Consider the following 58,816-nt stretch of genomic DNA (forward strand, 5'->3'; position numbering starts at 1 on the left):
CCGCTGTCTGGCCGCTCTGTGCAGTGGCTGGATACAGCGGGAGGACCGCCTGGAAAACTGGGATACAGCCTTTGGCTATGGCTGTATCCCAGTTTTCCAGGCGATTCTCCCGCTGTATCCACCCTCTCCACGAAGCGGGCAGACAGTACGAATCCGAACCTCGGCACCATCAGCACCATCAAAACGGCAAGGAGGATCAGTGACAGGTGGCTACATTTCTTTCTCATGTTTTATCCGAAACGGATAAAAGTCATTTTCCAGACTACCCCTTTAAAAAAGAAGGCCGTCGAAAATTTTTACTAAAGTATTGGATTTCCTCCCAAAAGTTATACAAATTACCAATATACACTTGTTACGGGAATTGCTTATAAAGTGCTTTTTCCCTGCACTTACTACTGCATCAAGGCTTCACTTCCTGGATAACATGGTGATGTCACTTCCTGGATAAAATGGTGATGTCACTTCCTGGATAACAATGGTGATGTCACTTCCTAGATAACATGGTGATGTCACTTCCTGGATAACATGGTGATGTCACTTCCTGGATAACAATGGTGATGTCACTTCCTAGATAACATGGTGATGTCACTTCCTGGATAAAATGGTGATGTCACACCCTGACTCCCAGAGCTGTGCGGGCTGTGGCTGCTGGAGAGAATGATGGCAGGGGGACACTGAGGGACACAGGGCACTGGAGGGACACTGAGCATCCCCCTGCCATCATCTTCTCCAGCAGCCACAGCCCGCACAGCTCTGGGAGTAAGGTCGTTACATCACCATGTTATCCAGGAAGTGACGTCACCATGTTATCCAGGAAGTGACATCACCATGTTATCCAGGAAGTGACATCACCATGTTATCCAGGAAGTGACATCACCATGTTATCCAGGAAGTGACATCACTGTTTTATCCAGGAAGTGACATCACCATGTTATCCAGGAAGTGACATCACCATGTTATCCAGGAAGTGACGTCACCATGTTATCCAGGAAGTGACATCACCATGTTATCCAGGAAGTGTAGCCTTGTATATTGGTGAGTTGTAATACAATACTTTAATAAACATTTTTGTCGGGCTTCTCCTTTAATGGTATCTTAGGTGAACTAGAATGATAATACTATGATATTATGTTTGTTTTTCACACCTTCTGCTTCTTGTTGTCCTCCTTGGCTTTTGCTTTGCGACACATCTAGAGAGCTCTTCCTTTTTCTGGGTTCACTCAGTGCTGTGGGGCTCCCCTTCTCTACTACAACCTTCAATGACTGATGGAGCTCACAATGCTTCACTGTACAAAGTGTCTGAAAGTTCTTAATGGACAGCTCCGATATATGACAGCGAGTGAGTAACAGGTCAGAACTGAACTCCAGCAGGTTATGGGAGCGAGAACAGTCACCGCAATCACATTGTCCTCGTAGGAAGTTATCACAAATGTGAAGCTGTGAGCAATTGTTACCGCAATCACAGGAATCATTGAGATAATTCACACAAACCTGCAGGAGACAACAAAGAGTTGTATTCATATATAGGCGGTATATATTTCATCCTAGCCTACCCGATGAAGCGCTGTAGAAGGCGTGAAACATTGTTGCTCTTGTGAACACACCTGCTCTTCCACCCCCGCTCTCCCCGCAGCACCCGCTCTGATGTACCTGCAATAAACCACCTGCATCTGTCCAGTTTGGTGAGTGCGAGATTCTGTTTCTTGACTGCTATATTATAGTAGTATATTCCTGTATATAGGGAGCAGTATTATAGTAGTTATATTCCTGTGTATAGGGGCAGTATTATAGTAGTTATATCCCTGTATATAGGAGCAGTATTATAGTAGTTATATCCCTGTATATAGGAGCAGTATTATAGTAGTTATATTCTTGTATATAGGAGCAGTATTATAGTAGTTATATTCCTGTATATAGGAGCAGTATTATAGTAGTTATATCCCTGTATATAGGAGGCAGTATTATAGTAGTTATATTCCTGTATATAGGGTGCAGTATTATAGTAGTTATATTCCTGTATATAGGAGCAGTATTATAGTAGTTATATTCCTGTATATAGGAGCAGTATTATAGTGGTTATATTCCTGTATATAGGAGCAGTATTATAGTAGTATATTCCTGTACATAGGAGCAGTATTATAGTGGTTATATTCCTGTATATAGGAGCAGTATTATAGTAGTATATTCCTGTATATAGGGGCAGTATTATAGTAATTTTACATCTGGGTAGAACAATAGATAGCACTAGTCTTGAGACAATCACTGATAAAAAAAAAGCTGAGAGTTTCATAGCAGATGAAAGGAACAATGCTTAATTCATAGCTTTGGAACTAAATGCCAAGTGATTGCAGCAATCTCTGGTTACTTGTCTCTGTGTTTTTTATATGCAGGTTATAGTTGTTATGTTTGGGGACGTTACATAATAATAATCATTCATATTCTGACACTCTCTCTATTCCTGCCATTGTACTGTTCTCACCTTCGGTAGTAGTTGGTTGTCATTCTGGAACAGGAGAACTTTTAGTTCATACTCGTTCAGTCCACCGATCTCATTGTCTTTTAAGACTTTCTGGTTATGATCCGAGAAAATATCATGGGAGAACATGCACTGTGGACTGAAACAGAGGAGACATATTACACCGTCTGCTCATCTGGATTATTGATGCCACCCGCTCTGCCACTGTCTACTGAGTTGCTGGATCTAATCCTTTCTGCTTTATCTTACTTGCTGTATCTAAGCCTATCATGTATGATACTCTCTGCTCAGCTGCTCCACCTGTTTGCTTATCTATACCCACTGGCGGATGTGGGCAGCTTGGGTGGGCGGGAGGCCTGTAGTGATGTATGCCTAGAGTTAGCATGTGTTGCTACACTCTCCACTCCTTACCATATATATGTACAGCTTGCTATTTTTTGAAAGAATTCAATTCTAGCACTTTTTTTGTTTAGCCGTTTTTAATACAGTTCCAGGGTTTCCTATAAAGAAATTAAGGTCTTTGGTCCACCAACTTCTTGACCACCACATTTTTTTTCTAGGCCTAACTGAAACATGGCTGACACCTACTGATGTGGTTTCCTCTGCTGCACTGTCCTACAATGAGCTTCAATTTTCTCTTAACCTTTTCCCTGGCAAAAAAACATGGTGACGGTGTTGGTCTGCTGCTATTAGACAACTGCTCTTTCACTCCAACTCCACCTCTCCCTGCCCTCTCCCTCACCTCCTGTGAAGTTCACTGCATTCACATCTACTCCCCCTTCAACCTCCAGGTGGTCATCATTTACTGACGTCTACAACAACCATCTTTGACCAATTCACCACTTGGCTATTGCACTTTCTCTCTATGGACATTCGCACCATCAACTTGGGCGACTAATATCCCCATTGACGCATCCCAAACTCCTTTCACTAGCCTCCTACTTTGGCCTTACGCAGTGGTCCTCTATGGCCACTCACATAAAGTGTCACACACTGGACCTTATCTTTTCCTGACTCTGTCCCATATCTGACCTCACTAGCACACCTCTCCACATCTCTAACCACAACCTTCTTACCTTCTCTTCTCACTTGTCTTCAGCTGCCCCCCCCTCCTCAGTCCAGAACCTTGCCCACCTTGGCAGAAACCTTAAACACCTTAACACACAAACACTCTCTGACTCCCTCCTGCCGCTCTCCACCATATCTTCCACAGACGTAGCGTTACTTTTTGCAGCTCCACAATTGCCTCAGCTCTTAACTCTGTCGTCGCTCTCACATGCAACAGAAAATGATGCGTCAACAGGCGGCCCTTGCACACCAACCTGACCAAACAACTAAGGCAAGTGGTCAAGGCTGCTGAATGGCGCTGGAACAAAACCTGCTCCAAGGACATCTTCCAGAAATACAAGCAATTACTCAAGGTTGAGCCATCCCTCAACCCAGCTTCCTTATCCAACTACCAGGAAATCTCACATCTCCCCTTTGCATGAAAACTCTATAAACATCATGTCTACCTTGAAGTATTCTCCCTTTACTTAACCAACTCACTCTTCGACCTCCTGTAATCTGGCTTCTGCCGCCACCACTCCATGAAATCTGCCCTCACCAAAGTGGCCAATTACCTGCAAACTGCCAAACCCTCACGCCAATACTCTGTGCTCCTTCTCCTTGACCTATCTTCTGCCTTTGACACAGTTGACCATTCCCTTCTGTCACCCTCCCCTTAACTTGTAGAATGTAAGCCCTCGTGGGCCAGGTCCTGTAACTCTATGTACCTACCTGCCATTTACTTTATCCATGTGGTTTCTTTTTAAAGTTTTTGTAATGTTTTCTATGTTAACCCTTATCACTTGTATAGTGCTCTGGAATCAATGTCACTTTAAAAGTAAATAATGATAATATTACTTGTATCTAAGTTAATTTTGGTTATCCACACCACATAGAATGAAGTTTAGTCATAGAGTGACACATGTCCGCTCCTTCAGCCCTCATCCCTGGCCTGATGTAATAGGCAATGGTTGTGGAGCCACTGTGGCAACCAACCGATTTGGTTTTGGATGACTCTTCTAAGGGCGTTGCACCAGTAGTCTACCAGATAAGGTTTAGTCTTAGCTACTAGGAGCTACCTAGCAACTTTTTAGAATGTAAGTCAATGAGAAATCAATTCTGCTGTTTTTAGTCTACATTTAACAAAGTATAAACTGTAAAAATGTTAACAGAAACGCAGTGTGAACACAGCCGTAACCACTGTATGACTGTCGGAGCCTCCTCTGACATGTGAGTCAGACAATGAGTAATAAAATGAGTCATCCTCTGTTTATGTATAAAGTTATTTTCATGTGTTCCGGGTGATTTACTGTAAGTCCTGCCCTGTGGGTATCCTGTGTATATACAGGTAATAATAGATTATATATTACACCGAAAAAGAAGAGCGACTCACATGTCTACAAGGCCTTTTATCAGTCTGTTCAGCACAGGACAGGGATGCTGTCATATTTTACACCATGTATAGTGTGTATAGGAAACATACCATGTTATATATATATATATATATATATATGTATATATATATATATATATATATATCTCTAAGAGTAATCACTGTGATAGATCTGGCTGTACATTACTCCCCGGTCACCTCCTCCTCCTGTACATTACTCCCTGGTCACCTCCTCCTCCTCCTGTCCTGTACATTACTCCCCGGTCACCTCCTCCTCCTCCTGTACATTACTTAACGGCCACCTCCTCCTCCTCCTCCTCCTGTACATTACTCCCCGGCCACCTCCTCCTCCTCCTGTACATTACTCCCCGGCCACCTCCTCCTCCTCCTGTACATTACTCCCCGGCCACCTCCTCCTGTACATTTCTCCCCGGTCACCTCCTCCTCCTGTCCTGTACATTACTCCCCGGCCCCCTCCTCCTTCTCCTCCTGTACATTACTTAACGGTCACCTCCTCCTCCTCCTGTACATTACTCCCCGGCCACCTCCTCCTCCTCCTGTACATTACTCCCCGGTCACCTCCTCCTGTCCTGTACATTACTCCCCGTCACCTCCTCCTCCTGTCCTGTACATTACTCCCCGGTCACCTCCTCCTCCTCCTGTACATTACTCCCCGGTCACCTCCTCCTCCTCCTGTACATTACTCCCCGGCCACCTCCTCCTCCTCCTCCTGTCCTGTACATTACTCCCCGATCACCTCCTCCTCCTCCTGTACATTACTCCCCGGTCACCTCCTCCTCCTCCTGTACATTACTCCCCGGCCACCTCCTCCTCCTCCTGTACATTACTCCCCGGTCACCTCCTCCTCCTCCTCCTGTACATTACTCCCCGGTCACCTCCTCCTCCTGTCCTGTACATTACTCCCCGGTCACCTCCTCCTCCTCCTGTACAATACTCCCCGGTCACCTCCTCCTCCTGTCCTGTACATTACTCCCCGGCCACCTCCTCCTCCTGTCCTGTACATTACTCCCCGGTCACCCACCTCCTCCTCCTGTACATTACTCCCCGGCCACCTCCTCCTCCTCCTGTACATTACTCCCCGATCACCTCTTCCTCCTCCGGTACATTACTCCCCGGTCACCTCCTCCTCCTGTCCTGTACATTACTCCCCGGTCACCTCCTCCTCCTCCTGTACATTACTCCCCGGTCACCTCTTCCTCCTCCGGTACATTACTCCCCGGTCACCTCCTCCTCCTGTCCTGTACATTACTCCCCGGTCACCTCCTCCTCCTCCTGTACATTACTCTCCGGCCACCTCCTCCTCCTCCTGTACATTACTCCCCGGCCACCTCCTCCTCCTCCTGTACAATACTCCCCGGTCACCCACCTCCTGCGCAGCCAGCACTTTCCTTGCAGGTAGTGTTGGCACAAGTGCAGCTTGTCGCATTGCTCCTCTTGTATATTCCTCAGATACTTGTTGCAGATCCTCACAGGGCTTCGGGCCAGGACCAGCTCCCCGACCAGAGAGAATTTTTGTGGTTCATCTTGCAGGATTTGCTCCACATTCTCTGTGGAAAGTTCTAGGAAGGTGGGCAGCAGACTCCTGGGCAGCCGCCCCCCACGCGAGCAGAGTACTTTGGTGAGGAGTGCGCTGGCTGTGGGGTCAGACATTATCCTGGGGCCCTTGTCTTTGGCCCCCGGACTTCTGTGTGTGATAACGCTTTGTGTTCAGCTTCCTCAATGCTGAGATTGTTTTTACTCCTCCTTTACTGGGTGGATCCATCATCAAACCAAAAACGAAACTGAACTACTGATCTCTGGGACAACAAAGCAGAATGATGGCAGAAAATTAGGGGGAATCCTGAGTCTATGTGGGAGGCAACATATATTCCTGGGGATGGGGGATGAGTCAGTACCTGTGCAGGGAGGGGAGTGTCTGCACAGGGGGAGCTGTCTATGTGCAGGGGAGCAATCTGTATTGGGAGAGTGCTGTCTATGTGGAGGGGGGAGCTGTCTGTGTACAGGGGAGCAATCTGTATTGGGGGAGTGCTGTCTATGTGGAGGGGAGCGCTGTCTATGTGGAGGGGAGCGCTGTCTATGTGGAGGGGAGCAATCTGTATTGGGGGAGCACTGTCTATGTGGAGGGGGGAGCTGTCTGTGTGCAGGGGAGCAATCTGTATTGGGGGAGCGCTGTCTATGTGGAGGGGAGCAATCTGTATTGGGAGAGTGCTGTCTATGTGGAGGGGAGCAATCTGTATTGGGAGAGTGCTGTCTATGTGGAGGGGAGCAATCTGTATTGGGGGAGTGCTGTCTATGTGGAGGGGAGCAATCTGTATTGGGGGAGTGCTGTCTATGTGGAGGGGAGCAATCTGTATTGGGGGAGTGCTGTCTATGTGGAGGGGAGCGCTGTCTATGTGGAGGGGAGCAATCTGTATTGGGAGAGTGCTGTCTATGTGGAGGGGAGCGCTGTCTATGTGGAGGGGAGCAATCTGTATTGGGGGAGCGCTGTCTATGTGGAGGGGAGCAATCTGTATTGGGGGAGTGCTGTCTATGTGGAGGGGAGCAATCTGTATTGGGAGAGTGCTGTCTATGTGGAGGGGAGCAATCTGTATTGGAGGAGTGCTGTCTATGTGGAGGGGAGCGCTGTCTATGTGGAGGGGAGCAATCTGTATTGGGGGAGCGCTGTCTATGTGGAGGGGAGCAATCTGTATTGGGAGAGTGCTGTCTATGTGGAGGGGAGCAATCTGTATTGGAGGAGCGCTGTCTATGTGGAGGGGAGCAATCTGTATTGGAGGAGTGCTGTCTATGTGGAGGGGAGCGCTGTCTATGTGGAGGGGGCAGCTGTCTGTGTACAGGGGAGCAATCTGTATTGGAGGAGTGCTGTGTACGGCGAGGGGTTAGCTTTCTGTGTACAGGGGAACAATCTGTATTGGGGGAGCACTGTCTATGTGGAGGGGGGAGCTGTCTGTGTGCAGGGGAGCAATCTGTATTGGGGTAGTGCTGTCTATGTGGAGGGGCAGCTGTCTGTGTACAGGGGAGCAATCTGTATTGGGGGAGTGCTGTGTATGGCGAGGGGGGAGCTGTCTGTGTGCAGGGGAGCAATCTGTATTGGGGGAGCGCTGTCTATGTGGAGGGGCAGCTGTCTGTGTACAGGGGAGCAATCTGTATTGGGGGAGTGCTGTGTATGGCGAGGGGGGAGCTGTCTGTGTGCAGGGGAGCAATCTGTATTGGGGGAGCGCTGTCTATGTGGAGGGGGGAGCTGTGTATGTGGAGGGGGGAGCTGTCTGTGTGCAGGGGAGCAGTCTGTATTGGGGGAGTGCTGTCTATGTGGAGGGGGGAGCTGTCTGTGTGCAGGGGAGCATTTGCATGCCAGTGTGGCTATGACATTGAGATTAGAGATCACACATCATACACTGATATAAAAGAATGCACTTTACATGTATCATACATAGTACTTAGGGTCCTATTAGACAGCCTGATCAATAATGTAAACAAGCAATGATCTGCTTGATCTGCGCTTGTTTACTGAGTCTATTACACGGCTCGATAATCGTTTATTAGCAATCATTGTTAGCAATGTCCGTGCAGTCCTTGCCCTAACCTGTTAATACATTACTTCTCCATGCTTCTGGTCTTCTCCTGCCCTCTGCTTGCTTCCTGGAGTCGTACCTGTAGCATCAAAGTGGTCTCTGAACTGACAGGCTGGGACCACCGTGGTGGAGCCTTTATTCAGTTGTAAGCTGTCGGCCGCGCATCCTTATTATATGTAGCTATTACACCTAGCTATTACATGTAACGATTCACAATCTGATGACGATGATTGTGGTGTCGGACCAAAAGACTTATGATTGTTGTTTCTATTACATGGAGCGATAATCGGCTGAATCGGCCTTACTGTCAGGATGGTATCTTTGCGGAGCATTATGCGCCCCTCGGCTCGTGCTGTGCGGCGAGAAGGCGCTGATTTTCTTGTATTCTGTGTTTTGTTTTTGCAGTGTGTGAACACTGGTTTATATGCTCGCCTTGGTTGGGAGACACACCCGTATTCACCTGCTGAATTCTGTCTGGCCATGTCAGGGTTAATCTGTGTTTTGGTTCTGCTGTGACTGACAGGTCATCCTGCCAGTGGATCTGTCTTGTTCTCAGGTGTCTGTGCTTGGAGATCAGGGGGATGGTCCAATTACGTTCTGGACCAGAGCCCTGGCCTCCTATATAACTACCCCAGTCTGTGCACTCATTGCTGGTTAGTGACTGGTCTCTGCCTGCTTGTATCCGCAGTGTATTTGTATTCTCTGATCTTTTGCCTCATTCCTTGACCTCCCTTGCTTGACGCCTGCCCTGACCATATTGCCTGGACTTTGACTACGCCTATTTGTTTGTGATTTTGTACTTTTGCTGCCTGATTGTTGTGCCCCGGACTGTGGACTATTCTTTATTGTGTTTTGTCTGTCTGTCTTGTCTTTGTGTCCCACCTAGCTAGTGCAGGGACCGCCGCCCAGTTGCTCGCCGCCATCTTAGGGCGGATTGTGGCGAGTAAGTAGGGATAGTTGGTGGGTTCAGCGTCAGGGCTCACTGTCTTGTCCCGCTGTTTGGTTCCTGACACTTACTTTATGGACACGCTCATAGACCTGCTGCACAAAATCACAATGAAATGTCTTAAAGTGAGTAGCTCCAGGATCTGCTCAAAGCTGATACCCATCAGTCTACACACACTATGCAAGAGGATGCATTCAGAGCATGGGCGTATTATATGCCATGGAGAAGCTAAAGTACAATGTAGGTCCATCCCGGGATGGGGCCACCTTATTGTTGGTGGCTTGGTTTACACAGCCTACATTTGCCAATGGTAACCAAGAGCCTCCAAATTTTTATGGAGATTTTTGGGGTGCAGTTGGGGGCTAGAGATGAGCGGACTTTCGGTCCGAAATCAGTTCGCTTGATTGTGATGCCTGTGATTCCGGGTGCATTGTTGCGATCCCGGGAATATGTGGCCAGGATATTCCAGGGAACCGATCTGGAATATCCTGGTCGCATATTCCCGAGAGCGCAACTATGCAACCGGGATCACAGGCATCACAATCGAGCGCAGATGCTGTCGGACCAAAAGTCCGACGGTTCGCGCATCTCTATTGGTGGCCTGCTTTTGTCGATTTTCATATCTGTATTGAGTCTGTATCTTGCCTTTGGCGGTGAGCTTTAGTACCTTTTCTGTGTTTGCAGGAATACGCCGTGAAAAAAAGCTTTCAGAACCAGATCTTAATGATAGAAATAATTTTATATAGTTCACAAATAGATTGTCCACCATGAGTAAATTGCTCTAAAAATACATTTGTAAAAGTTTGGGCAAAATGTAGTATTCTACATTGTTTTAGAGCTGGTGTACATGTCCGTAAAGGAATATAGGCAGCTGACATTCTGCTGGAGTCCTTTTATTATTATGTAGCTGAGCGGTTTACAATAAAGCAAATGTCTGTCCAAATGGACAAAAACATGTTTTAGGTGAGAGTATGTAGCACAAGAGCAGCGATAAATAGTCAAATAAGAGATAATTCCAGCAAGATAGTCATACAGAAAGAATAATGGTAGTAGTTTCATCGACGTGCAATATAAAAGTACAAAGAGCTTACATAAAATGGCCAAAAGGGCTGGAAGTGTTTGAGAAAACACCAAAAAAAACTCTACCTCTACCCCCTATTCCTCAGCAGGCATCCATCCCAGTGTTTCCTTAAGGGGTTATCCAGCGCTACATAAAAATGGCCACTTTCTTCCAGAGACAGCCCCTCTCTTGTCTCGAGCTTGGTTGGGGTTTTGTAACTCATTTCCATTGAAGTGAATGGAGCTTCATTGCAAACCGCACCTGAACTGGCGACAGGAGTCATGCTGTCTCTGGAAGAAAGTGGCCATCTCTTAAGGGGAAACTATTAGCAGGTTAGAAGTATCTAACCTGCTGATATGTAGCCATAGTGCATGGGGCTCTAAGGCTGAAGGGAAGGTTATTTCCTTCACCGTCATTGCCATTTTCAGGATATTAGCACTATATTAGGTTAGTGAGGTGTTTCGGTGCACTGGGCGGCAGGGCTACCACCGATCTGTGCCCAGCCAACCTCTCTCTCCAAACTAATATTTATAAACTGCTTATATCCAAAAAGCACCGAGTATAAAGGTAAGAAACTTACCTTCATCTTCATCGCCCTGCGCCCCTTAGGGACACAGCAGCAGATTAGATGTGTCCAACCTGCTGATAATTTCCCTTATGCAGCACACTGAGTATCACAATCAGACGATGTGCCCCACTTTCTGGCAGGATTCACTATGTATCTTTACATCAGGAGACGTTTTAGTTTTTCTTTTCCTTGTATTAGGATTCATTCTAGGTTTGATGCTTCTGCAGGTCACCTAGGATGTTTTCTGTTCCTCGTATTCCAGGAGATATTCAGGGTAGATCTGATGCTTCTCAAACACCACAAAGATGGAGGGATCGGTGATGTCATTAACACAGGAGTCATAGCACATGGTGCTACCGGGTCTTAGCGGTGGACGCTTCATTTGGGGGTTACCTATCACATAGTCTCCCACCAATACACGAGCGAAGAACATGAGCCGTGTCCCATCTGGTGTTAGTGTGGTGTATGGGTGGGACAACTTGGCATGTCGGGCAAAGTAACTACCTGTGGGAAGAATGTCAACAGGTAAGAAGCCACGACTTAGTGATGTCATCAGGAAGTTACCAAATATCATAATGGAAGCCATTAGGTCAGGCTGGGAGATGCACAAACTCCACAGAGTTAGAAAAAAATTATCATAAGGGTATAAACCCACACGCCGTATATGCAGCAGATACGCAACAAATACGCAGCAGATTTGTTGGTACAGATTTGATGCTGTGTTCAGTTATTTAGATCTAATCTGCTGCGAGTTTGCTGCGAGTTTGCTGCGTATCGCAGCAGTAAATACGCTGCATATACGGTGTGTGGGTTTATACCCTACCTGTATAATATTTACTTATCCGAAAATGTTTCTTCTCATACATTAGATTGCTATGTATTCTTATTCACGTGATGTCTCTGTTAGGGTGCCTTCACACGTACCGTATCGCTGCGTTTTTAACGCTGCGTTTTAAACGGTGCGTTTTTAATGCTGCGTTTTTGCGCCGTTTTTTACATGCGCGTTTTGATTTTCACATGAAAATCATGTGAAAATCAAAACGCTCATGTAAAAAACGCAGCAAAAACGCAGCGTTAAAAACGCAGCGATACGGTACGTGTGAAGGCACCCTTAAAGTGAATCTTTCAGTTGCAATTCACGCTCCAATCTGCTGACACTGTTAGATGCTGTTATGTCAGGAGACACATGGTATCTGTCATATACTGTATGTCTTCCATAACATAGGAAAGCGCTTTTATTCCTTGGTGCAAAGTGTCAAGAAGGGGCTCCCAAGTTCCCGAAGTGCCATGGTCTCTAACGCCTCCTCATTTCTCCTCCAATCCCTGAGGTGGAGTGAGGAAGCATTTCTTAATGTAGCAGATCAGGAGCTTAGGAAAGTCCGTCTGTCTCTTTGTACAGTAGAATAGAAGCATTTTCCTATGTTCTGGAAGCACAGATAGATAATTTACCATGTTACCATGTTCTTTGCTGACCTGACAGCATCTAACATTGTCACCAGATTGGAGGATGAATTGCAGCTGATGGATTCTGTATAAATACTAGTTGATAAGGTTATATTTATTAAGATTCCCTGAAGCTCCATCCCTTGGGTCTCCCTATTTTTGGGTAGTGATATAGTAGCTGTCACAATATCCTCTTGCTGTAGGATAAAAGAGTATCTGTTAAAAATCATCGCTACATGTAACAGTACGGCTGATGATTCTCCGCTCACTGCAGCCGCCTCTGGGGCTTCCAAACCATTGTCAATCACTGGCCGTGGCACTGACCACTCTCGGCCAATGATTGGCTGAGCAGCCTGTCACTTCAGAGGCAGGACTGGAAGTCTGAGCTGCGGTGACTGGGGAATGCCATAGATAAAGCTGGAGGACACAGGGCACTGGAGAGACACTGAGCATCCCTCTGCCATCTGCCATCCTCTCCAGCAGCCACAGCCCGCACAGTCCTGGGAGTCGGGTCATGACCTCAACATGTTATCCAGGAAGTGACATCACCATGTTATCCAGGAAGTGACATCACCATATTATCCAGGAAGTGACATCACCAGGTTATCCAGGAAGTGAAGTCTTGATGCAGTAGTAAGTGCAGGGAAAAAAGCACTTTATAAGCATTTCCCATAATAAGTGTATATTGGGGATTTGTATAACTTTTGGGGGGGCAATACAATACTTTTAAGAAAAAATTTCGCCAGACTTCTCCCTTAATATGGCCCTAAGCATAGCATCTGATTGGCTATAAGGATCAGGGTCACTCAGGATTATGGCATGACAAACAGCCCTCCAATCATAGCTTCCCTGTATATGTTACTTCTTACCTTGTCCATACCGTGTGCCATGGACACCACAGAGTCGCCAGTCAAAGTTCTGGTTGCAGATGGCGTCGATGTGCTTGTTATCAGTGCCATGAAACAGCCACATTTCCTTCACGTTTCGCCCCTGATTTACTTTTTTCATCAATGTTTTTTGCCTTAAATACAGGAAGGTACATTACTAAAGAGCGGAGTGGCCATATCAGGCGACCTGCAGGTGGTGTTATTATATATATATACATTGTCAATCACTGAGGAGGTGCAGTAACATCAGGTGGCCTGCAGGTGGTGCTGTCACATATATTGTTTATATAATTACGATAATGTAACATGTCGCAGCCTGCAGGTGTTGTGCATGTTTTCTCTATAATTGAGGGGTGCAGTAGCATCAGGCGGCCGGTGCTGTTGTATATGTATTGTCCCTATGATTGAGGTGTGCAGTAACGGCAGGCAGCCTGCAGGTGGTGGTGGTGGTGTTCATGTATGATCTAAAATTGAGGGGTGCAGTGGCATCAGGCAGCCTGCAGGTGGCGATGTTATGAGAGATTCTCGCTCCCTGCCTTGATCATCCCATGGACAGTTTGTTGAGGACAGTACAGGCCATGTAGCACAGGTAGAGGGCAGTACAGGCCATGTAGCACAGGTAGAGGGCAGTACAGGCCATGTAGCACAGGTAGAGGGCAGTACAGGCCATGTAGCACAGGTAGAGGGCAGTACAGGCCATGTAGCACAGGTAGAGGGCAGTACAGGCCATGTGGCACAGGTAGAGGGCAGTACAGGCCATGTGGCACAGGTAGAGGGCAGTACAGGACATGTGGCACAGGTAGGGGGCAGTACAGGCCATGTGGCACAGGTAGAGGGCAGTACAGGCCATGTGGCACAGGTAGAGGGCAGTACAGGCCATGTGGCACAGGTAGAGGGCAGTACAGGCCATGTGGCACAGGTAGGGGGCAGTACAGGCCATGTGGTACAGGTAGAGGGCAGTACAGAACATGTGGCACAGGTAGAGGGCAGTACAGGACATGTAGCACAGGTAGAGGGCAGTACAGGACATGTAGCACAGGTAGAGGGCAGTACAGGACATGTAGCACAGGTAGAGGGCAGTACAGAACATGTAGCACAGGTAGAGGGCAGTACAGGACATGTAGCACAGGTAGAGGGCAGTACAGAACATGTAGCACAGGTAGAGGGCAGTACAGGACATGTAGCACAGGTAGAGGGCAGTACAGGACATGTAGCGGGCAGTACAGGACATGTAGCACAGGTAGAGAGGAGTACAGGACATGTAGCACAGGTGGAGGGCAGTACAGGACATGTAGCACAGGTAGAGGGCAGTACAGGACATGTGGCACAGGTAGAGGGCAGTACAGGACATGTAGCACAGGTAGAGGGCAGTACAGTACATATAGTACAGGTAGAGGGCAGTACAGGACATGTAGCACAGGTAGAGAGGTGTACAGGACATGTAGCACAGGTAGAGGACAGTACAGGCCATGTAGCACAGGTAGCGGGTAGTACAGGACATGTAGCACAGGTAGCGGGCAGTACAGGACATGTAGCACAGGTAGAGGGCAGTACAGCACAGGTAGAGGGCAGTACAGGACATGTGGCACAGGTAGAGGGCAGTACAGGACATGTAGCACAGGTAGAGGGCAGTACAGGACATGTAGCACAGGTAGAGGGCAGTACAGGACATGTAGCGCAGGTAGAGGGCAGTACAGGACATGTAGCACAGGTAGAGGGCAGTACAGGACATGTAGCACAGGTAGAGGGCAGTACAGGACATGTAGCACAGGTAGAGGGCAGTACAGGACATGTAGCACAGGTAGAGAGCAGTACAGGACATAGATAATACTGCCCCCACTAGAGATACTATATAGTGTATGGGGAACGGCAGCACATGTGGGTGTATATGGGGTAATGTGCGGCAGGGTAAAGCAGGTTAGCAGTGTATGACCTGCTTTACCCTGCCGTGCTATCTACAGCAATGTCACTACTATTGGAACTGCAAGTCCCAGCGCACCCGACGGCCAGACACATGTCAGTTCAGTGTATGGCCATCGGGTGCGCTGGGACTTGCGGTTCTAATAGTAGTGGAATTACTGTCATAGAGGATAACCAATAGCAGCGCAGGGGAGGCGTGCCAGGGCAGGAGGGAGTGCCGGGAGGCTCAGGAACGCCCCTGATCGGGATGTATGGGCCCTACGTGTCGACCCCAGATGGAGCCCGGGGCTAAAACATAGTCCTGCCTCAACCCAGAAGTCAGCCTCTTCCGGTACCAGCAGGACCAGGAAAAGTCAGGTAAGGGGCTTGAATTCGCTATCAATGTATATTATGCATCTATATCACTTTTCATGTGGGGAGGGAATGGGGAAAAAGCTTTTCGCCGCACTACCCCTTTAAAGGCCCTATTTCACGGAACAATTATTGGTCGTATTTGGCCGATAATCGTCCCGTGGAATAGAAGGCAACAATCATGCTGATCGTGGCAGTCATTTGTTTTTCAACATGTTGAAAAACAAACGACTCAAACTGCAATGATCTGCTGCCGTCGCTCCATGGAATAGGAGAAGCGGCAGCAGACGCTGCTATATGCTATGGGCTGCCCGGACGATCAGCGATCACCCCCTACCTGACCATGGAGGCGTGTTATATTCAGGAGTCAGAGGGGCGGGGCCTGAGTCACCAGGAACATAATGACAATGAGCAGTTTTAGGTTTTGAGCTTTTGTTTTATTATAAAAATTAACTCTTTGTTACAGCTGGTCCAGTAATAACGGGTCTTTATACAGTCACTGGTGATTTATTATACACAGCTTACAGAGGCAAGCCAATATTTTACAAAAAAATAATAAAAAAAACAATGTATGAGCGCGCGGCGCTGACCAAATGTTGGCCAATATCATAGATCCTCCATATGTCCTGGTGCAGATCTGTCATAGCAGGAAGGGGGCGGGGCTATGGGTGACTCCACCCTCATAGGAGTCACACCCCATCTGGTAAGGTGTCAGGGGACTTGGTCACTGTAAATCAGATTGGTCCTAATGATAGTAACACGTACAGAGCTGTGCGGCTATTACATAGGGGGAGGGGCACTTAGTCGCCCCGCCTTCACAACAGAGGGGGTGTTACCATCCCATAGCAGAGGTGACAATGGTGAAATCGTCCCTTTATGGATGAAAATGTTCCTTGTTTGCTTCTTAAAGGGGCACAAAACCTAAAAACATTTGCCCCAATGTGAAATACAATCTCTTGCTCTCTGTTATCAGCCATTAGAGGCCGGAGATTGATTAGCTTCACATCAATGGCCGCCATGTAACACATCACGCAACGGTGAGGAACGGAGCACGATATGGCGGTAACATGTCAACCAGAAACAATGAGCTTGTGACTGTCCCTATTTGCCGTCATCTACTGCGGCGGCACCCGCTGCGACCACGCGCCTCGAAACGCCTGAAATCCCTCCTAGTGGTTACTGGACAAACTGCACGGACATATATCTCTATATACACAGGTATACGGCTTATAAACATGAGGCGAGTACAAAAAAAGAACAAAAATGTTACATGGTTTATAAATACAGAACAGTATCTACATGGTAGGCGGTATAAAAACACTCAACATTCGCAGCTTTCGTAAAATAGAAACGTCTATAACTCCAGATGCCGGAGGTGGACGCCGTCGCCTCGGGGGAGGGGACAACAACAACTTTGGTTATTCTAAACAATAAAAAAAAAAAAAAAAAAGTAAAAAAACAACAGCTCCCCCCTCTCTAAACAGTTTAGTGGTTTAACCCAGTGCTCTTCTCTAGGAACAGAATAGTGGTATAGGAGCAGGTTAGGAGGAACCATCACAGAGCGGGGGTGGACAGACCACGGGGCAAGATTATTATAGATTGAGCACCTTTGTTCTACTCTCTATGGTAGCGGACTGTAACCAGTAATTGTAAAACTACACTACCAGGCATGCCCTGTCAGTCAGAGACAGCCAGGGCATGCTGGGAATTATAGTTTCACAGTGACAGGTTTGGAAACCACTTCTTTATGCAGACTTTTGGGCACTGGATACATCCAGATGGTTCACCCCAACCATGAAGCCTGGAATGAAGCGTCAGTGGAGATCCCCTTTCATTCTTAAAGGTATATTACATAAAAAAAAAAAAAAAGCTAAAACAGACGAGGTGCAATCACTGCTTCCATAGGAATAAAAATAAAATTAGGGAGTTAAAAAAAAAAAAGAGTAAACCTCCTGGGCTCCCAGCACCTGGGTGACGTCTGGGTGTGGCGCCCCTCGGCAGCGGTTTAAGGCATTGCGTGTGTATTCCGTTTGTAAAAATAGATAATTTCTATATATTTATATATTTGTACAATATACGGGGAGGATGAGAATCTTTTATACAGAAGCTTAGACGTCTGATGGGGGAGGGGCCGCGCCTGGCGTCACGGCCAGCTAAGAAAATATATAAATATCTTTCTCTATGTACAAAGTCCGTCCAATGGCGAAGGAAGGGGGAGGGGCCTCCGGGAATAAAATCTGTACATGAAATAAGGAGGGGGTCTCCACAGGTGTGAATATACAGGGGGGCTCACGAGGAGTCCGTACAGGGTGAGGGGGGTGGGGGGTACAGATGGTGGGAGTAGCTGCGCTCCGTGTATGGTGATGGCGGGCAGCTCTCCTCTGCCGACAGGTACTGACTGCGCGGCGTCGGGGGAGGGGGCACCGGCTCAGAGTCGTAGTTCAGATCGCTGATGTATCCTTTGGCGGCGGCTGAGGTGAGGCGGTGGCTCGGGGTGTAGTCGCTGTCGCACACGTCAGTGCTGCACGGAGTGGTGGGAGGAGCAAAGTGGCGGTAGCTGTACGGCCTGTAACTAAAGGAACAAAAAGGTGGTGAAGAAACATGGCGGGTCATCATGAAAACATTTCTTAAAGGGATTCTCCAGGATTAGAAAAACATGGCTGCATTCATCCAAGAACAGCGCCTCTTCTGAGCTCAGGTTGTGTGTGGTATTACACCTCGGTTCTATTCACTTCAATGAATCTGAATTGTGCTATTTCTGAAAGAAAACCATATTTCTCTAATCCTGGACAAGATCCTTTAAAGGGAAACTCCCAACTCCCAACAAAAGGCAAGCCTTTGCTCAGCTTTCGGTTTTGCAATGGTGGCTGGTGATCCCCCCGCTTACCTGTATGAGCGGTGTGTGGACGGACTGTTAGAGGAATAACCAAACTCCATGGTGTAATGGGAGCGCTCTGTGGCCGGGGACGGGGGAGGATTCAGGATCTGACAATGGAAGGAGACACTGAGGGTTAGGAAGAAAACTATGTGGCTCTCCAGCCTTGGCTTTGTAGTTTTGCAACGCCATAAAGTAAGCCTGCCTCACCGGTGGGAAGTAAGTTCCTTTGGTGCTGGAGGAGCTGCTGGATGAGGCCCCGGTGACGTGCGCCCGGTCATAGGGCGGCCCGCTGCTTCCTCCCATGATGCTCAGGGAGCTGATGACCGATTTCCCACGTGACATTCCTGCAGATGACAATGGTGAAAGGGTTAATAAAACGACGTAACCCGACTCCACGACCCGTACAATGAGCTCCCAGCGGCCACATGCAACCGGATCCCGGTCCCATCCCGCAGGCTCTTTGTCGCACAGGTGTGTACTGTTACCTGGCAGGGAGCTGGTCAGCGAGCTGGGGTGCGGCACGTATCCCAGGGGCACAGAGGCTGGCCCGTGCACCACATAGTCGTTGGCCATGGTCTCCCCGTCGCCCTTCATACGGGGGCACAGCACCCTCTGGCAGACGAAGTAAACCCCGCCCACCACAAAGACGGTGAGGATGACACCGATGATGGAGCCAATGGTGTTGGTTGAAGGGGGAGGAGGCTCCTCTGTGGGATCTGTAAGGGACGAGACGTAACGTTACGGGGTGATAATGAATCGGGAGGGTGGGAGGCGACTTATCAGACACTTACAGCAGCCCAGCTCGTCGGAGTTATCGCTGCAGTCCCGGCTGTGGTCGCACCGCCGGTGCTTCCCGATACATTGGCCATTGCTGCAGTGAAACTGCTCCGAGGTGCAGACGCCTGAGGAGACACAAGGGAAGCCATTAACGCCTAGGAAAAGGGGCTGCAGCTGAGCCACAACCAATATGGCCGCCGGGGCGCTCACCGATGCAGTTGATCTCGTCAGTCTTGTCCTGGCAGTGGTCCTCGCCGTCACACCTGTGAGCTGAGTCGATGCACTGCCCGTTGGCGCACTGGAACTGGGCGCTGGAGCATTTGGGGCAGTTGTGTTCGTCACTGTTGTCCACGCACTCGATGAAGCCGTCGCAGCGCCAATCGGCGGGTATACAGTCCACCTCACCGGTGTAACAGGTGAATTGTTGCGGAGAGCAGGTGGGGGGCTCTGCAAGACGACAAAACCGCGGGATAAGTGCCAAAACATATAGAGGGAGACCAGAGCTGGAGTATACGGGGAGAGGGGGCACAGACCTCCGCAGGTGAGCTCGTCCTGGAGGAGAACCAGGTGCATGGGGCAGGAGCAGCGGGTGGTCCCGTCTTCCTTCACGATACAGATGTGGGTGCAGCCGCCATTGTCCTGGGAGCAGGGGTGCTCCTCTGAAAGAGACCAGACAAATGTCATCATCATTCAGCTCCACCCAGTAAGAAGCCGCCATATTGTCTGCCCCACTCACTGTATTCCTTCACACTGAATTCCGTCACCGCGTGGATGTCCGTCAGGAAGGGGATCCGGGCCTGGATCTTTGTGCGGCCCTCCCGGCCCGTTTTGTCGATGCGTTCGATCATCTGCTGCTGCCGGTCAATCCAATAAAGGTGATTACCGAAAACAGTCAGCCCCACCGGCTGCAGGACGTTGGAGTCTTCCAGGACGGCGCGGTTCCCACCTGTCGGCAAAACAGCAAATAAGAATCCGAGAGAAACCCGGAGGGACGATAGCAGCGGAGACACAAGAAGGTTCCTTACCAGACAAGTCGCTGCTCTCAATCCGTTTCAGGTCGGAATCGACCCAGAACAACTTCCCCATTTTATTATCCAGAGCGAGCGCAATGGGTTTACTGAGCCCGGTGAAGAAGAGAACCTCCCGCTCCGTCCCGTCCAGGGCCGCTCGCTCAATTTTAGCTGAACGCTCCTGCACATTGGTGAAAAACATGTACCTGGGAGGGAAGAGGGACGTGGCGTTAGTGATCTGAATAGCGGGTGTACAAGTTGTCAGCACCCACACAACTACCACCAGCACTCACCCTCGCTCCGGATTCACCAGGATTGCTCTGGGCCGGTCCTGCTCGCTCTTCAGGACGACTCCAATGGCGTGGCCGTCCATGTGGGTGATGTTGATGACGTTTGTGGCCTCACATGTCCAGTAGATCAAGCGGCTGTAGATGTCGATGCTCATGTCGTACGGCTGCATGTCCAGGTTCTGGTTGGGGTTGGTGTTGGACACCACAGTCACATTCTGAGCGAAAGGAATGGAAGAGGTTAAAAACCTATGGATATATTCAGGGAGAACTCATTACAAGGGCCAAACATGGAATGAGACATGGACGTCCCCTATAAAGATGGCTGCTCTCTATAGACATGGACGTTTCCTATAAAGATGGCCGCCCCTATAGACATGGACACCCCCCTAGAGACTGAAGCACTCTACAGAGATGGCCGCTCCCCTCCCCCATACAGATGGACGCTCCTTACAGACATGGCTGTCCCCTATAGACATGGACGTCCCCTATAAAAATGGCTGCGCTCTATAGACATGGACGTCCCCTATAAAGATGGCCGCTCCCTATAGACATGGACGTCCCCTATAAACTGAAGCACCCTAGAGAGATGGCCGCTCCCTTACCCATACAGACGGATGCTCCCTGCAGACATGGACATCCCCTATACAAATAGACACCCCACACATACAGATGGCTGCTCACCTGGCTGCCATCCTCCAGCGCCCGGCGGACGCTCTGCGATGCTCTGTCGATCCAGTACAGATGTTTCTCCACGGGGTCGTAGTCGATGGCGCGCACATTGCGCAGGTTGTGGATGGGGAGGATGATGTCCGGGCTCTGCTGCTCGTCGATCACCATCCTGTTGATGGCGTTCTTCTGACTGAAGAGCAGGAAGGAGCTGGGAGCTGAGGGGAGAGGATCAGGTATAACGTTATATACGGAGATTATAGCCTTCAGAGCAGCGATCACTGAGCTTCTCCACCACTCACCGCTGCAGGTCTTGTTGTCGTCATTCAGGAAGTAGTGTACGGGGCAGCTGCACGTGTAGCCGGTCAACGGGGTGGCCAGGCAGAGGTGGGAGCAGTGGCCATTGCTGGACGCACACTCGTTCCAGCCCGACTGCCGGGAAGAGTGAAACACCAGGATGTCCATGACGTAGTCCAGGTGGCCCTGGATGATGGTACGGTTCTGGCCGCTGGTCTTGTTGGCTCTCTCAATGCTTCGGCGGCTCCAGTCTGTCCAGTATATGAAGTCCTGGTACTGGGTCAGACCGAAAGGATGCGGCAAGTCGTCTGCTATGACTTCACGGTCTTGTCCTACAGAGGAGGAGGGGAGAGACGTTTGCATTAGAAATCCACGTGGGGAACTACAAACCCCAGACTAGACTCCTAAAAATATTTACAATTTCTTCAAAATAACTTGTTGCACAAAAAAATATATATAACTTTGCGTCTCCAGTTCAGATCAAAGCGTTTCCATAGTAACAGACTACAAACAAGTGTCGTCAGATCCCTCATTATAAGTCAGACCTGACCCAGTCCTGACACACTGTAACAAAGCTGCAGCTGTGACACGGAGGGTCAGGACCGGCTTCTGGCCCATAGGTGCATTCAATGAAAGTTAGAAGAAATCTCTAAAAAAAAAAAAAAAATCCTGCCAAGTTTACATCATCCCGCGATGTGGTGGGCGTCGGAGGGGAGCAGAGGATTGTGGGCCGCAGGAAGAGGCTGATAGACGGGGAAGCTTCACACAAAGAGGATCAGTTACATAAAACACCGTGTTAAACATTTCCCCCGCAGATTAATCCTTTTTAATGCAAATGAAGCTGCTGCGGCGGAGTGGAGTTTGGCTCCGATCCACCAGCCGCCCGCTTCCTGAACACGGACGGGGAGCAGCCGGCACAGCTGGGGAGCCGCTCATTCACCTGCAGGAACCGCGCTGGCACCGGGCCCGGCACACGGCTCACAGTGGCAGAGGATGATACCGGGTCACATCCCAGGCTGACGGCTTACTTACAGATCACATCACTCAAATACAGCAGAACTGTGAGTGCAGCTCTGGAGTAGGAGATGAGACAAGATCAGGACTGTGCAGCAATAGGGCGGCACTACTCACCCAGCATGTTGGAGGACTCAATAAGGTTGGTATCCAGGTCGGTCCAGTACAGTCTCCTTTCGGCATAGTCTATGGTCAGCCCATTGGCGCGGCCCACATTGGGCACTAGGGTGATGCGCTCACTGCCATCCATAGTGGCTCTGTCTATCTTCGGCTTCCCACCCCACTCCGTCCAGTACATAAACCTAAAGAGGAAGAAACGCATCATGGTTACTGATTGTACTGAACAAGCTGACATACTGCCGCCTGAGAGCCAACAGCAAGCCAGCAGAGAACGGACACAGCCGTGTACAGAATAACAGCTCGGGCTGTGACTGTAGAAGGATGGTGAGTGCAGCTCTGGCTGTGACTGTAGAAGGTTGGTGAGTGCAGCTCTGGCTGTGACTGTAGAAGGTTGGTGAGTGCAGCTCTGGCTGTGACTGTAGAAGGTTGGTGAGTGCAGCTCTGGCTGTGACTGTAGAAGGTTGGTGAGTGCAGCTCTGGCTGTGACTGTAAGAGGATGGTGAGTGCAGCTCTGGCTGTGACTGTAAGAGGATGGTGAGTGCAGCTCTGGCTGTGACTGTAGAAGGATGGAGAGTGCAGCTCGGGCTGTGACTGTAAAAGGATGGTGTGTGCAGCTCTGGGTGTGACTGTAGAAGGATAAAGAGTGCAGCTCTGGCTGTGACTGTACAAAGATGGTGAGTGCAGCTCTGGCTGTGACTGTAGAAGGATGGAGAGTGCAGCTCGGGCTGTGACTGTAGAAGTTTGGTGTGTGCAGCTCTGGGTGTGACTGTAGAAGGATAAAGAGTGCAGCTCTGGCTGTGACTGTACAAAGATGGTGAGTGCAGCTCTGGCTGTGACTGCAGTATATGATGTCACTATACAGTATATACTGCAGTATATAGATGTAACCATATACGGATGCTGAGACACCCCGAGCATCTGATGTGACAAGTTTCCTTAGTCCTGACCTACTTTACACAGGAGGAGGAAGGAATCAGTACAGATTGTGGGATAATATTTCAGGTCTGTGCAGTGAGTGACGGCCGGGGAGATAAGTGTCTCTTTGTTACAGCGAGCAGAGCCGGACACAGAGGAGGAGGAGGAGGGGAGAGAGAGGAGGAGGAGGGCGGCAAGAGGAGGAGGGCGGCGGGGGGCAAGAGGAGGAGAGAGGAGGAGGAGGGCAAGAGGAGGAGAGAGGAGGAGGGCGGCGGGAGGCAAGAGGAGGGGAGAGAGAAGAGGAGGGCGGCGGAGAGGAGGGGGAGGGAGAGAGGAGGGGGAGGGAGAGAGAAGGGAGGCGGGGGGCAAGAGGAGGGGAGAGAGAAGAGGACGACGGCAGAGAGGAGGGGGAGGTAGAGAGGAGGGCGGCGGGGGGCAAGAGGAGGGGAGAGAGAAGAGGAGGGCGGCGGCGAAGAGGGGGAGGGAGAGAGGAGGGGGAGGGAGAGAGAAGGGAGGCGGGGGGCAAGAGGAGGGGAGAGAGAAGAGGACGACGGCAGAGAGGAGGGGAGGGTAGAGAGGAGGGCGGCGGGGGGCAAGAGGAGGGGAGAGAAGAGGAGGGCGGCGGGGGGCAAGAGGAGGGGAGAGAGAAGAGGAGGGCGGCGGGGGGCAAGAGGAGGGGGAGAGAGAGGAGGAGGGCGGCGGGGGGGGCAAGAGGAGGGGGAGAGAGAAGAGGCGGGGGCGGCGGGGGGGGGGGGGGGGGGGCAAGAGGAGGGAGAGAGGAGGGCGGCGGGGGGGGGGGGGGGGCAAGAGGAGGGAGAGAGAGAAGAGGAGGGCGGCGGGGGGCAAGAGGAGGGAGAGAGAGAAGAGGAGGGCGGGGGGGGGGGGCAAGAGGAGGGAGAGAGAGAAGAGGAGGGCGGCAGGGGGCAAGAGGAGGGAGAGAGAGAAGAGGAGGGCGGCGGGGGGGCAAGAGGAGGGGGAGAGAGAAGAGGAGGGCGGCGGGGGGGGGGGGGGGGCAAGAGGAGGGGGAGAGAGAAGAGGAGGGCGACGGGGACAAGAGGAGGGGAGAGTAGGGCGACGGGGGGCAAGAGGAGGGGAGAGGGAGAGGAGGGCGGCGGGGGCAGGAGGAGGGGAGAGAGGGGAGGACAGTGACAATGGCTGAGGTGGTGGAGGAGTACAGGGAGTTCTCCGGTTCCTCACCCCTCTGCAGGGTCCAGGGCGAGCGCCCGGGGGCTGTCCAAATCCTTCCACACAAGGATCTGCCGATGGAGGCCATCAAGCTTGGAAACCTCAATGCGATTGGTGCCAGTGTCGGCCCAGTACAGGTTCTTCCCCAGCCAGTCCACCGCCATGCCTTCTGGGTAGTCCAACCCAAACTGAACCACATGCTCCAGAGCGCTGCCGTTCATGAACGCGCGACTGATTGTCTGCAAGGAAAGAGAATCAGAAGAAAGGAATTACAACTAACTATATGTGATTTCGGCTCTGGAGCTGACTGGAGACAGGATATAACAGCAGAATAGTGAGTGCAGCTCTGGAGGTGACTGAAGTACACAATGTCCAACGCACCTTTAAGCTTATGTCAGTCCAGTAGATCCTGTTGTCGGTGACATCGAAGTCCAGGGCGGAGGCTTCCTTCACCCCGGTCAGCGGGATGGCCACATTGTTATTGTTGGTCTCTAGAGAGATGCGGCGGATGTCAGCGCGGCGGGAGAAGAGCAGGAAGGCCTCAGGCACAATGCAGGTCCTCATGTCACTGATCAGCTCCAGGCCGATGGGACAGGCACAGCGCGGCCCCTGGGGGCGGTACAGGCACAGGTGACTGCAGCCGCCATTGCTATCCGCACAGGCGTTGGTCCCTTTAAGAGAAGATGGAAAAGACAATTAAAAAAGGAGGAAAGAGAAACCAACCCACAAAGCCCGGCGACTCAGTCTACCGCACTCACCGGACATGCGGTGGATGTTGGTGGCCTTCAGTCCCATCAGGTCAGGGAGCTGGTCAATGATCACCTCCCGCTCCCCCGTGTGCTTGTGAACCCGCTCAATGCTGCGACGCTGCCAGTCCGTCCAGTACACGTAATCCCCCAGCAACGTGAAGCCAAAGATGTGCGGCAGCTTATCCTCCACCAGCACCCGCCGACCCGTGCCGTTAGTGGTCATAACCTGCAAGAGACATGATGTAACAGCAGAATAGTGAGTGCAGCTCTGGAGGATGAGACATAATGTAACAGCAGAATAGTGAGTGTAGCTCTAGAGGATGAGACATTATGTTAGGGCAGAATAGTGAGTGCAGCTCTAGAGGATGAGACAGGATGTAACAGCAGAATAGTGAGTGCAGCTCTGGAGGATGAGACATGATGTAACAGCAGAATAGTGAGTGCAGCTCTGGAGGATGAGACATGATGTAACAGCAGAATAGTGAGTGCAGCTCTGGAGGATGAGACATGATGTAACAGCAGAATAGTGAGAGCAGCTCTTGAGGATGAGACTAGATGTAACAGCAGAATAGTGAGTGCAGCTCTGGAGGATGTAACAGCAGAATAGTGAGTGCAGCTCCAGAGGATGAGACATGATGTAACAGCAGAATAGTGAGAGCAGCTCTTGAGGATGAGACTAGATGTAACAGCAGAATAGTGAGTGCAGCTCTGGAGGATGTAACAGCAGAATAGTGAGCGCAGCTCCAGAGGATGAGACATGATGTAACAGCAGAATAGTGAGAGCAGCTCTTGAGGATGAGACTAGATGTAACAGCAGAATAGTGAGTGCAGCTCCAGAGGATGAGACATGATGTAACAGCAGAACAGTGAGTGCAGCTCTGGAGGATGAGACGTGATGTAACAGCAGAATAGCGAGTGCAGCTCTGGAGGATGAGACATGATGTAACAGCAGAATAGTGAGTGCAGCTCCGGAGGATGAGACATGATGTAACAGCAGAATAGTGAGTGCAGCTCCAGAGGATGAGACATGATGTAACAGCAGAATAGTGAGTGCAGCTCCAGAGGATGAGACATGATGTAACAGCACAAAAGTTCCTGGCCTGCTCCTTCGCACACAGCTGAGGGTCTTTTACGATGAGCAACACAGACCGCCACCACAAATATCTTTCTTGCCCTGTATATCACCTAACTACACCGACACACTGTAACAAACCCAAGGAAAGGACGTTTCTACAGCCTTTATACACAGAACAGCCACTAAAGTGATTGTGAGAAGTGTTGTCTAAAACCAGCGCCACACCTATTCCCAGGAGGCCTGCGGTACTGCAGCTCAACTGCACTGAAGTGAATGGGGATGAGCTGCAATACTGCGCCCAACCTGTACCTGGCGATATAGTGATCACAGCCCCGGGGTGTAGCCTGCTGATCCCTGGACAACACACACAAACAATTACCAAATTAAGCCAAAAATCCCAGCGCCGGCGTCTGCCAGGAAAACTTATTGGAAACAGAGCGAGAAGCGAGACGTCATATTACTGACAGGCTAAGATATAGGGAGGTGCAGAGCGTCATCTCTGCTGCATCACACAGACACCCCCCGTATCTGGCCTCAGCCGGTGGCCGTCGCTCTGCTGAATCACACAGAACCCCCCCCCCCCCCCCCCCCCGTATCTGCCCTCAGCTGGTGACCATTGCTCTGCTGAATCACACAGAACCCCCCCCCCCCCCCCCCCCGTATCTGGCCTCAGCCGGTGGCCGTCACTCTGCTGCATCACACAGACACCCCCCGTATCTGGCCTCAGCCGGTGGCCGTCACTCTGCTGAATCACACAGACACCCCCCGTATCTGGCCTCAGCCGGTGGCCGTCACTCTGCTGAATCACACAGACACCCCCCGTATCTGGCCTCAGCCGGTGGCCGTCACTCTGCTGAATCACACAGAACCCCCCCCCCCCCCCGTATCTGGCCTCAGCCGGTGGCCGTCACTCTGCTAAATCACACAGAACCCCCCCCCCCGTATCTGCCCTCAGCTGGTGGCCGTTGCTCTGGTGTGGAGTTTCACGTTCTGGGTCAGAGACTAAACACCAGGAAACCGCAGAGGGGAGAAAGTTGACTACAGGAAACACATGTGGCTTCAACCGCATCTAGTCCGGAGCCGAGGAGGCGCGATACTCTGCAGAACAGCGCCTAAACGGCCATTGTAAATCTCTGTCATTACAATGTATCAGATATACACTGATCCCTAAACTGCAAAACTACAACTCCCAGCATTCCCTGAGCCTGGGGATCAGTGTATATGTAAGCAGATGTGGCCGTGAGAGGGTTAAGCGCGTGGCCGTGATGCGTGGTTGGCGTCGGCCGCCCCCTTCTCACACCCCGCTGCTGCGGTACAATGAGAGGCGGCCATCTTTTCTGGGAGATTAATGTCACTGCTGTAGAGACAAGTCTGCTGCGAGCTGCCAGATAAAACGGGGGAACAAAAGCGTCTCGTGAGCCCCCCTGCCGGCGCCCATTACCCACCGCGGGCGGCCGATCCACCGCTCAGGGAACTGGCGCACAACCCACAGAAGACGAGAGGAACCTTAACATATACAGACGTCTCGCCTGTGACTGACGGCGCAATTAACACCTGGCCCGGCCCGCGCCATTATCACAGCGAGGGGAGGGGGAGACGCCAATACACGGAGTGTAAATGTAATCGCACAACAGGGGGACGTTCACCAATAAGGATTGCCTTTCAAATTAACTGGTGCCAGAGATCTGTAATTTACTTTTATTAAAAAATCTCTGGTCTTCCAGTACTTATCAGCTGCTGTATGTCCTGCAGTGTATTCTCTCCAGTCTCTGCTGCCACCTCTGTCCATCCAGAGCAGGAGAGGTTTTCTATGGGGATTTGCTGCTGCTCTGGACAGTTCCTGACATGACATTCCTGAATACACCACTTCCTGCAGGACATACAGCAGCTGATATGTACATTACAAATCTCTGGCACCAGTTAATTTGAAATATATATATATATATTTTTTTTTTTTTGTGAACTACCCCTTTAAGAGGATATCACCAGGGGGACGAATACTGGAACCCCCAGATATAACCCAAACAATAGGAGCACAGGAGGACAACAAATGTAACATACACACAAAACCAATAACCTCTGGGGTAGATCCTGGGGTGGGGGGTAAAGGGCACCGCATGCGGGATAGAGTGATGCTCTCTCCCTCCAGGGGGCCCCCCATCCACCATGATGACCCCTCCCTATAATCATAGTATATACAATGCTAGAAGAGTGACCCAAACAAGGGAAACACTCGACTGACAGACAGGAGAAAATGTAGCAGCAAAGACACAGGTTCATCAGGGAACAAACTGGGGGACTCTACAGAGACCTCCTATCAGAGCCATTATTATAAGATCCGCCATGTCAGCCTACTACACAATGATAAGACGGACAGGTAGCATGTCGGTGGGATCCACTGGTGATACGAGGATAGCCATGGCCTAAAGGTGCAGCAGAGCTGCGTACCGTACAATCCCCTCGTTGCATCAGAGAGGGGGTACCACGTGCAGTGAGGGGATTGTGCCCCTTTAGGCCATGGCCGTCCTGTCTTTAGTTAGGCAGCATTTAGTGTATCTTATGTGCGTCGTCCTCCTGCGCTCAGTGACTCCTGGGAATGTATTAACCAATCGGTCAGTGACAAATAAAAGGGAGCGGAGCGGAGACCCCAACAGATCAGGAATTGGGGTAACAACCAATGTATCAAATCTCTATTGTACCACACATCCAATCCTCATCACTGTATCCGGCCTCTCTATAGCGCGATACACTGTATCTGGTCTCTGTAATGACACAATGTAACATTTTCTTCACCCTGGAATGTGCAGCCTGGATCCATTGTAACAAACCCTCAGCAGTGACTAGCGCGCCCCACCCCCACCCACCCATCACCCTCCGCGGTTACTATCGTCCCCCCCAACGGCACCCTGAGCGGTGACTAGCAAACCCTACCCCCATACACACACACACACGTACGTCACCCTCAGCAGTGACTACCCCCCCCCCCGCCCTCCGTCACCCTCTCTCTCGGTTTTATCTTCTCCCCATTCACTGACAGAAAGCAGATATCTTTAACAGTGAAGACCCTTTGTAAATCCTCCGGCCATAACCTACCTCTATCTTGTCAGTCTTGGCGTCACCCCAGTAGATTTTGCCTTCGGCGTAGTCCAGTGCGAGCCCGTTCGGCCACCCGAGAGACGTATTCACCAGCACAACCCTATCGGTGCCGTCCATTGCTGCTCGCTCTATTTTCGGCGTCTCTCCCCAGTCGGTCCAGTACATGTATCTGTGAATATAATATGTATGAGACCAAGGAAGAACAATCACTCCCATAGTCTCCAGTTACCATATAACGCACCCGTGTGTAGGATCCAGCACGATGGCCCTGGGCTCGTCCAGATCCTCAGATATCAGAATCTTGCGCATTGTCCCGTTCAGCCGCGTCACCTCGATGCGGTCCGTCCCGGTGTCTGTCCAGTACAAGTTCCGCGCCACCCAGTCCACGGCGATACCGTCCGGATGAGATACCTGGGATACCACTATGAACTGACTGGAGGAGCCGTCTATCTGCGCCCGGCGGATGGCCCGCACCTCGTCATCTGTCCAGTATATAAAGCCATCCACCGGGTCGTAGTCTATGGCAATGGCGTGGCGGATATCATCCAGCGGGAGAACAATGTCAGTGAAGTCTGGGGTGTCCAGGGAGATTCTGCGAAGGTCCGTCCGCCGCGCCAGGAGCAGCAACTCTGTGGCCCCTGCAGGAAGAGAGGAGAATGACAGCTTTATATAGCGGTAACAACCAACATGGCCGCTACTCCTGCATAATAAAGGTCAGGGGTGTATGAATGTATGAGCAGGGATCCCGAGGCCTTGTCATATTCCCGGCTCAGAGTACAATCTTCTTAGTCTGAGGATTTCGCTATCCCCCCCCCCCCCCCCCAACACAAACATGAGGCCTGAGAAGGAGAATTCCTCAATGTTGACTTAAGGGCAGGGACGACATTCCAGGCCAGACAAAGGAGGCGAGGAAGAAGAGGCGACTGCCCGAGACTGGAGGATCCTGGAGCGGGAAAAAGCTATCAGGCTGCCCGGCAGTAACCTGCCGCACTTTATGGCCTCTGACTAAGAGCTCAAGCAGCTGCCATTGCGTGACAGGAGCCAGACACCACGGCAGCGGGCAACACCTGCGGAGGGATTATTACCAGACGCCGAAACCCTGCGCCAAACCAGTGACCAGCTCCTCATCCCCGACCGACGTCATTCGGGCACCAGGCCTTAACAGTTACTCCAACACTCCACCGCACACAGACATGTTACATCCTGCATTATACTCCAGAGCTGCACTCACTATTCTGCTGGTGAGGTCACTGTGTACATACATTACGTTACTGATCCTGAGTTACACCCTGTATTATACTCCAGAGCTGCACTCACTATTCTGCTGGTGGGGTCACTGTGTACATACATTACTGATCCCGAGTTACATCCTGTATTATACTCCAGAGCTGCACTCACTATTCTGCTGGTGGGGTCACTGTGTACATACATTACATTACTGATCCTGTATTATACTCCAGAGCTGCACTCACTATTCTGATGGTGAGGTCACTGTGTACATACATTACTGATCCTTTACTCATCCTGTATTATACGCCAGAGCTGCACTCACTATTCTGACGGTGAGGTCACTGTGTACATACATTACATTACTGATCCTGAGTTACATCCTGTATTATACCCCAGAGCTGCACTCAGTATTCTGCTGGTGGGGTCACTGTGTACATACATTTCATTACTAATCCTGTATTATACTCCAGAGCTGCACTCATTCTGCTGGTGGGGTCACTGTGTACATACATTACTGATCCTGAGTTACATCCTGTATTATACTCCGGAGCTGCACTCACTATTCTGCTGGTGAGGTCACTGTGTACATACATTACATTACTGGTCCTGAGTTACATCCTGTATTATACTCCGGAGCTGCACTCACTATTCTGCTGGTGGGGTCACTGTGTACATACATTACTGATCATGAGTTACATCCTGTATTATACTCCAGAGCTGGGTTCACTATTCTGCTGGTGGGGGTCACTGTGTACATAAATTATATTACTGATCCTGTATTATACCCCAGAGCTGCACTCAATATTCCGCTGTGTACATACATTAGGATACATTACTGATCCTGAGTTACATCCTGTATTATACCCCAGAGCTGCACTCACTATTCCGCTGTGTACATACATTACATTACTGATCCTGAGTTACATTCTGTATTATACCCCAGAGCTGCGCTCACCTTGTAAACATGTCTTCCCATCAGCCTGGAGTCTCACTCCGGTCGGACAGGCACACTGGTAATACGGCTGCACTGGGGACATGAGGCAGAGGTGGGAGCAGCCGCCATTGTGTCCGGCACATGGGTTTGTAGCTATAGGAGTAAACAATACAAAGGTGGTAAATGTGAAGCTGTGATCCCCCCGCCCTCCAGGCCCCCCGCCCCCCTCCTGCTTTACACTGCAGGCAGCACTGACCGTTGGGCTGCCTCTGCTGGCTGAACACGTGGATGTCCATGGGGGAGAAGATGTTGCTGTCCACCTCTCTCCTCTCCTCCCCAGTGTACTTGTTACAGGCCAGGATGGACCTGGTGTTCCAGTCCGTCCAGTATATGGTGTCCCCGAACAGCGTCAGGGCGAAGGGGTGCGGCAGAGATCCCTTCACCACAGTTTGTCTGCAAAAAAAGACGAGAACATGGGGTATAAAGCTACAACGTGGGAGCAACACTACAACTCCCAGCATGGCCTGAGCATCCACAGGCAGGAGGAAACCCCTATACAATGATTGACATTGCCAGAGCGTGCTGGGAGTTGTAGTTTTACAGCAGTTACTTTACTAGAAGCTCTATAGAGAGGACCCCTATAAACACCCCCGCATACCCCGGTATAACCAGATCTGGATAATAAGGCAGCCCCCACATAAATTTCGGGGTCCCCCACAATCTGAGGTCAGGACACTGGCCACCTGGTAGCCCCGGCGCGGTCGCTGTGCGGTAACAATGGTGAGTGCGGGGTCACAAGGATCCCTTTATGTCATCAGCCGGAGGAGGCCGCAAAAACAAAGGAGACTTTATGGAAAAAATCATGGAAAGTACGAGTGCTGCCACGGCCGCCGCCGCTTCCTGCCGGGAGGAGGGGGGATTATCACCAGACTCATCAGACACAGGGAGCAATGAGAAACATCCCCAGAGGTGAGCGGGCGGGCGGCAGGGGAAACACGCCGGGACTCCTCACAGCTGGAACCGTTTGGTTCCTACAAATAAAACTAATTTAGGTTCAGTGACCCCGCGGGGGGATGAGGTGGGGGTGAACATTAACCATTGCCGTACCTAGAGGACCCTCCAGCTACACATGGATAATGGTGGCAGGACGCGCGCCGCGCTGTCACCGCATCCACCCGGCACAGAAAACACTGACACCCACACGAGCGCCGGCACAAATAGAAAGCAGACGCCACCACATTTGCTTTGGGTTAGGCCTTGGCTTTCCTAGCTGGCAAAGGAGTCCATCGTGCCAAAGGAAGGAGTCAGGAAAACTGGCGGCACATAACAGGCTGAGGCGGCAGTGAGAGAGAGACGGGACAGGGTGACGGACCTTGTATAAACCCTTACTGACACCTAGAGGCGGCACTGCTACATGTACGTAACCAGACGCCTGGCGCCAAAGACAACAGTGAGACCACTGGCATCCTCTACAACACTCATATAATATGTATACACACACACCATGGCACAGGTTAGCTCTACCGCCCCCCACAGGCAGGGGCCTGCACTTACCTCAAGGAGCCGTCCAGGTTGGACTTGTGGATGAAGCTGAGCTTGGCATCGGCCCAGTAAAGCTTCTGCTCCTCATAGTCCAGCGTCAGCCCGTTGGGCCAGTAGATGTCGGAGTCTATGATGACTGAGCGCAGGGAACCGTCCATTCCGGCCCGCTCTATTTTTGGCACCTCGCCCCAGTCCGTCCAGTACATATAACTGTGGAGAGAGAAGGGAAGAGTGAGTACAAATCACTTTCATCATCCGCCAAGTCTAATAAACCACTCTGCCCCAACAGCATACCAGTGTGAATAGGGTCACACACCGCCAGCCTGTGCCCCACAGGGTCACACACCGCCAGCCTGTGCCCCACAGGGTCACACACCGCCAGCCTGTGCCCCACAGGGTCACACACCGCCAGCCTGTGCCCCACAGGGTCACACACCGCCAGCCTGTGCCCCACAGGGTCACACACCGCCAGCCTGTGCCCCACAGGGTCACACACCGCCAGCCTGTGCCCCACAGGGTCACACACCGCCAGCCTGTGCCCCACAGGGTCACACACCGCCAGCCTGTGCCCCACAGGGTCACACACCGCCAGCCTGTGCCCCACAGGGTCACACACCGCCAGCCTTTGCCCCACAGGGTCACACACCGCCAGCCTGTGCCCTACACCGTCATACACCGCCAGTCTGTGCCCTACACCGTCATACACCGCCAGTCTGTGCCCCATAGTGTGATACACAGCCAGTCTGTGCCCTACACCATCATACACCGCCAGTCTGTGCCCTACACCGTTATACACCGCCAGCCTGTGCCCCATAGTGTGATACACAGCCAGTCTGTGCTGTGTGATGGGTATATAGAGCTCTATAGTGCTCTATGGTGTAGCAGGTACGGGGATGACAGTAACCTCTGTAGCTGGCAGCGCTCAGTGGCGGGCAGACATGTCAGGGCAGACAGCGGTGCCGCCAACAATTAGCAAGTGATTAGATGGAGTCAGTTCTGCACGGTGAGCTGCAACTTGAACGCCAAACCTGCCGGGCACAAACCTGAGGCCCCATTCACACGTCCGTGTCATGTCAGGAAATCCTGATCAGGAGGCCTTAAATGTCATCAGGAAAATATCAGGATTTCCTGACAGTAATCTGTTTTTACCTTCAGGAAACCATCAGGAAAAACCTTCAGGATTTCCTGATCAGAAGAAAAATAGGACACGATCAGAGATTTATTTCTGCAAACTGGATGGTCACAGCTTGCAGAAGTACAACTCCCATCATGCCCGGCTGACAGGTCATAATGGAAGTTGTACTTCTGCAGTCTGTGGTCACCCAGGTTGCAGGACATGATGGGAGTTGTACTTCTGCAACCTGGATGGCCACGCTGGGTGAGGGGTCCGGGCGCGGGCCGCTAATCTGAGGTTGGGGGTGGGGTGGGGGGGGGGGCGGGGGATTCAGGAGGCCGGTGGAGCAGATGTGGACGGCAGCAGCAGGTGAACACCATGGAGGCCGGTGAGTTATGCAGGTGGTGGGGGGTGCGCAGCTAATGCAGAATCGTGGGCACTTTCCTGGAAAGTGCCCGTGATTCCGGCGCTCCCATAGACTTCTATGGGGGCGTCCGGGCCGGAATTACGGACAAAAATAGGACATGTCCTATTTTTTCCGGACCTATTTTCCGGAACGGACACCCTTCCGGAAAAACCCGCAAGCGTGTCCGTGACCAATTTAAGTCTATGGGTCCGGAAATCCGCCCGGATTTCCTGATAGGAAATTCGGATGTTTTTTCCAGACGTGTGAAGGAGGCCTGAGGTAGGACAAATGGGGGGTCATCTCTCCCCGGCACGGCACTTCTCAGGACAGCAGGAGAGGACACCGAGGTGAGGTATGCCAGCGCTCCATATTCCTGTATATAGCAACGGTATTATAGTAGTTATATCCCTGTATATAGGAGCAGTATTATAGTAGTTATATTCCTGTATATAGGAGCAGTATTATAGTAGTTATATTCCTGTATATAGGAGCAGTATTATAGTAGTTATATTCTTGTATATAGGAGCAGTATTATAGTAGTTATATTCATGTATATAGGAAGCAGTATTATAGTAGTATATTCCTGTATATAGGAGCAGTATTATAGTAGTTATATTCCTGTATATAGGAGTAGTATTATAGTAGTATATTCCTGTATATAGGAGTAGTATTATAGTAGTATATTCCTGTATATAGGAAGCAGTATTATAGTAGTATATTCCTGTATATAGGAGCAGTATTATAGTAGTATATTCCTGTATATAGGAGCAGTATTATAGTAGTTATATTCCTGTATATAAGGAGCAGTATTATAGTAGTTATATTCCTGTATATAGAAGCAGTATTATAGTAGTTATATTCCTGTATATAGGGGGCAGTATTATAGTAGTATATCCCTGTATATAGGAGCAGTATTATAGTAGATATATCCCTGTATATAGGGGCTGTATTACAGTAGTTATATTCTTGTATATAGGAGCAGTATTATAGTAGTTATATCCCTGTATATAGGAGACAGTATTATAGTAGTATATCCCTGTATATAGGAGCAGTATTATAGTAGATATATCCCTGTATATAGGGGCTGTATTACAGTAGTTATATTCCTGTATATAGGGAGCAGTATTATAGTAGTTATATTCCTGTATATAGGAGCAGTATTATAGTAGTTATATTCCTGTATATAAGAGCAGTATTATAGTAGTATATTCCTGTATATAGGAGCAGTATTATAGTAGTTATATTCCTGTATATATGAGTAGTATTATAGTAGTTATATTCCTGTATATAGGAGCAGTATTATAGTAGTTATATTCCTGTATATAGGAGCAGTATTATAGTAGTTATATTCCTGTATATAGGGGGCAGTATTATAGTAGTTATATCCCTGTATATAGGAGGCAGTATTATAGTAGTTATATTCTTGTATATAGGAGCAGTATTATAGTAGTATATTCCTGTATATAGGAGCAGTATTATAGTAGTATATTCCTGTATATAGGAGCAGTATTATAGTAGTTATATTCCTGGATATAGGAGCAGTATTATAGTAGTTATATTCCTGTATATAGGGGGCAGTATTATAGTAGTTATATTCCTGTATATAGGAGCAGTATTATAGTAGTTATATCCCTGTATATAGGAGCAGCATTATAGTAGTTATATCCCTGTATATAGGGGGCAGTATTATAGTAGTTATATCCCTGTATATAAGGAGCAGTATTATAGTAGTTATGGCTCAGGGAAGAAACAGAGTGCTGCACCTCACACCTATGGCTGATACTAGTGCCGCTAGGCTAAATAAAAAACACATCAGAATTTTGTGTATGAATTGATCAAGCCATACTGCCCCATGTACCTCGTGCCGGTATCTGATACACATGGGTCCCTACACTAAGTCCACACCGTGCCAGTCAGTGGCTACCAACCCCGCAGGCGTGCACAGCCAGGGAAGGGAGGCCATGGGACGGCCCTGCGACCCCCATGCCACAGGACCAGACCCAAAAACACCACACCAGAACCCGGCCTAGCGGCACTAGTATCAGCCATAGGTGTGAGGTGCAGCACTCTGTTTCTTCCCTGAACCGCATTATAGTAGTTATATTCTTGTATATAGGAGCAGTATTATAGTAGTATATTCCTGTATATGGGAGCAGTATTATAGTAGTTATATTCCTGTATATAGGAGCAGTATTATAGTAGTTATATTCCTGTATATGGGAGCAGCATTATAGTAGTTATATTCCTGTATATAGGAGCAGTTTTATAGCAGTATATTCCTGTATATAGGAGCAGTATTATAGTAGTTATATCCCTGTATATAGGGAGCAGTATTATAGTAGTTATATTCCTGTATATAGGGGGCAGTATTATAGTAGTATATTCTTGTATATAGGAGTTACCCTTCTGTGTATCTCTCGCAGTGATCTGTACACCAGGTGGCGGCGGTCTTTGTTAGATATAATTATAACATGCTCCATTACAACCACATTTCAGCAGCACTTTACAGTTCACAGACTTCCCAGGGTCTGATGAGGAGATTCTCATTGACTTGTATGGGGTGGGGGGAGGGGAGACCACATGTAAGCAGCTGGGAGATCACACACAGGGATCCTCTCCTTATAATCAGAGATTTCTGTAATGTGGACGATCCTGGGATCCACCATAAAGGATGGTAAAACCCCTAGTAATGGTAAATGAGGGGGAGGAGTGGGGATCTATTTACCTACAGCTGAGCTCCCATACACTTCATTACCTCCCGCTGAGAACTGCAGCAATCTGCATAAATGGAGGGACTGACAGGGAGGTTCAGCCCAGGACTGTACAGCACTACCCCCCTATACCATGAGCGCTGCTACAGTACCCCCTGGTGCCAGCATCAGGCCGGCCAGTGACAGATCCTCAGCTCCGAACAGTCACCAGAAGCCAAAAGAAAATATAAAGCAAAATATACAGGAAGACAAAGCATCTTATAACCCTCATCTTCCCCGAAGGCCGTGGGTGGGTGGCAGAGAGGGGGACGATTAATTTGTCATCTGCTGATGAGGCTGGGGGGCTCTGGCATCTGATTGCCGGCTGCGATCACATGGCCTCGCATCAAAGGAAACAATCAGCAATTCAGCCAGTAAATAGAAAGCAGACCTCCGGGATGTGATGCCAAGAACCTGCAGCAAACGTGACGGCAGCGGCAATGTAACTGCTGCACGAGAGGGCGACCAGCACCCATCTACCCAGCCTGACATGGCTGATACCAGAGAGTAATAGATTGTATATACCTGTCCTACAGTCACCACCACCCCCCCAGCCTGACATGGCTGATACCAGAGAGTAATAGATTGTATATACCTGTCCTACAGTCACCCCCCCCCCCAGCCTGACATGGCTGCTACCAGAGAGTAATAGATTGTATATACCCGTGCTACAGTCACCCCCCCCCCCCCCCCCCCCCCCCCCCCCGAGTCTGACATGGCTGATACCAGAGAGTAATAGATTGTATATACCTGTCCTACAGTAACAACCCTCCCCAGCCTGACATGGCTGATACCAGAGAGTAATAGACTGTATATACCTGTCCTACACCTCCCCTCCCCCAGCCCGACATGGCTGATACCAGAGAGTAATAGATTGTATATACCTGTCCTACAGTCACCTCCCCCACCCAGCCTGACATGGCTGATACCAGAGAGTAATAGATTGTATATACCTGTCCTACAGTCACCTCCCCCCCCCCAGCCTGACATGGCTGATACCAGGGAGTAATAGATTGTATATACCTGTCCTACAGTCACCTCCCCCCCCAGCCTGACATGGCTGATACCAGAGAGTAATAGATTGTATATACCTGTCCTACAGTCACCTCCCCCCCCAGCCTGACACGGCTGCTACCAGAGAGTAATAATAGATTGTATTCCGTATCACTCACCCTCTGGTGGGATCCAGGGCGATCGCTCGGGGTTGATCCAGTTCCTGCCAGAATAGCACTTTGCGCAGGGTGCCATCCAGGTTGGACACTTCTATCCTATTGGTCTCGGAGTCGGTCCAGTACAGTTTCTCTCCCAACCAATCACAGGCCAGCCCATCAGGTGACACCAGCCCCCCGATGACCACATCCTGCGAGCTGTCCGTCTTGTTGAAGTTAATCCTTTTTATAGCTTCCTCGCTGACATCGCTCCAGTAAATATATCCACGGAAAAACACAAAGTCCACGGCGGCAGCGTCCTCCAGGCCGGTGACCAGGACGGTGGAGTTCCCCTTCATCCCCGCTGTGTCCACCAGCCGCAGGTCACGACGATTGGCATAAAGCAGTAAGGGAGATGCTGCAAAGAAAGAGAAAGAATATGAGTAAGCGTGATGGTAGAGGTACAGCGCCACCGGGGCAGGGGGTCACAACCCGGCGTTATATACTGATGTGTATACATTAAGTGTGACCCTATCCCCGCCTGTATTTCTAGTACACAGGGAGCCGCCATATTGGATGGTGACTGTATACAATCCTCAGGGCCGGACATATGGGCTGCAGACCCCCGTGCGGACGTCGGCTATAAGGACTTCCAGGTGTAGGGAGCATCAGCTGAGCGCCGGCTGCCGCTCATAAACCATATGGAGCAGACGCAGCAGAGGAATCTCTTTAAGGAGCCATGAAATAGCTGGCACGCAGCCCCCTCCGCTGTCCCAGGGTGACCCGGCAGCCGCCAGATTGGAAAGTGATCTTCACATGTCAGCAGATGGAGCAGAATTACTGCTAAATGGTGAGAATACCCGAGCTGGGACATCACTGGGGTGTGGGGGGCTACACGAATACAAGGGACACCCCCAAAGTAACAGAGTACTACAGGCAGCCATATTGTTATTCCTATGGGGATGTGCTGCCGGGGTATTTGGGGGAAGAAGACAACAACATGAACATCTGTGATAAACCGGAAGAGAAGAAGTTGGGGAACGGTGGAGAGCGTCATGGGGTACAGTGCAGGGGAAGGGTGGAGAGCGTCATGGGGTACAGTGCAGGGGAAGGGTGGAGAGCGTCATGGGGTACAGTGCAGGGGAACGGTGGAGAGCGTCATGGGGTACAGTCCGAGAAAGGGTAGCGATGTGTCATGGGGTACAGTGCGGGGGGGGGGGGGGGGGGGGGGAGGGAACAGTGACCTGGCATACAGTGCAGGGAGGAGTAGAGTATCATAGGGTTTAGTGTCCTGGGTTACAGTCTGAGAAAGGGTAAAGTGTGGTACATGGGGTACACTGTGGTGCGGGGAGTAGAGTATCATGGTGCACTGTGCAGGGGAACGGTACAGTGTAGGGAGGAGTATCATGGGGTCCAGTGCAGGGGAAGGGTAGAGTGTATCACTGGGTACAGAGTGCAGGGGAAGAGTAGGGAGCGCCATGGAGGGTTGTCTTGAGAAAACGACAGGGAGCATCCAAGGAAGGTGGACAGAAGAGCAGATGTGTCCGGGGAAAAGGTGAAGATGATAACACCTGAGGAGGAGGAAAGGTTGGGGAAAAGGTTGACAAATATCGTTCAGGTAAAAGGGGAGAAGATGAGAGGATGGCGAGAACCATCAGGGAGAGATGACGACAAAGAAGCATATAGGAAAGATGGGCAGAAGAGGAGCAGCATCCATAAGAAAAGGGGGAGAAGAAGAGGACCACCAAGGAAACATGGGAAGGTGATGACCACCGGAGGGCAGAAGATGCCTAGTGAGATGGGCTGAAGATGGAAGGACATGGGAAAGATTATTATAAGATGAGGGGACGGAGAAAAGAAAGGGACAAGCAGCGTCTATGCAGGAGAGAAAGATGATGAGGACCACCTAGGGAGAAGGAGAAGACAACCAGGAAAGTTTCTGAAAAAGGAAAATGGAATGATATGGACTTTACAGAAAATGGGAGACAACTATGAAGATGGAAAATAATCCAAAGATGAGTGGAGGGAAGAGAAGACAGCAACGAGGAAATGCCTAAGATGAGGGGGAGATGACAACCGGTACAACCCGAGAAAGACGGGGAAAAAGAAAGGATAATGAGCATCCAAGAAAGAGGGCGAAGATGACAAGAAGCATCTGGGGAAGAGGGAGAGAAGAACGGGAGTGTCTGGCAGAGAGGACCACCCTGAAAAGAGAGAGGAGATGATGGGGGCCACCCTGAAAAGAGAGAGGAGATGATGGGGGCCACCCTGGAAAGAGAGAGGAGATGATGGGGGCCACCCTGGAAAGAGAGAGGAGATGATGGGGGCCACCCTGGAAAGAGAGAGGAGATGATGGGGGCCACCCTGGAAAGAGAGAGGAGATGATGGGGCCACCCTGGAAAGAGAGAGGAGATGATGGGGGCCACCCTGGAAAGAGAGAGGAGATGATGGGGGCCACCATGAAAACAGAGGAGACGATGGGGACCACCATGGAAACAGAGAGATGATGGGGGCCACCCTGGAAAGAGAGAGGAGATTATGGGGGCCACCCTGGAAAAAGAGGAGATTATGGGGGCCACCCTGGAAAAAGAGAGGAGATGATGGGGGCCACCCTGGAAAGAGAGATGAGATGATGGGGGCCACCCTGGAAAGAGAGATGAGATGATGGGGACCACCATGAAAACAGAGGACACGATGGGGACCACCATGGAAACAGAGAGGAGATGATGGGGACCACCATGGAAACAGAGAAAGGATACGATGAGGACCGCCAGGGAAAGAGAGAGATGAGGAGGACCAGGAGGGAAAGAAAGATCACAATGACCACAAAGGAAAGAGGGGAGATTGTGAGGACCACCAGGAAAGGAGAGACATGAGGAGGACCCACCATGGAAAGAGGAGATGACGAGGACCAGTTGGGAAAGAGAGAAAGGAGATAACAAGTACCACCGGAAAGAGAGAGAGATGGTGAGGACCACCAGGGAGCGAGAGAGAGGGGAGATAAGGACCAGGAAAGATGGGATTAATATCATCCAAGAGAAGATGGCAGAGTGAGACGGGCTGAAGACAGATGCATCAGGTAAAGGGGAGAAGATGATGACAAGGAGCATCAATGCGAGAGGGAAATAACATGAAGACCAACTAGGGAAAAGGAGAAGCCAACAAGTAAAGTCTTGGAAGAAAGAAAAGCATGTGGACAATCCAAGAAAGAGGACGAGGAGCATCCAGGGAAGAGAGCATTGAGGTAATACTAGGGAAGAGGATGAACAGAAGACTCCAAAGCAGTGGAGAAAACTATGAGCTGAATGGAAAGGATGATGAACAATAGACAATGGTGAGAAGACATTTCCAGAAGTCAGAGAAAATCATCTTCCTAAAGAGATCTCATGTGAGACACGAGGAGTGTCCAGGGAAGATGAAGGCGAGAAACATTACACAAGGAGAAGTATTAGTGGAGGACAACCAGGAGAGTCTGAGGAAAGGAGAATGATGGGGAGAATCCAGGAAAGACGGGGAGAAGATGGAGAGGAAAGTCTGAGGAAAAACACGGGGAGAAGATGGAGAGGAAAGTCTGAGGAAAAACATGGGGAGAAGATGGAGAGGAAAGTCTGAGGAAAAACACGGGGAGAAGCAACAACCAAGACAAGGAGAGTCCGAACTCCAGGGAACAAAATAAGACAACAAAAAAAGAAGACGTGTTCAGGAAACAAAAGATAAATAGAAGTGTCTGGGAAATTCATGAACTATTAGGAAAGTCCAAGGCAGAGGAGGAGGATGATGATGAGGAGGAGGAGGAGAAGAAGTGTCCAAGGAAGACGGTGAGAAGACTGGGGGGCTCTGGGGAAGACAATGAGCAGAGTCCAGGAAATACGGAAAGAAGACCTATCCAGCAAAGTCAAAGAACAGAAATGATCATCCTGAAGAGACTTCATGTGAGACAAGAGACATCTGAGAAGTGTTTCCTCCCGCATCAGGCAGGAATGCAGGAACCTTTTGTCGGTGACTTTTAACCCATCAGTTACTGGAGACAAAGACAAAGAGCCTTGTCCTTGTCATGTGACCTCAGCTGAACACTTGTTTTTCTTCTCAGATGCCTCAGATAAGACGCTTCCTATCGTTGCCCCCATCTTCATCACATTCTGATACACTGTGACGAGTCCTTCAGCTGTGAGGTGTAAGCTGGGGGGGGGGGGGGGGGGGCTATGGCCCCTAAGTTTCCATAACTTTGTGAAAGTTCCCGCTATTCATTGACTAGGTGGACTCTAAAAAGATCAGTAAACGGCAACTGTAACAGATGTGGGGTCTCCTTCAGCTGCTGCACTGGGGGGCTGTCCCTGTACCTCCATATTATATAACCTAGAAGCTTCTCAGTAGGAGGAGGAGGGAGACGTCAGTGTTATCTGCACAGTCCTGACCCCCACTCCCCCGCACCAGGATGTATGGAAAAGCCATTAACATGCAAATTGATTTAGGAGGGGGAGGGGGGCAGCAATGTGACCGAAGCAGCCAAAACAAACAATCATGGCGGCCGCTAAGACCTTACCCCTCCCCCACCAAGAACACTGGACAGAGGGGAGCAGAAATAACCAACACACATCCAAGAGAGGGACTACAAACCCCAGAATGTGCACTGACCCCTACAGTAATGGCTCAGACCCCGAAAACTACAGATCCCCCCAAACAACATTCCACACAAATACACTCCCCCCCCCCCCCCCCCCCCCACACCGGGTATCAGCAAGGAGGAACCCTGTTACCCCCACCAAACAAGACGACCACCCCAAAGCACCTTCAGGTACAGCCCCCCCCCCCCCCGACCTCAATATCCGGCAAGAAAACTCACCGAGATCCCCTCATCCTTTACCCTGGTTATATACCCCCTCATCCCCTATAGTTACCCTGGTTATATACCCCCTCATCCCCTATAGTTACCCTAGTTATATACCCCCTCATCCCCTATAGTTACCCTGGTTATATACCCCCCTCATCCCCTATAGTTACCCTGGTTATATACCCCCTCATCCCCTATAGTTACCCTGGTTATATACCCCCTCATCCCCTATAGTTACCCTGGTTATATACCCCCTCATCCCCTATAGTTACCCTGGTTATATACCCCCTCATCCCCTATAGTTACCCTGGTTATATACCCCCTCATCCCCTATAGTTACCCTGGTTATATACCCCCTCATCCCCTATAGTTACCCTGGTTATATACCCCCTCATCCCCTATAGTTACCCTGGTTATATACCCCCTCATCCTCTATAGTTACCCTGGTTATACCCCTCATCCTCTATAGTTACCCTGGTTATACCCCTCATCCCCTATAGTTACCCTGGTTATATACCCCTCATCCTCTATAGTTACCCTGGTTATACCCCTCATCCTCTATAGTTACCCTGGTTATACCCCCTCATCCTCTAGTTACCCTGGTTATCCCCCCTCATCCTCTATAGTTACCCTGGTTATACCCCCCTCATCCCCTATAGTTACCCTGGTTAAACCCCCTCATCCCCTATAGTTACCCTGGTTATACCCCCCTCATCCCCTATAGTTACCCTGGTTATACCCCCCTCATCCCCTATAGTTACCCTGGTTATACCCCCCTCATCCCCTATAGTTACCCTGGTTATACCCCCCTCATCCCCTATAGTTACCCTGGTTAAACCCCCTCATCCCCTATAGTTACCCTGGTTATACCCCCCTCATCCCCTATAGTTACCCTGGTTATACCCCCCTTATCCTCTATAGTTACCCTGGTTATACCCCCTCATCCTCTATAGTTACCCTGGTTATACCCCCTCATCCCCTATAGTTACCCTGGTTATACCCCCTCATCCTCTATAGTTACCCTGGTTATACCCCTGCCCCCTCATCCTCTATAGTTACCCTGGTTATACCCCCTCATCCTCTATAGTTACCCTGGTTATACCCCTGCCCCCTTATCCTCTATAGTTACCCTGGTTATACCCCTGCCCCCTCATCCTCTATAGTTACCCTGGTTATACCCCCCTCATCCTCTATAGTTACCCTGGTTATACCCCCTCATCCTCTATAGTTACCCTGGTTATATACCCCCTCATCCTCTATAGTTACCCTGGTTATATACCCCCTCATCCTCTATAGTTACCCTGGTTATACCCCCTCATCCTCTATAGTTACCCTGGTTATACCCCCCTCATCCCCTATAGTTACCCTGGTTATACCCCCCTCATCCCCTATAGTTACCCTGGTTATACCCCCCTTATCCTCTATAGTTACCCTGGTTATACCCCCTCATCCTCTATAGTTACCCTGGTTATACCCCCTCATCCCCTATAGTTACCCTGGTTATACCCCCTCATCCTCTATAGTTACCCTGGTTATACCCCTGCCCCCTCATCCTCTATAGTTACCCTGGTTATACCCCCTCATCCTCTATAGTTACCCTGGTTATACCCCTGCCCCCTTATCCTCTATAGTTACCCTGGTTATACCCCTGCCCCCTCATCCTCTATAGTTACCCTGGTTATACCCCCTCATCCTCTATAGTTACCCTGGTTATATACCCCCTCATCCCCTATAGTTACCCTGGTTATACCCCCTCATCCCCTATAGTTACCCTGGTTATATACCCCCTCATCCCCTATAGTTACCCTGGTTATACCCCCTCATCCTCTATAGTTACCCTGGTTATACCCCCTCATCCTCTATAGTTACCCTGGTTATACCCCCCTCATCCTCTATAGTTACCCTGGTTATACCCCTGCCCCCTCATCCCCTATAGTTACCCTGGTTATACCCCCTCATCCCCTATAGTTACCCTGGTTATACCCCCCTCATCCCCTAGTTATACCGCTTCTCACCCTTAATCCTGTGGTCCCAGTCCCCCCTCCCCCAGTGGTCTCCAGTTCTCTCCCCTCAGCAGGCAGCTCAGGCTCCTCACCCCGATAGTGCCCGGTTCTCTCCCCCGGTTCTCACCCCTCAGCAGGCAGCTCAGGTTCCTCCCCCCTCCCCGTAGTCCCGGTTATCCCCCCCGGTAGTCCCCGGTTCTCACCCCTCAGCAGGCAGCTCAGGTTCCTCCCCCCGTAGTCCCGGTTATCCCCCCCGGTAGTCCCCGGTTCTCACCCCTCAGCAGGCAGCTCAGGTTCCTCCCCCCGTAGTCCCGGTTATCCCCCCCGGTAGTCCCCGGTTCTCACCCCTCAGCAGGCAGCTCAGGTTCCTCCCCCCGTAGTCCCGGTTATCCCCCCCGGTAGTCCCCGGTTCTCACCCCTCAGCAGGCAGCTCAGGTTCCTCCCCCCGTAGTCCCGGTTATCCCCCCCGGTAGTCCCCGGTTCTCACCCCTCAGCAGGCAGCTCAGGTTCCTCCCCCCCCCCGGTAGTCCCGGTTATCCCCCCGGTTCTCCCCCCTCAGCAGGCAGCTCAGGTTCCTCCCCCCGTAGTCCCCGGTTCTCCCCCCTCAGCAGGCAGCTCAGGTTCCTCCCCCCCGGTAGTCCCGGTTATCCCCCCGGTTCTCCCCCCTCAGCAGGCAGCTCAGGTTCCTCCCCCCGTAGTCCCGGTTATCCCCCCGGTAGTCCCCGGTTCTCACCCCTCAGCAGGCAGCTCAGGTTCCTCCCCCCCGGTAGTCCCGGTTATCCCCCCCGGTAGTCCCCGGTTCTCACCCCTCAGCAGGCAGCTCAGGTTCCTCCCCCCCCGGTAGTCCCGGTTATCCCCCCGGTTCTCACCCCTCAGCAGGCAGCTCAGGCTGCAGACCAGCAGGCTCCTCAGCACGGCTCCCATGTCTGTGTGTGGCCGCTGTACATCGCGGGGCTGGCGGCTCAGGGCTCGGTTCTCTCCCGGTGGACGCTCCCCCGCTCCGGACCCTCCATGCTGCGTGTGAAGCCGCCGCGGCCGCTCTCCTCCCCTCCTGCTCCAGCCGCGCACTGATCCTTCCTCGGTAATCGATGTCCTCACGGCTCCGGTAGGGCAGCAGGCCGCTCACTGTCCGGTATCACCGCCGTACCCCCGCTCCCTGCCCCCGCACCAGGCGCCGTCACTACAGCTGCGCGCTATGGAGAACACGGCGCGGAATTCCGCAGGGACTACTTCCTCTCCTCCCTTCCCCCTCCTCCCTGCAGCCGGAACTACATTCCCAAGGCCTGTCCTGTGTGATGGGAGAGCGGAGACCGCGGCCTGGAGTGAGGGGACAGCCGGGAGCGCGGGGAGGGGGTCAGCGGCGGGAACTGTAGGGTGTACCACAGTGTATAGTACACCATGTATACAGTATATACATCCTATACACAGTATATAGTACACCACATATACAGTATATATAATACACCACATACACAGTATATATAATACACCACATATACAGTATATATAATACACCACATACACAGGGTATAATACACCACATACACAGGGTATATAATACACCACATACACAGTATATATACACCACATACACAGGGTATATATAATACACCACATACACAGTATATATAATACACCACATACACAGTATATATAATACACCACATACACAGGGTATATAATACACCACATACACAGGGTATAATACACCACATACACAGTATATATAATACACCACATACACAGTATATATAATACACCACATATACAGTATATATAATACACCACATACACAGGGTATATACACCACATACACAGCATATATAATACACCACATACACAGGGTATATAATACACCACATACACAGTATATATAATACACCACATACACAGGGTATAATACACCACATACACAGTATATATAATACACCACATACACAGTATATAATACACCACATACACAGTATATATAATACACCACATACACAGTATATATAATACACCACATACACAGCATATATAATACACCACATACACAGTATATATAATACACCACATACACAGGGTATATAATACACCACATACACAGGGTATATAATACACCACATACACAGTATATATAATACACCACATACACAGCATATATAATACACCACATACACAGTATATATAATACACCACATACACAGGGTATATAATACACCACATACACAGGGTATAATACACCACATACACAGTATATATAATACACCACATACACAGTATATATAATACACCACATATACAGTATATATAATACACCACATACACAGGGTATATAATACACCACATACACAGGGTATAATACACCACATACATAGTATATATAATACACCACATACACAGCATATATAATACACCACATACACAGGGTATATAATACACCACATACACAGTATATATAATACACCACATACACAGTATATATAATACACCACATACACAGGGTATATAATACACCACATACACAGGGTATAATACACCACATACACAGTATATATAATACACCACATACACAGCATATATAATACACCACATATACATCCTATACACAGTATATAATACACCACATACACAGTATATATAATACACCACATATACAGTATATATAATACATCACATATACAGTATATATAATACACCACATACACAGCATATATAATACACCACATACACAGGGTATATAATACACCACATACACAGGGTATAATACACCACATATACAGCATATAATACACCACATACACAGTATATAATACACCACATACACAGTATATATAATACACCACATACACAGGGTATAATACACCACATATACAGCATATAATACACCACATACACAGTATATAATACACCACATACACAGTATATATAATACACCACATACACAGGGTACATAATACACCACATACACAGTATATATAATACACCACATACACAGCATATATAATACACCACATACACAGTATATATAATACACCACATACACAGGGTATATAATACACCACATACACAGGGTATATAATACACCACATACACATTATATATAATACACCACATACACAGGGTATATAATACACCACATACACAGGGTATAATACACCACATACACAGTATATATAATACACCACATACACAGCATATATAATACACCACATACACAGGGTATATAATACACCACATACACAGGGTATAATACACCACATACACAGTATATATAATACACCACATACACAGTATATAATACACCACATACACAGTATATATACACCACATACACAGCATATATAATACACCACATACACAGGGTATATAATACACCACATACACAGGGTATAATACACCACATATACAGCATATAATACACCACATACACAGCATATAATACACCACATAGACAGTATATATAATACACCACATACACAGTATATATAATACACCACATACACAGTATATATAATACACCACATACACAGGGTATAATACACCACATATACAGTATATATAATACACCACATATACAGGATATATAATACACCACATATACATCCTATACACAGTATATAATACACCACATACACAGGGTATATACACCACATACACAGTATATATAATACACCACATATACAGCATATAATACACCACATACACAGTATATAATACACCACATACACAGTATATATAATACACCACATACACAGGGTACATAATACACCACATACACAGTATATATAATACACCACATACACAGCATATATAATACACCACATACACAGTATATATAATACACCACATACACAGGGTATATAATACACCACATACACAGGGTATATAATACACCACATACACAGTATATATAATACACCACATACACAGGGTATATAATACACCACATACACAGGGTATAATACACCACATACACAGTATATATAATACACCACATACACAGCATATATAATACACCACATACACAGGGTATATAATACACCACATACACAGGGTATAATACACCACATACACAGTATATATAATACACCACATACACAGTATATAATACACCACATACACAGTATATATACACCACATACACAGCATATATAATACACCACATACACAGGGTATATAATACACCACATACACAGGGTATAATACACCACATATACAGCATATAATACACCACATACACAGCATATAATACACCACATAGACAGTATATATAATACACCACATACACAGTATATATAATACACCACATACACAGTATATATAATACACCACATACACAGGGTATAATACACCACATATACAGTATATATAATACACCACATATACAGGATATATAATACACCACATATACATCCTATACACAGTATATAATACACCACATACACAGGGTATATACACCACATACACAGTATATATAATACACCACATATACAGTATATATAATACATCACATAGACAGTATATATAATACACCACATATACAGTATATATAATACACCACATACACAGTATATATAATACACCACATATACAGTATATATAATACACCACATACACAGTATATATAATACACCACATACACAGGGTATATAATACACCACATACACAGGGTATATAATACACCACATACACAGTATATATAATACACCACATACACAGGGTATATAATACACCACATACACAGTATATATAATACACCACATACACAGGGTATAATACACCACATACACAGTATATATAATACACCACATACACAGTATATATAATACACCACATATACAGTATATATAATACACCACATACACAGGGTATATAATACACCACATACACAGTATATATAATACACCACATACACAGCATATATAATACACCACATACACAGGGTATAATACACCACATACACAGTATATATAATACACCACATACACAGCATATATAATACACCACATACACAGGGTATATAATACACCACATACACAGGGTATATAATACACCACATACACAGTATATATAATACACCACATACACAGGGTATATAATACACCACATACACAGTATATATAATACACCACATACACAGGGTATAATACACCACATACACAGTATATATAATACACCACATACACAGTATATATAATACACCACATATACAGTATATATAATACACCACATACACAGGGTATATAATACACCACATACACAGGGTATAATACACCACATACATAGTATATATAATACACCACATACACAGCATATATAATACACCACATACACAGGGTATATAATACACCACATACACAGGGTATAATACACCACATACACAGTATATATAATACACCACATACACAGTATATAATACACCACATACACAGTATATATACACCACATACACAGCATATATAATACACCACATACACAGGGTATATAATACACCACATACACAGGGTATAATACACCACATATACAGCATATAATACACCACATACACAGCATATAATACACCACATAGACAGTATATATAATACACCACATACACAGTATATATAATACACCACATACACAGTATATATAATACACCACATACACAGGGTATATACACCACATACACAGTATATGTAATACACCACATACACAGTATATATAATACACCACATATACAGCATATAATACACCACATATACAGTATATATAATACACCACATATACAGTATATATAATACACCACATACACAGTATATATAATACACCACATATACAGTATATATAATACACCACATACACAGTATATATAATACACCACATACACAGTATATATAATACACCACATACACAGTATATATAATACACCACATACACAGGGTATAATACACCACATACACAGTATATATAATACACCACATACACAGGGTATAATACACCACATACACAGTATATATAATACACCACATATACAGGATATATAATACACCACATATACAGTATATATAATACACCACATATACTGGATATATAATACACCACATATACAGTATATATAATACACCACATATACAGGATATATAATACACCACATATACAGTATATATAATACACCACATATACAGTATATATAATACACTACATACACAGTATATATAATACACCACATACACAGTATATATAATACACCACATACACAGTATATATAATACACCACATATACAGGATATATAATACACCACATATACAGGGTTTAATACACTACACTATATACAGTACATCTTACACCTGATACTACATCCAGCGCTGTGTGACCCCTATACACCAGATGTAACACACCAAATACATCTACAGATCAGATGTAAGACACCAGATACCTTATAATGCACTGTATACAGTTGTGAAGTAGGGGGGGCAGAGGGGTCTGGAGAAGATGCAAGGGGGGGGGGCAGAGGTGGTCCCGAGGGGACTGAGGAGTCTGGAGTGAACAGAGGGATCTGGAGGAGGCAGAGAAGTCTTGAAGGGGCAGATGAGTCTAAGGAGTCTGGAGGAAGCTGAGGTATCTGAAAGGAACAAAGGAGTTAAGAGAGAATACAAAGAAGTGTGAGGAGGCAGAGGAGTCTGGGGAAGGACAGAGGAGTCTAAGAGGACACAGGAGTCTGGAAAAAGACAGAGGAGTCTGGAAAAAAAGAGGAGAAGGGGGCAGAGGAATCTGGAGCAGGCAGAATAATCTGGAGGGGGTAGTAGTCTTGTTGGAAGCAAAGATGTCTGGAGGGGGCAGAGGGGTAGGTCTGGAGGAGATAGAGAAGTCTGGCAGGGCAAAGGAGTCTGTAGGTCTGGCATGAAAACAGGAGTCTGGAGGATGAGTGCAGTGTCCAGCGGGGACAGAAACAAGGCAGAGGGGTCTGGAGAAAATAGAGTGTTCTGGAGGGAAACAGAAGAGTCAAGAATAGAGGATGGGCCTGGAGGGGACAAGGGAGTCTGGAGACAGGTCTGAAGGGCCAGAAGAACATGGACGGGGCTGAGGAATCTTGAGAGAGGTGTCTCTAGTGGAGTAAGGAGTCTGTGCCAGAAAATGTGTGTGTGTGTGTGTGTGTGGGGGGGGGGGGGGGGGGGGGGGGCGCAGAGGGGTATGGAGGAGGACAGAAGGGTTTGGCGAGATGGGTCTGGGGGAGAAGAGATAAGTCAGGGGGACAAAGATATCTGGATGAGACAGAGGAGTCTTGAGGAAGGAGCAGAAAAGTCTGGTTGGTACAGAGGAGTCTGGAGGAGAAGATAGAGAAGGGTACAGAGTCTGGAGGAGGAGATAGAGGAGTCTGGAGGAGGAGATAGAGGAGTCTGGAGGACAAAGAGGAGCCTTGTATCTGAGCTCGATTGTGGGCACTTAAGGCGACAGGCCCTTCTTTTGGGCATTTGAACCAAATGAGATGATTGGTCCCACCCAATTGGCACTCGAGGTGATTGGCCCCGCCCTGTGGGCACTTGAAAGGATTGGTCCTGCTCTTAAGGCACCCAAGATGATTGGTCTCGCCCTTTGGGCACTCAAGGTGATTTATCTCGCCCTGTGGGCACTCGAGGTGACTAGTCTCTTTTTGTGGGCACTCAAGGTGATTGGTCCTGCCCTGTGGGCACTGGAGGTGATTGGCCTCGCCCTGGGGGCACTGGAGGTGATTGACCTCGCCCTGTGGGCACTCGTGGTGATTGGCCTCGCCCTGTGGACACTCGTGGTGATTGGCCTCGCCCTGTGGACACTCGTGGTGATTGGCCTCGCCCTGTGGACACTCGTGGTGATTGGCCTCGCCCTGTGGACACTCGTGATTGGCCTCGCCCTGTTGGCACTCGTGGTGATTGGCCTCGCCCTGTGGGCACTCGTGGTGATTGGCCTCGACCTGTGGACACTCGTGATTGGCCTCGCCCTGTAGGCACTCGTGGTGATTGGTCCCGCCCTCTGGGCACTCGATGTGATTGATCCCCTCTTGTGCACACTTCAGATGATTAGTCTCTTTCTGTGGGCACTCAAGGAGATTGGTCCCGCCCTGTGGGCACTGGAGGTAATTGGCCTTGCTCTGTTGGCACTGGAGGTAATTGGCCTTGCTCTGTTGGCACTGGAGGTAATTGGCCTTGCCCTGTTGGCACTGGAGGTAATTGGCCTTGCCCTGTGGGCACTGGAGGTAATTGGCCTTGCCCTGTTGGCACTGGAGGTAATTGGCCTGTCCCTGTGGGCACTCGTCGTGATTGGTCCCGCCCTGTGGGCACTCATGGTGATTGGCCTGGCCCTGTGGGCACTCAAGGTGATTGGTCCCGCCCTGTGGGCACTTGCTGCTCGTTGCTGGGCACACAGGCTGGGAAGAGGCTTATATCCCCCACCTAGCGATGAAATCACTGATCATGTGACATCCTCGGAGTACAAATCACTGCAGCACTGATCACGGGTGTGATCTGATGAGGGGATCCCCTTAATCCTGACCTCTGACCTGTGATCTCAGCATTATTGTGTTATACGGCTGCTGCAGGACGGTGACTCCCCTGACCGGGCCCCCCGAAGCCAGCTGCCAGTATATCCCCGAAATTTCCCCCACAGTCACATGACCGGTCACATGGGAGAGAAGGAATTCACAGAGAAAACAGAGAAACGGGACAATAGTCTCCGACTGCCCTGTAACCCTAGAGCCTGCCCAGAGGAGATAGCCAAATGTATCTAAGCTCTGCCCACCAGACTCGTGTATCTAACCCTACAGCTCTGCCTGCCAGACTCGTGTATCTAAGCCTACAGCTCTGCCTGCCAGACTCGTGTATCTAAGCCTACAGCTCTGCCCGCCAGACTTGTGTATCTAAGCCTAAATGAGCATGACTTCCTTAATTCAAAAATACTCCTTTATTAATAAAAATATAAAGTGAAAATGTCATACATAAAAAATGAGGGAAAAGGTGATGACAGTACAAAAATCCAGGGGATACAAAAACAAGTATGGGTCAAAAGACTATTTGTGTAGATGTATTGCATATACAAAGGGCGCAAATTAGTTGATAATACAAATAACACAATCCCAATAAGTCTATCATTCTAGGTGCATCAGTGCATATATAGCTCATTCTCTAGACACGAATGGGATCTGTAAACGTAACACACATAAATTTGCCACCGGCCCGAAAGAAATTACTGTAAGATATATAATAATGCAGATTATCCAGTCTTACCCATATTGCTGTTCCCCTGGCACACCCCGACGCGCGTTTCGCAGATGACCACTTTATCAAGGGGCGGGTGAGACGGGTGAGAGGTGTCACAGACACCAGACGCTTTCCTTACTACTACACAAACACACAACAGATCCCAGCAATCCCAGTCATTCCAGTACCAGAATACTGACAAACACACTACAGATCCCAGCAATCCCAGTCATTCCAGTACCAGTATACAGACAAACACACTACAGATCCCAGCAATCCCAGTCATTCCAGTACCAGAATACTGACAAACACACTACAGATCCCAGCAATCCCAGTCATTCCAGTACCAGTATACTGACAAACACACTACAGATCCCAGCAATCCCAGTCATTCCAGTACCAGAATACTGACAAACACACTACAGATCCCAGCAATCCCAGTCATTCCAGTACTAGTATACTGACAAACACACTACAGATCCCAGCAATCCCAGTCATTCCAGTACCAGTATACTGACAAACACTACAAATCCCAGCAATCCTAGTCATTCCAGTACCAGTATACTGACACACTACAGATCCCAGCAATCCCAGTCATTCCAGTACCAGTATACTGACATACAAACTACAGATCCCAGCAATCCCAGTCATTCCAGTACTGGTATACTGACAAACACTACAGATCCCAGCAATCCCAGTCATTCCAGTACCAGTATACTGACACACTACAGATCCCAGCAATCCCAGTCATTCCAGTACTAGTATACTGACAAACACACTACAGATCCCAGCAATCCCAGTCATTCCAGTACCAGAATACTGACAAACACACTACAGATCCCAGCAATCCCAGTCATTCCAGTACCAGAATACTGACAAACACACTACAGATCCCAGCAATCCCAGTCATTCCAGTACCGGTATACTGACAAACACACTACAAATCCCAGCAATCCCAGTCATTCCAGTACCAGAATACTGACAAACACACTACAGATCCCAGCAATCCCAGTCATTCCAGTACTAGTATACTGACAAACACACTACAAATCCCAGCAATCCTAGTCATTCCAGTACCAGTATACTGACACACTACAGATCCCAGCAATCCCAGTCATTCCAGTACCAGTATACTGACACACTACAAATCCCAGCAATCCCAGTCATTCCAGTACTGGTATACTGACAAACACTACAGATCCCAGCAATCCCAGTCATTCCAGTACCAGTATACTGACACACTACAGATCCCAGCAATCCCAGTCATTCTAGTACTAGTATACTGACAAACACACTACAGATCCCAGCAATCCCAGTCATTCCAGTACCAGAATACTGACAAACACACCACAGATCCCAGCAATCCCAGTCATTCCAGTACCAGAATACTGACAAACACACTACAGATCCCAGCAATCCCAGTCATTCCAGTACTAGTATACTGACAAACACACTACAGATCCCAGCAATCCCAGTCATTCCAGTACCAGTATACTGACAAACACTACAGATCCCAGCAATCCCAGTCATTCCAGTACCAGAATACTGACAAACACACCACAGATCCCAGCAATCCCAGTCATTCCAGTACCAGTATACTGACAAACACACCACAGATCCCAGCAACCCCAGTCATTCCAGTACCGGTATACTGACAAACACTACAGATCCCAGCAATCCCAGTCATTCCAGTACTAGTATACTGACAAACACACTACAAATCCCAGCAATCCCAGTCATTCCAGTACCAGTATACTGACACACTACAGATCCCAGCAATCCCAGTCATTCCAGTACCAGTATACTGACATACAAACTACAGATCCCAGCAATCCCAGTCATTCCAGTACCAGAATACTGACAAACACACTACAGATCCCAGCAATCCCAGTCATTCCAGTACTGGTATACTGACAAACACACTACAGATCCCAGCAATCCCAGTCATTCCAGTACTAGTATACTGACACACTACAGATCCCAGCAATCCCAGTCATTCTAGTACCAGTATACTGACACACTACAGATCCCAGCAATCCCAGTCATTCTAGTACCAGTATACTGACAAACACTACAGATCCCAGCAATCCCAGTCATTCCAGTACCACAATACTGACAAACACACTACAGATCCCAGCAATCCCAGTCATTCCAGTACCGGTATACTGACAAACACTACAGATCCCAGCAATCCCAGTCATTCCAGTACCAGAATACTGAGAAACACACTACAGATCCCAGCAATCCCAGTCATTTCAGTACCAGAATACTGACAAACACTACAGATCCCAGCAATCCCAGTTATTTCAGTACCAGAATACTGACAAACACTACAGATCCCAGCAATCCCAGTCATTCCAGTACCAGAATACTGACAAACACACTACAGATCCCAGCAATCCCAGTCATTCCAGTACCAGTATACTGACACACTACAAATCCCAGCAATCCCAGTCATTCCAGTACCAGTATACTGACACACTACAGATCCCAGCAATCCCAGTCATTCCAGTACTGGTATACTGACAAACACTACAGATCCCAGCAATCCCAGTCATTCCAGTACCAGTATACTGACACACTACAGATCCCAGCAATCCCAGTCATTCCAGTACTAGTATACTGACAAACACACTACAGATCCCAGCAATCCCAGTCATTCCAGTACCAGAATACTGACAAACACACTACAGATCCCAGCAATCCCAGTCATTCCAGTACCAGTATACTGACACACTACAGATCCCAGCAATCCCAGTCATTCCAGTACCAGTATACTGACACACTACAAATCCCAGCAATCCCAGTCATTCCAGTACTGGTATACTGACAAACACTACAGATCCCAGCAATCCCAGTCATTCCAGTACCAGTATACTGACACACTACAAATCCCAGCAATCCCAGTCATTCCAGTACTGGTATACTGACAAACACTACAGATCCCAGCAATCCCAGTCATTCCAGTACCAGTATACTGACACACTACAGATCCCAGCAATCCCAGTCATTCTAGTACCAGAATACTGACAAACACACCACAGATCCCAGCAATCCCAGTCATTCCAGTACCGGTATACTGACAAACACTACAGATCCCAGCAATCCCAGTCATTCCAGTACTAGTATACTGACAAACACTACAGATCCCAGCAATCCCAGTCATTCCAGTACCAGTATACTGACACACTACAGATCCCAGCAATCCCAGTCATTCCAGTACCAGAATACTGACACACTACAGATCCCAGCAATCCCAGTCATTCCAGTACCAGTATACTGACACACTACAGATCCCAGCAATCCCAGTCATTCCAGTACCAGTATACTGACATATAAACTACAGATCCCAGCAATCCCAGTCATTCCAGTACCAGAATACTGACAAACACACTACAGATCCCAGCAATCCCAGTCATTCCAGTACCGGTATACTGACAAACACTACAGATCCCAGCAATCCCAGTCATTCCAGTACTGGTATACTGACAAACACACTACAGATCCCAGCAATCCCAGTCATTCCAGTACCAGTATACTGACAAACACTACAGATCCCAGCAATCCCAGTCATTCCAGTACCAGAATACTGACACACTACAGATCCCAGCAATCCCAGTCATTCTAGTACCAGTATACTGACACACTACAGATCCCAGCAATCCCAGTCATTCCAGTACTAGTATACTGACACACTACAGATCCCAGCAATCCCAGTCATTCTAGTACCAGTATACTGACACACTACAGATCCCAGCAATCCCAGTCATTCTAGTACCAGTATACTGACAAACACTACAGATCCCAGCAATCCCAGTCATTCCAGTACCACAATACTGACAAACACTACAGATCCCAGCAATCCCAGTCATTCCAGTACCGGTATACTGAGAAACACACTACAGATCCC

At 48.8% G+C, this 58,816-nt stretch overlaps 3 protein-coding genes across 6 annotated transcripts in view; all 3 read right to left on the bottom strand.

Moving 5' to 3' along the window:
- Positions 1–6,644, bottom strand: part of LOC138787211 (zinc finger CCCH-type antiviral protein 1-like) — a 20,098-nt gene extending 13,454 nt beyond the window's left edge. For all 3 annotated transcript variants that reach the window (XM_069964426.1, XM_069964420.1, XM_069964412.1), the window contains exons 1-3: positions 6,304–6,644; positions 2,480–2,615; positions 1,146–1,491 (exon numbers count right to left, since the gene is read on the bottom strand). In XM_069964426.1, the coding sequence (XP_069820527.1) occupies positions 1,146–1,491; positions 2,480–2,615; positions 6,304–6,587 (766 nt within the window). In that variant the 5' untranslated portion in view covers positions 6,588–6,644. The remainder of the gene's footprint in view (positions 1–1,145; positions 1,492–2,479; positions 2,616–6,303) is intronic.
- Positions 6,645–10,205: 3,561 nt separating this feature from the next.
- Positions 10,206–13,539, bottom strand: LOC138787259 (protein mono-ADP-ribosyltransferase PARP12-like). Its single transcript, XM_069964478.1, has 2 exons — positions 13,393–13,539; positions 10,206–11,584 (listed from the first exon to the last, which is right to left on the bottom strand). The coding sequence occupies exons 1-2, from the start codon at positions 13,529–13,531 to the stop codon at positions 11,313–11,315; spliced, it is 411 nt and encodes a 136-aa protein (XP_069820579.1). The 5' UTR covers positions 13,532–13,539; the 3' UTR covers positions 10,206–11,312.
- Positions 13,540–16,096: 2,557 nt separating this feature from the next.
- Positions 16,097–46,882, bottom strand: LRP6 (LDL receptor related protein 6). Of its 2 annotated transcripts, none has more exons than XM_069964392.1 (23): positions 46,581–46,882; positions 38,902–39,295; positions 33,472–33,669; positions 32,174–32,370; positions 31,939–32,070; positions 29,995–30,391; positions 29,751–29,922; positions 25,592–25,808; positions 25,215–25,504; positions 24,846–25,072; positions 22,731–22,915; positions 21,605–21,931; positions 21,318–21,520; positions 20,640–20,851; positions 20,362–20,552; positions 20,073–20,282; positions 19,870–19,995; positions 19,547–19,783; positions 19,351–19,461; positions 19,045–19,275; positions 18,767–18,903; positions 18,569–18,666; positions 16,097–18,253 (listed from the first exon to the last, which is right to left on the bottom strand). In XM_069964392.1, exons 1-23 carry the CDS (start codon positions 46,633–46,635, stop codon positions 17,971–17,973), a joined length of 4,830 nt encoding a protein of 1,609 aa, XP_069820493.1. In that variant the 5' UTR covers positions 46,636–46,882; the 3' UTR covers positions 16,097–17,970. The 2 variants fall into 2 exon arrangements, with proteins under 2 accessions (XP_069820493.1, XP_069820502.1); XM_069964401.1 differs by lacking the exon at positions 46,581–46,882 and adding an exon at positions 45,839–45,853.
- Positions 46,883–58,816: the final 11,934 nt, after the last annotated feature.

The sequence above is a fragment of the Dendropsophus ebraccatus genome, chromosome 1 (assembly GCF_027789765.1).
Source record: "Dendropsophus ebraccatus isolate aDenEbr1 chromosome 1, aDenEbr1.pat, whole genome shotgun sequence".
NCBI lineage: Eukaryota > Metazoa > Chordata > Amphibia > Anura > Hylidae > Dendropsophus > Dendropsophus ebraccatus.

Bases quoted from the DNA above. Each gene is read 5' to 3' on its own strand.
- LOC138787259 (XM_069964478.1), bottom strand. From the start codon at position 13,531: ATGAAAAAAGTAAATCAGGGGCGAAACGTGAAGGAAATGTGGCTGTTT. The intron at 11,585-13,392 runs GTAAGAAGTAAC...TTCTTCCCACAG, and splicing joins TGGCACACGGTATGGACAAG to GTAGTTACTTTGCCCGACAT.
- LRP6 (XM_069964392.1), bottom strand. From the start codon at position 46,635: ATGGGAGCCGTGCTGAGGAGCCTGCTGGTCTGCAGCCTGAGCTGCCTG. The intron at 29,923-29,994 runs GTGCGTTATATG...TTATATTCACAG, and splicing joins GTGCTGGATCCTACACACGG to ATACATGTACTGGACCGACT. The intron at 18,667-18,766 runs GTGAGGCAGGCT...TTCCATTGTCAG, and splicing joins AAGGAACTTACTTCCCACCG to ATCCTGAATCCTCCCCCGTC.